Genomic DNA, 72,089 nt, shown 5'->3' on the forward strand with positions numbered 1-72,089 from the left:
CTATTATTCTAATATGTGGGAAAGATACACAATAAATTCATATGTTTGAATTTACGACCCCTCGGGCGGCCAGGGTGGAGGAACAGACACCGGCTCAGGAACAGGAACAGACACCACCGGCTCAGGAGCAGACACCACCGGCTCAGGAACAGACACCACCGGCTCAGGAACAGGAACAGACACCACCGGCTCAGGAACAGGAACAGACACCACCGGCTCAGGAACAGACACCACCGGCTCAGGAGCAGACACCACCGGCTCAGGAACAGACACCACCGGCTCAGGAACAGGAACAGACACCACCGGCTCAGGAACAGGAGCAGACACCACCGGCTCAGGAACAGACACCACCGGCTCAGGAACAGGAACAGACACCACCGGCTCAGGAACAGGAACAGACACCACCGGCTCAGGAACAGGAACAGACACCACCGGCTCAGGAACAGACACCACCGGCTCAGGAACAGGAACAGACACCACCGGCTCAGGAACAGACACCACCGGCTCAGGAACAGGAACAGACACCACCGGCTCAGGAACAGGAACAGACACCACCGGCTCAGGAGCAGACACCACCGGCTCAGGAGCAGACACCACCGGCTCAGGAACAGACACCACCGGCTCAGGAACAGGAACAGACACCACCGGCTCAGGAGCAGACACCACCGGCTCAGGAGCAGACACCACCGGCTCAGGAGCAGACACCACCGGCTCAGGAGCAGACACCACCGGCTCAGGAACAGACACCACCGGCTCAGGAGCAGACACCACCGGCTCAGGAGCAGACACCACCGGCTCAGGAACAGACACCACCGGCTCAGGAGCAGACACCACCGGCTCAGGAGCAGACACCACCGGCTCAGGAGCAGACACCACCGGCTCAGGAACAGACACCACCGGCTCAGGAACAGACACCACCGGCTCAGGAACAGACACCACCGGCTCAGGAGCAGACACCACCGGCTCAGGAACAGGAACAGACACCACCGGCTCAGGAACAGACACCACCGGCTCAGGAACAGGAACAGACACCACCGGCTCAGGAGCAGACACCACCGGCTCAGGAGCAGACACCACCGGCTCAGGAACAGACACCACCGGCTCAGGAGCAGACACCACCGGCTCAGGAGCAGACACCACCGGCTCAGGAACAGACACCACCGGCTCAGGAGCAGACACCACCGGCTCAGGAACAGACACCACCGGCTCAGGAGCAGACACCACCGGCTCAGGAACAGACACCACCGGCTCAGGAACAGACACCACCGGCTCAGGAACAGGAGCAGACACCACCGGCTCAGGAACAGACACCACCGGCTCAGGAACAGACACCACCGGCTCAGGAACAGACACCACCGGCTCAGGAACAGACACCACCGGCTCAGGAACAGGAGCAGACACCACCGGCTCAGGAACAGACACCACCGGCTCAGGAACAGGAACAGACACCACCGGCTCAGGAGCAGACACCACCGGCTCAGGAGCAGACACCACCGGCTCAGGAACAGACACCACCGGCTCAGGAACAGACACCACCGGCTCAGGAACAGGAACAGACACCACCGGCTCAGGAACAGACACCACCGGCTCGGAGGCGGTCATCTTGTCCAAAGACACAGGCTCGGCAGGCGTGACGTGAACAGGCTCTGGATCGGCAGAAGTGCCAGTTCGCTGGGGTGGCGCCGGCAGGGCGAGCAGCTTGGGCGGCGCGGGCAGAGCAAGGTGCCTGGGCGGCGCGTCAGGGATGGCAGTCACCTCCGGGATGGTCTCTGTGTTAGGAGCCACCGGACAGGTCGTTGAGGAGACCTTTCTCTTCCTCCTCCGTCTCCGGACCACCAGACTCGGGACCACTGGAACAGGGACCACCGGAACAGGGACCACCGGAACAGGGACCACCGGAACTGTCACGGAGGAAGTCTTCCTCCTCCTCCGTCGTCCCTTCTGGCGAGGTGCAGATTCAGGATGGGACAGGACCCGCGGCGAAGGGTGTTCTGGGCTGCGTATCACTGAACCATGGTCGAAGGAAGACCGAAGTAGAGACTGGGTCCGGGGCTCACCTCTAGTACTTCCTCCTCTGCGAGCTCCACGGGTCCCCGAAAATCGGGCCAGACGCTCTCCTCTAAACGACTCTCCGTCGTCGAACGAAAGGTCTTTAGGAAACCTGAGCATCATGGCCTCCTCCCTTTTACGGACCACAAACGCAAAAGCCTGCAAAATGTTCATGCTGCTGGATCCATTTGTGGACGGAGTCATTCTGTCACGATCGCTAGCGGAGAAATGGGTGGATCCAACCGCAGCAACATGGTAATCAGGGAAATCCAAATAATCGTCATCCATGCAAGAGTCAAAGTCCAACTAATCAGAATCGTAGTCCTCCATGCCAGTGTCGAAAAGCATTTAATCAGTCAGATAACGAATAAGCAAAACAAGCCAGAACAACAACGAGAACAGACTTGAAAACAGACCTTAGAGTTGACAAGTGACATACAATAATGACTCCGTAACATGAACTAACACTAACAGGGTATTTATGCACAGACACTAACAACATAAATGGGAACAGCTGGGTGTAAATCACAAGTGATGGGACCAAACAAGGATTATGGGAAATGTGGTTCCAGGATGAATGGAGACAGGAAGGACAGGACCTCTAGTGGACACCCAGTGGAAACACAACAGACACTGTGACAGGTGCATGGTTTAATAGTTCTTGGCTGAGAAATTGAGATATTTGTTCATTAATTTGTTGAACGTTATGTAGAGAGAAGCTCCAACACAAAATGGAATATGTAAAACAAAATAAGTCATCTTGATTTATCTCACAAATGTTATTTAAATGTTAAATTTATGAGTGAAAATTGTTTCCACACCATATTTTTTTATCAACTTTAAACCAAACCCTAACCTTAATCCTACATGTATATGGTTTTACTGTAGCATTTTTACAGTATTTTCTTAAACAAAGTCAAGTGTAAATGCAGGTCATCCTGAAAAACGAAGGAGATCTGCATTAAGATCTGTCTGCACGTGGACTCTTTTTGACGTTTTGAGGACAATTTCATCTGCATCCTTTCCATCTGAGAACCGAAGGACGACGATAAATCAACATGAAAGTGTGTGTCATGCAGGTCAGATCAGATGATCTGTAATAGCGCTCTATTAGCATTCACTATGAGAGAGAGAGAGAGAAAGATTTTTTGAAAGTTGTAAATAAAACAAAGAGCTAACTCTTTATTTTACAGTGTCCTTGTTACACGTTACATGTCTGTTGTAATAACTATAAATATGCAACTAACCCTAAACCAAACCACAATCCTACCCTAACCCTATAGTAAGTGCATATAGTAAATTAATATTACTCAGTACTTAAATGCATAATTACACTGTAACATGGACATCTTAAAATAAAGGGTTACACTTTATTTTAAGGTGCCATTGTTACAGTGTAATTACACAAATAAATCCAGAACTATATATTTGAAAAACTGTAATAAATCTTGAAGAACATAATAAACACAAAAACATCAAATACAATTAATTGAAAACAAGTACGTTTTAAGTTGAGACGTAAAGGCAGATAGAGAAGAAATATTATGAAGATATTACAAACTACATCGAGTCGAGCTGAGCATTCTTGCGGCTCCGGGTTGTACATACTGTAGCCTTTTAATGTGTGTGTGTGTGTGTGTGTGTGTTTTGTAGGCCAATTAACAAGGCATTGCAGTTGCCAAAACGAGACGTTATTAGTGCATGAATGAGGGTTTCTATATCAGTCAGATTGAGGAGTGGAAACAACTGATATTACGCATGTGATAAAAAGAGTTTTTAACAACTGAAGTAATATGAGAAACAAATGAAAGAGAGGAATCATATAAAACACCAATATCACATACAGGGGAGAAGAGTTTAACAAGAAGCCCATCTAAGTCAGAGGACAGGTCCATTATATTTACAGGTCTGGTGGAGCCAATCAGCATTATTTCAGTTTTGCTGTCATTTCATTTAAGAAAGTTCAGAAACATCGAGTGTTTGATTTCTCTCATACATGCAGTGAGTCGGGCAGACATGAAATATCATAGGGGCAGAGCCGGATTATCCATAAGGGCACTTGGGCCAGTGCCCAGGGGCACCAACCATTCACAACCACTAGGGGGGCACCACATGACACAAGCTTTAAAAATATTTTTTGTAAATTGTTATATTATTAACTTGAAATTCTGAGTTATAGTGCCCAGGGGCACCACACTGTCTTAATACGGCCCTGCATAGGGGATGGTAGTTTTAAGATAGGAGGTTATTTTTTCATTGTTTGGGTAGTTTTTATGTAACCCAGATCCTGGGTCAGGTGTAACAACCCAGTGTTTGGGTAGTTTTTGGTTAAATCAACCCAGTATGCTGGGTAAAATGAGGTTTTCTGTCCTATATTTACCCAGCCCTTCGGTTGAAAACCCAGTGCTTTTTAGAGTGTAGTGCTTTCAGTGAGATAAGAAATGGACCAGGAAAGAGCAGAACAACTGATTCTGATCAGGAAGACGGGAAATGAGGACATCATGACAGATAGTATCAAACGCTGATCTTAGATCGAGGAGAATTAGGATGTTTATGAACCCAGAATTCAAGGATATCCTCAACCACACGAATAAGAGCCATTTCAGTACTTTGTGATTGGTGAAATCCAGACTGAAATAGTTCAAAAACACCATTTACTGTTAAGTAGGATCGTATTTGAGAGGCTACTACTTTCTTAATTTTTTTTGCCAGAAAGGGTCAGTTAGAGATTGGCCTACAAACTTGTTCATATTCAAACGCAGGCCAGATTTATCATGTGCAGATTCTAAACTACAATTGACCAAAATGGTAATGATGAGTGAAATATCAGAAACGCACATTTTAAGTGAAACACTTTAAGTCTGTGTGGGGTCAAGCACGGGCCATGAGATGGTTTTTCATTTTTAATAATGTTTCTTCTTAGTTTTTGTTATCAGAAACTATATAACTGTTTTTATGTTCTATCTCATGTTGTGAAATGAATGTTTACTGCATTAGTTTAGTGTCTTGTTTTGTGTTGAGAGAGAGAGGTGTGTGTGTGTGTGTGTGTGTGTGTGCGTGTGCGTGTGTGTGTGTGTGTGTGTGTGTGTGACACTGTGTGCATTTATCTCTGCTGCTTGTGATGAACTTCGATTCATCATGCCTTTCTCTTCATCAGTGTTATTATGGTGGATGTCAGAATACGTTTAAAGATCTGAAACAAATTTTAGTAGCAACATGGCCTTTCAAATGTAACATTTTACCAGTTGTTCTGTAGATATGTTTAAATTTTTTCCTGTTTTCCAGCTTCCTTTTTTTTTTCTTTTCTCCCCCCCCCCCCCCCTGTAAAAACATCAACTTGCAGCCCGTGTATTGAACACCGTGTGTGGGTCGCTCGCTCGCGCTGCTCCTCGGAGATCCGCGCTCTTGTCAATCAGCAGAATTATCGCGGCTCGCGTTGCGCAGGCGTGATCCAGTCTGAGCCGCGCGAGCTCGAGGCCAGTCTCTCTCTCTCTCTCTCTCTCTCTCTCTCTCTCAAGCGAACCAGCTCCATCTCTCCCGCCAGACATGCCTCTGCACCACCTGCGGATCGCGCGTCTCTCCGGCGCGTGAATGGCCCTCGCGCCATGGACGAATTGCCGTTCCAGAAAGTCAAGACCCGGCGCCGGAGGAGCCACTGCCCGCCCGGGGTCATCGCGTGCGAGGACGAGTTCGACTGCAAGGAGCTCGAGTCGCTCTTCCACAACTACAACCTGAAGCAGGAGCAGGCGTCCACGCTGAAGGCGCTGTGCGTGCTCCTCCTGCTGTCCTTCGGGCTCAGTCTGCTGGAGCTGCTGCTGTCCGGCGCCGGCCTGAGCGTCGCCAAGGGCTCCTACCCCGTGCACTGCGTCGTCTTCATCGCGCTCTTCATCGTCAGCAACGTCAAGTACCTGCAGGTGCCCCAGCTGCAGCAGATCGCGCACCTGAGCCTGTTCTTCAGCCTCACCTTCGCGCTGCTGTGCTGCCCGTTCCCGCACGCGTCGGGCGCGTCGGGCGCCGCGGGTCCGGAGCAGGGCGTGTGGCCGCTGCTGCTGCTGACGTTCGTGGCGTACGCGTTGCTGCCCGTGCGGACGCTGCTCGCGCTGCTCTTCGGGCTGCTGGTGTCCGTGTCGCACACGGTCGTCGCGGCCGCGTCGGTGACGGTGAAGACGCAACGCCTGTGGAGAGCGGTGAGCCCCTGCTTCTTCACACACACACACACACACACACACACACACACACACACACACACACACACACACACACACACACACACACACACACACGAGCGTAATATAGTTCATGAGTTCAGCACTGGACAGCGAGCGCGCGCGCTCAGACACCGGCACCAAAGATGCTGTTCCGATTCGTTTTCCACGTTAAACGCAATAATTGCTATACAATGCAGGGGAATACAATACATAAGCTGACTGATCAACAGGCTTTTCTAAAGCTCATCTATTTGATCATCACGCATAATCAAGATTATGTTTGAGAAGCTCTGCGTCAATCTGTTTGTTCGGATGTTTCAAACACTCCTGCCATGCAATCAAGCTGTGTGATTTACTGCTTACTCTGTTCCTCAAGTTAAGTGCATGCTCGAGGAGGGAAATATTTTCACTCAGTAAATTAATTTTACCAATAGGTTAATTAGGAAGAAACGGCACACATTTAAAAGGAGAAAGACTGAAATAGTATTTAATTGTAAATGCACTCCAGCAATCTTCACAATGATTTGTTTATAGTGGGGAAAGTTCTACTAACTTAATCTCTGAGTTTATTAAATTGAAATATATTAACTGATTATCTCAAATTAGCTGCCATTGTACAGATAGATTTTAAACAAAATCTATATCATTCACTTTTCTGAAAGGTTAACACTTTAATAATATCTGTTGATTTTGATTGAAAGAACGTGGAGGTAAAGACTGTGATGACGCGTTCCCGGTTATTAACATCACAAATCTATTTAACAAATGTATGTATGTTTATTACACTATACGTTGTGTTACATCTATTGCATTATTACAGTAAACTAGTTAAAGCTACTCTTGTTTAATGGGCAGTTTTTATGGTTTTGTTTTCAGATGAGAACACAGATTCAGTATGTGGGACTGTGCATTTAGTGTGTTGCAGAGTCTTCATGTCTGTATTTGCGTACTTGTGTGACGAATGTTTCTGGCCTCATCTGATGCCTTTAGAAAAGAGACAGAAACATGCTGTACATTATACTGTAAGAGTCACACACTCTTAGCAGAAAAGCTTCAGTATCGAACCATAAAGGGTTGTGTCAGACGCTTCATATAGGCTACAGAACCTTAGGGGTCCCATCATGCGATCATTTTATAGATTTACTTTTAATTCATTCATTTTGTTTAAATTTTTAATTAAATGTTATGAATTAAACAGCTCATTAACATACTTCATCAGTAGAAAATATTGAAATAACATAAACATAAAAGCAATTTTGCAATAATTTAAGACATTAAACTGCCTTGCTGTTTGACATCTTTCTCCCTTCTGATCAGCGTAATCAATCTCTTCATATTTCTGTCCTCTTATGGAAAGTCAGAAACAATATCATGGATTTTATCTTTTGGGACAAATGGAAAATTCATTTAATTCAATTCAATTCAATTCATGAATGTATTATACAATGAAATGAATTAGCAAACCTTGCTGTGCATCCACACATGACAACACAACAACAATAATTAAGACACCATAAATGTAACACACTACAATACAGAAACTTGACAGTTTGAGTAAAGATATTGCACATTGTTGTCACAAACTGACCCTAACTGTAATTATGATTAGTGCAATTGAAACATGACTATTCAAGGTGTAATCAAAAGTTCAGTGTTTAGCAGTGTAGTTCTCAGAAACTATGTTAGTTGGGTCCAGATTCACCCAGAGGACGAGCGGCTCGAAGTAGGACGGCTCTGAACAGAGACCAGACACACTTCTGAAAGCTATTTTAGCACAGAAATGGGCAATGAGGCTTCAGATGATCCACACCGGATCCACAGACATCTGTAGATGTGACTGTGAAGTGAGGGTTAGTGATCAGCGCTGGTCTCCTGCGGGACTGACGCATACAGACATATCACTAAAATAACGCATGGAAATCATGTCAGGAATGGTTGGCACCACTGTTGTGCATGTTGGAGTGTATGTTGGAAGGCCTGCGAAGAGGGCACAGTAGGGCACTACAGTAGTCCAGTCTGAATAGACCAAGAGCTTGAACAAGGAGTTGTGTAGCTCCGATAGGAAGGGCCTGATCCTCCTAATGTTGTTTAAGGCAAATCTGCAGGACTGGGCAGTGCTAGCAATGTGGTCAGTGAGGTCCAACTGATCATCAATCACAGCTCCAAGGTTCCTGTCTGTCCTGTCTGTCCTGGAGTTATGGTTGATAAGCCTAGCTGAATGGAGATTTAATATATTCAACAATATTATTGATCTTCCTGCAGTGACACCATTATATGAGAACTGAACTGAGCTGGACAATGACATCACTGTTTTCTCCAAAGTGGCTATATATATATATATAAATGAACTAAATTAATAACTTTTTTACAACAGAAATGAACCATCAGTGAACTTACTAAAGCTGGACTATGATGCTATTTTCTTCTAGATCTGCTGTACAGCAGAAACAGACTCTGTTACATTATTTTCCTGTTATCACTATAAAGCTGCTATGAAACAATCTGTATTATAAAAAGCGCTATATAAATAAAGGTGACTTAACTTGACTGAATGGAGAAGTTGTGCTGGGTTGGCCGAGAATGCAAGCAGTTCTGTCTTCATAAGGTTGAGTTGAAGCTGATGGTTCTTCATCCAGCAGTAAATGTCTGTCAGGAAGGCTGAGATGCGAACAGCCACCGTCTAATCCTCAGGCTGGAATGAGAGGTAGAGTTGTGTGTCGTCAGCGTAGCATTGATGGGAAAAACCAGACCCTAGTGGTGACATGTAGATGGAGAAGAGGAGCGGTCCCAGCACTGAGCCCTGAGGCACTCCAGACACCTCAGCCCTCCACCACACCCTGAAAGTGTGTTTTTTTGTGGTTAGAAATGTGAGATGCAAGTCAGTGCAAGGAAAAACAAGCAAATTCTACTGATAACATTTTTAAAGTTGAACTTCTTTTCGTTTTTAGATTGCCGTGTCATGTGCAAGACACTGCAAAAGATGCGAGACGTGAGAACAACAGTCAAGCACGTCAGTCTAGCTCTTGTTCACTTGTTTATGGAAAAGCAGTGCAGTGGAAAAACATGTGAACAGAGTGTCACTCACATCAATGTTTCATTTCCCTGTAGGCCTGAAACACACGTGTCATGGGCAGTTGCTTACTGAAAAGTTTTAGTGCACAGTTCATAATGTAAGGCATGCATTGAGGAGTGAATTTGTGTGAGGGCCAAAGTTTTCCACAAGCAGACATGACTCACTGTACTGAGTGACAGAAAGCTGCTCTGTGTGAGTTCATACACTACACTAGTGACAGTAGACAACAGACATTTTATGCCTGGTAAATTTTACTGAAGCACCTTTAGATTCTCAGTGCTGCCACGAGACACTCTAGTAGACATGAACTCACACTGTCTCCTTCTGCGGATACACTTCCTCTCTCAGATACATAACTACAACTACATAACCATGGCCAAAAGAGTCATGCTGAGCAACTTAGTTAAAACTAGTTGACATGTTTACATGAACAATACCTGAACAATAACACATCTGGTATAATTACTCTATCAACCCCATAACATTTGAGCTTTGCAAAAATCATTATTAATGGGTAGTTTTCTGTAAACACAGATTCAGTATGTGGGACTGTGCATTTAGTGTGTTGCAGAGTCTTCATGTCTGTATTTGCGTACTTGTGTGACGAATGTTTCTGGCCTCATCCTGATGCCTTTAGAAAAAAGACAGAAACATGCTGTACTTTATACTGTAAGAGTCACACACTCTTAGCAGAAAAGCTTCAATATCGAACCGTCAATTTAGTTTACATTTTTAATTACTTTTAATGAATTAAACAGCATGTAAACACACTTCATCAGTAGAAAACATTGAAATAACATAAACATAAAAGTATTTTGCAATCATTTAAGACATTTCTCCTTATATAGAAGCTTTTTGGCAAAGAAGGTTCTTTAAAACTGGGTCAAGAACCCTAGAGTTTTATATATAACCCCACTGAACCTTTTACTCATGTTGGTCTGTGTGTAAATCACTGAGTTTTCAGCATGTGCTTGTGCAGAGTAAGGCCGGCTAAATAAAGGTGCTGTGCGTGTGTCCTCTGACGAATCTAATCCAATAAAGAGGAGATAGACTCAGGTCCCTTAACTCTACGACCTGAATATGAACAGAAAACCAGCACTGACCGCACTGATGAGGACAAACACACGTCCGAACGAAACTACAACCACACGTAATGCTGTTGTTCACATTGCTCCACTGACACAAACTGTTCTAGTGCTCTTTTACAAAGTCTTGTAGTTTTCAGGCTCTACTAGAACAGGTTTTCCTGCTTGAATGTTGATTATTCTCCTCATATTCTCCATTGTTGCGGCTTCTCTCTTCCCAGTCTGTCAGTAACGCTCTGTTTACTTCCTGTCTCTATGAAGCTCCTCCTTCTGAAAAGCACACTGTGCTCTGATTGGTCGGCTGGAGCAGTGTGTTGTGATTGGTCGAGCGCTTCAAGTGTGTTTAGGAAATGTCCCGCCATTTACCATAACCGCCAGTTTAACACACTACTAACTAACTCAACCAGGCCCCGCCCCTTTATTCTGCGCATGAATTATTATAATGAGGAATATTGTGACGTGTTTGTTCCCGGAAGAAACTCAAGACTACAATGGAGGCGTTTCAGGAGTTCAGAAACACTGACACTGATATAGAAGAACTTTTTAATGCTCAAACAGCAACATTACACACTAAAGCCAGATGAAGATGGAGAAAAGCAGAACAGGTGCTCTTTAAAGCTCTCATATTGAAGCTTGTGTCGTGTCAACATGTCTTGTAATGATTGATCTGGTCTGTATGTTGGCAGCTGGTGGCGAACACACTGCTCTTCACCAGCGTGAATCTGTCCGGTCTGTTCGTACGCATCCTGACGGAGCGAGCACAGCGGAAAGCCTTTCTCCAGGCCCGGAACTGCATCGAGGAGCGACTGCGCATGGAGGACGAGAACGAGAAGCAGGTCAAACTTCATGTGATTCCTTCATTCTTCAGAGATGCTTGTGCTGTTTTGTTCTTGATCTGTCATGTGAACGTCCACTCATGCAGGAGCGTCTGTTGATGAGTCTTCTGCCCAGGAACGTGGCCATGGAGATGAAGGAGGACTTCCTCAAACCCCCCGAGAGGATCTTCCACAAGATTTACATCCAGCGGCACGACAACGTCAGGTAACGCGGACTGAGGTGGTTTGAGTAAATGTAGCGGTTACTGACGTCAACTTGATAACGACTTGATTTACCAGCTTGAGACTTTGTTTTCTTTGTTTACACCCTTGACTGACTGATGGACCTTGAGTCAGCATGAATTCGGGTTGACTGACACATTGATTTTGCCGTGCTGATAGTTGCTTTATTAGTTTACTACTGGTTCCATCAGCAAAGATCAGTGGATGATAGTTTGTTATAGTTTTCCCTCTGTGTTTCTCTGTGGCTGCAGGGATAAAACCGTAAACTACATGAACACACATTCACCTGAAGCATGAGCTCACGTGGATAATATGAAATACTATATAGTGCTGTTCTAAAATTACATTACAAAAAGACTAGAATTTACTTTATTTCTAGCCGTGCTTGTACAGTACATTGTACATTTGGCAGTAAAATAAACATAATGTACTATTTTTTATTAATTTGATTCAATAATAACAATGCATTCTCATGGTTTAGTCATTATTGTGATTTTTTTTATTATATATTTGTATATGTATATATATATATATGAAGACTTCAGATCTTCTAAAATGAGCATTTTTATCAAGCTTGTATATTTAGGTTCAGTAATTTCACTTTAATGACAATTAATAGGTCATTTTCAATGCCATTAAAGTGAATTAACTGAACATAAACATACAAGCTTGATCAAAATGATCATTCTAGAAGAAAATTTCAGATGGCACTTAGAGGCTTTTGCATCTGAAGTCTTCATATATATATATATATATATTATTTTTTTTTTTAATTGAATGGAAAGTTTTCAAAACCCATTTTTCCACCCTAGTTAACGCTAGTGGTCGTCCTCTACTCTTCACTTTACTACAGCGCATGTTCAGTCTCATTGTGAATGACATTCTTCTAAACAAATACATGCATGTGTGTCATAATCTTTTATGAAAATGTCATGAGTTTCTCTGCTGATCTTCAGTCAGTGTTCACTATAGGGTGCATCACTGTAAGTGTTGGTTCTCGTGGAGAACAGGATCCCGTGATCAGTGAAGGTCCTTCAGCTCTGTGTGTCCTGCGGTGTTTCTGAGACACTTCGCTGGTCTGCAGATTAAACCTCTGCAGGGATTTGCTGCAACGGACACTAAAGACTGTTGCGTAACGCTGGCAGTGCTTAAAGACACACACACACACACACACACTGACAGAGATCTGCTCATGCTCAAGAGTATTTCTGTCCAGATCAGAGGGAGGGAATATGCGCCATTCCTCCTCTTGCCCTGTTGACTCTGAATGACATCATTGAAATATTAATGGCAAATATTTTTCAGTATTTCTAACAGTGATATGCATATGTATATATTTCAATATTTAAACATTTACTTTAAAGGGTGATTCATGTTTCAGTGAGAGGAAGCATCATTTAACTGAACAGTCATCAACAGAGAAGACAGTTTGGACTTTGAACTTCCAGATCAAATAACTCACAGAACTCACGCACTTTAAAGTGCCCCTGCTCTGCTATTTTAAGATTGTTAATGTTGTTTTTGCGTCTCCTACAACAGGTTTACATGCATCCAAGGTCAAAAACACTCATTTTCTTATAATATACAATGCAGCATCAGCTCTTTGCCTTTCTGAGAGTCTACTCTGCTCTGATTGGTCAGATGTCGTATCTCTTCAGCCAGGCATTCATATAATATTTTTAATCTTACAGTTCAAACTACAATCCGGCCTCTAGTTCATAAATGCCAGAGGAGAACTGGCCCCCGACTGAGCCTGGGTTCTCCCAAGGTTTTTTTTTTCTCCATTAGGTCACTTGATGGAGTTTTTCGGTTCCTTGCCACTGTTGTCTTTGGCTTGCTCAGTTGGGGATATTTTGGGGATTTTTAATTTGATTTTATTAATCAATAAATTCCACTAGAAACAAACCTTGTTGTATTATTTTAATTTAATACTGTGAATCTGCTTTGATACAATCTGTATTGTGAAAAGCGCTTTACAAATATACTTGACTTGACTTGACATGTCCCAGTGTTATGTTGTGATTGGTCTACTCTGCTCTGATTGGTAAGATGGCCCAGTCTGTTGTGATTGGTCTACTCTGCTCTGATTGGTCAGATGGCTCAGTCTGTTGTGATTGGTCTACTCTGCTCTGATTGGTCAGATGGCTCAGTCTGTTGTGATTGGTCTACTCTGCTCTGATTGGTCAGATGACCCAGTCTGTTGTGATTGGTCTACTCTGCTCTGATTGGTCAGATGGCCCAGTCTGTTGTGATTGGTCTACTCTGCTCTGATTGGTCAGATGACCCAGTCTGTTATGATTGGTCTACTCTGCTCTGATTGGTCAGATGGCCCAGTCTGTTGTGATTGGTCTACTCTGCTCTGATTGGTCAGATGGCCCAGTCTGTTATGATTGGTCTACTCTGTTCTGATTGGTCAGATGGCTCAGTCTGTTGTGATTGGTCTACTCTGCTCTGATTGGTCAGATGGCTCAGTCTGTTGTGATTGGTCTACTCTGCTCTGATTGGTCAGATGACACAGTCTGTTATGATTGGTCTACTCTGCTCTGATTGGTCAGATGGCCCAGTCTGTTGTGATTGGTCTACTCTGCTCTGATTGGTCAGATGGCCCAGTCTGTTGTGATTGGTCTACTCTGCTCTGATTGGTCAGATGGCCCAGTCTGTTGTGATTGGTCTACTCTGCTCTGATTGGTCAGATGGCCCAGTCTGTTGTGATTGGTCTACTCTGCTCTGATTGGTCAGATGGCCCAGTCTGTTGTGATTGGTCTACTCTGCTCTGATTGGTCAGATGGCTCAGTCTGTTGTGATTGGTCTACTCTGCTCTGAATGGTCAGATGGCCCAGTCTGTTGTGATTGGTCTACTCTGCTCTGATTGGTCAGATGGCCCAGTCTGTCGTGATTGGTCTACCCTGCTCTGATTGGTCAGATGACCCAGTCTGTTATGATTGGTCTACTCTGCTCTGATTGGTCAGATGGCCCAGTCTGTTGTGATTGGTCTACTCTGCTCTGATTGGTCAGATGGCCCAGTCTGTCGTGATTGGTCTACTCTGTTCTGATTGGTCAGATGGCTCAGTCTGTTGTGATTGGTCTACTCTGCTCTGATTGGTCAGATGGCTCAGTCTGTTGTGATTGGTCTACTCTGCTCTGATTGGTCAGATGGCCCAGTCTGTTGTGATTGGTCTACTCTGCTCTGATTGGTCAGATGGCCCAGTCTGTCGTGATTGGTCTACTCTGTTCTTATTGGTCAGATGGCCCAGTCTGTCGTGATTGGTCTACTCTGTTCTGATTGGTCAGATGGCCCAGTCTGTTGTGATTGGTCTACTCTGCTCTGATATGTCAGATGACCCAGTCTGTTGTGATTGGCTTAATCTGCTCTGATTGGTCAGATGGCCCAGTCTGTCGTGATTGGTCTACTCTGTTCTGATTGGTCAGATGGCCCAGTCTGTTGTGATTGGTCTACTCTGCTCTGATTGGTCAGATGACCCAGTCTGTCGTGATTGGTCTACTCTGCTCTGATTGGTCAGATGGCCCAGTCTGTCGTGATTGGTCTACTCTGTTCTGATTGGTCAGATGGCCCAGTCTGTTGTGATTGGTCTACTCTGCTCTGATTGGTCAGATGACCCAGTCTGTTGTGATTGGTCTACTCTGTTCTGATTGGTCAGATGGCCCAGTCTGTTGTGATTGGTCTACTCTGCTCTGATTGGTCAGATGGCCCAATCTGTTGTGATTGATCTATTCTGCTCTGATTGGTCAGATGGCCCAATCTGTTGTGATTGGTCTATTCTGCTCTGATTGGTCAGATGACCCAGTCTGTTGTGATTGGTCTACTCTGCTCTGATTGGTCAGATGGCCCAATCTGTTGTGATTGGTCTATTCTGCTCTGATTGGTCAGATGGCCCAGTCTGTTATGATTGGTCTACTCTGCTCTGATTGGTCAGATGACCCAGTCTGTTGTGATTGGTCTACTCTACTCTGATTGGTCAGATGGCTCAGTCTGTTGTGATTGGTCTACTCTGCTCTGATTGGTCAGATGGCCCAGTCTGTTGTGATTGGTCTACTCTAGTCTGATTGGTCAGATGGCCCAGTCTGTTGTGATTGGTCTACTCTGCTCTGATTGGTCAGATGGCCCAGTCTGTTGTGATTGGTCTACTCTGCTCTGATTGGTCAGATGGCCCAGTGTTATGTTGTGATTGGTCTACTCTGCTCTGATTGGTCAGATGGCCCAGTCTGTTTATGATTGGTTTACTCTGCTCTGATTGGTCAGATGGCCCAGTCTGTTGTGATTGGTCTACTCTGCTCTGATTGGTCAGATGGCCCAGTGTTATGTTGTGATTGGTCTACTCTGCTCTGATTGGTCAGATGGCCCAGTCTGTTTATGATTGGTTTACTCTGCTCTGATTGGTCAGATGGCCCAGTCTGTTTATGATTGGTTTACTCTGCTCTGATTGGTCAGATGGCCCAGTCTGTTGTTATTGGTCTACTCTGCTCTGATTGGTCAGATGGCCCAGTCTGTTGTGATTGGTCTACTCTGCTCTGATTGGTCAGTCTGTTGTGACTGGTCAGATGGCCCAGTCTGTTGTGATTGGTCTACTCTGCTCTGATTGGTCAGATGGCCCAGTCTGTTTATGATTGGTTTACTCTGCTCTGATTGGTCAGATGGCCCAGTCTGTTGTGATTGGTCTACTCTGCTCTGATTGGTCAGATGGCCCAGTCTGTTGTGATTGGTCTACTCTGCTCTGATTGGTCAGTCTGTTGTGATTGGTCAGATGTCCCAGTCTGTTGTGATTGGTATACTCTGCTCTGATTGGTCAGATGACCCAGTGTTATGTTTTGATTAGTCTACTCTGTTCTGATTGGTCAGATGGCCAAGTCTGTTGTGATTGGTCTACTCTGGTCTGATTGGTCAGTCTTTTGTGATTGGTCAACCGCTTACAAGGCATGCCTTTTTTCAGACAATTTAAATTTTACACCAAGTGATAAGACACACCAATAATTACTGCCCATAATGTCCCAGCAACCACAACCACTAAGAACACCCTAGCAACCACTTAGTAACAGTAGTCTTCAGTTCATCATGTGTCATTACTCATAAAGGCTGATTAAATGATGTGTAACTCGTGCTCGTCTCTGTCCTGATCTGTCACTCATTATCTTCATTGATTGAAAGATTCTGTCACTCATGCTCCTCTGATTGCTCGTCAACAGCATGAACTCTGTCACAGATGGACGCGCATTAAGATACTCACAGCAAACTGAATTTATGGCACCAGTGTTACAGTGGCATCTGTGATCTGACAGAGCGGCATTTGAGCGGCTCAGTGTTCCTGCGCCTCCGCACACACTCCGCGGGACGCCTCGAACGCCTCGCTCTCATGTGTGTGTCGCTTCACAGCTCAGATGGAGCTGGACGTCAGTGTTCATGTGTTTCTGGACCGTCAAGGTGTGTGTGTGTGTGTGTTTGTGTGTGTGTTTGTGTGTGTGTGTGTATCATCGTCATCTTCATATCACTATGACAGCGGGAGGCAGTCAAATGACAGGTGGCCAAACCGTCATCAGACCTGGTTTATTAACACTCTCATGAGAACCAGAGAGACTGAAGCCTTTATCTCAGTTACTGTGGTGTGAGCTTCAGATCTGACTCATATTTCATCAACTGGTTACTACCCTGGAAAAATGTTCTTCCTTTTGGTATTTCTGACTTGTTTATTTTTAACTTGTTTAACAGTACAAATATCTAAATATCTGAATTCAAATAGCTGAATATCAAGATACATTTGCTCGAGATGAACAAAGACATGAACATAAGACGTCTTGTTTGCAGAGTTTATACATAAAACAAGAAAGAAAATATGTGGACGGAGATTGAAGCAGAGGTCGTGATCAGCTTCACTCCTGTTTTGTGAGTGTTGAATGCTGGAACATATTCGTGGAAAACAACAGAAAATAAATGATTCAGTCAGTAGGAGACATTTTATTTGAGTGAAAGCTTAGAATTGAGAATAATACTGAAGAAATATCAATAAACAGATGTAGTTTAAAGAGCACCTGTTCTGCTTTTCTCCATCTTCATCTGTCTTTAGTGTGTGGTGTTGCTGTTTAAGAGTGAAAAAGCTCCAGTTCTTCTCTATATCAGTGTCAGTGTTTCTGAACTCCTGAAACGCCTCCATTGCAGTCTTGAGTTTCTTTCGGGAACGAACACGTCACAGTATTCCTCATTATAATAATTCATGCGCAGAATAAAGGGGCGGGGCCTGGTTGAGTTAGTTAGTAGTGTGTTAAACTGGCGGTTATGGTAAAGGGCGGGACATTTCCTAAACACACTCGAAGCGCTCGACCAATCACAACACACTGCTCCAGCCGACCAATCAGAGCACAGTGTGCTTTTCAGAAGGAGGGGCTTCATAGAGACAGGAAGTAAACAGAGCGTTACTGACAGACTGGGAAGAGAGGAGCCGCAACAATGGAGAATATGAGGAGAATAATCAACATTCAAGCAGGAAAACCTGTTCTAGTAGAGGACCCCTTTAAGTGAGAACACAGTTACAGAAATGTATGCGCTTTACAAAAACTAGGCATGGTGGTCATATGACACATTTGATGAGGGATGTTCCAGTCTTTAATAGGCTATTTGCTGTATGTGCAGGAGACAATCATTAGTTTACACACACACACACACACACACACACACGCACACACGCACGCACGCACGCACGCACGCACGCACACACACACACACACACACACACACACACACACACACACACACACACACACACACACACACACACACACACACACACACTCACTCACTCACTCACTCACTCACTCACTCACTCACACACTCACTCACTCACACACACACACAGGGTCCTGTTTATGGAATGAGTGATCCTACTTTTTTTTAGTGGCTTATGACATTCAGATTCGTCTGGACTCACTGCAGGAGTGACAGAAGATTTCGTCCAACCATCTTTTAAAAAATGAACACTCTGCCTGCCAAATTACAATTATAAACACACCACTGAAATGTAGAGGATCAAAGCAAAACTGACAGATGCTCATTATGCAAGAGATCAATGCCAACCCTAAACGTGTAAAAATAGACAGATTTATATGTCTCTTTACTTTATGTTATGCTTATGGGTGATACATTTAGAAATAGCCTTATGTTTGCGTATAAAATCTCATTGCCTTTGACGACAGAGAAGTTGCACCTCTGCGAGAGAAAGCATAAAGCTTCCACTCATGTCTGATGAACTTGAGCACGGACAGATTTATTTTCAGCACAAAGAACGTTCAGGGCTTCAGCTCGGTCTTTGCTAGATTAACCCCAGCGGACTCGTCTCTGTCCATTCATTATTACAATGAAGGTGGACAGACAGATACAGGCCAGCGCCTCTGTGCCGCAGCTCAGACTACAGATGATATTCTCTGACAGTTGTCATCTTACACTGAATAATTTAATCTGAATCAGATCAAACATTCAATAAAATTGTGACACCCATATTAAACTGCTCACTACTGCAGCGGAAATATAAACAAACCTATTACTATTATTATTATGCATTTTTCTTCCTTATTGAGATCCTTTTGATGTAAAGTGACAACAAAAGACACGTCTAAAACCCTTCCCCTGCTCTCTGTTCCTCCAGCATCTTGTTTGCGGATATCGTGGGCTTCACGAGTCTGGCGTCGCAGTGCACCGCACAGGAGCTGGTCAAACTGCTCAACGAGCTCTTCGGGAAGTTCGACGAGCTGGCCACGGTGAGTCTCTCCTGCTCTCTCCTCTCATTGGCTCTTTCCTGTTGCTATGAAAGTGAGAAAGTGATGTGTGGCCAAGTACGGTGTCCCATGCTCGGAATTTGTGCTCTGCATTTCACCCATCCGAGTGCACACACACACACACACACACACACACACACACACACACGGCATTGAGTATTGCAGAGGGGTGGGAATCTTTTGGTACATCGCGAATCGATTCACATCGACACTTGAGGTCACGATTCTCGATTTTGAATCAAATTTTGACTCGATATGTGCATAGATTTGATTGTAGTTTACTTTTTTGTGTTACTTTTCTTATTTGACTGCAGTAGACAGTTTAATAGATCTAGAAGAAGAACAATCCTACTGAATTACATGCAAACCTTAAAATGAATTTAGTTTTCTTCTCATTTTAGTCAACCCAATATTATAAAACAAATGCCCTTTAAGCTGACTACAATCATTACACACAGTCGTCTGTAATACAGCAAGGCAGGCATTTTTATTTAATGTTTGATATTAAAAATAGGAACAAAGAAGCAAATTACAAACAATATGACAAATACAATAGAAAAAAATATACAAATTAAATATTGTTTTGGGTACAGTAGCATAGGTTTATTTAACATGTCAAATGTTAACAATAATCAAATGCTAAAATAAAACACTGTAGTCTTCACTGCATTAATTAAATATACATTTTTAATTAACATTAATAAAATGGATGGCAACAGTTTATGAGGCTGCTGTCCCTTTAAGAATGAATGCACGGATCTGTTACACATCCGATGTTCTCCCATTTGTTTTCGTTTGCGTAAGACAGAACAGACTGTTTACAGTGAATACTCTAAAGTCCACATGATGTGCATTTTGACACAATTGTGTGTGTGTAGCTGTGAAAGAGAACTGAATTCGAGATTGTATGTATGTGTGAGTTGGCATCTGTGCTCGTAGTACTTCAGCTGTGTGTCCGTCGTGATTAACGTCAGTAACTTTAAGGAACTGCAAAGCTCACTTTAGAAAATCGACTTTTGATATTTGTGAATCGATGCAGATCAGTAGAAGATAGATTTGCGATTCATATATGAATCGATTTTTTCCCGCACTCCTAAGTACTGAACACACACACACACCCAGTGCTGTGGCGCCCGAGGAGTGATTGGGGGTTCGGTGTCTTGCTCAAGAACACCTCAGTTGTGGGTCATGAGAGTTGAAGAGAGCGCTGTTCATTCACTCCTACATTTCCTGCCGCTACTGAGACTCGAACCCACAACCTTGGGTTGCAAGTCCGACTCTCTAACCATGCCACAACTGTCCTCCTTTTTCTTTTTCTTTGTTTTCTTCTTTTTATAAAAGATATTTTTTTGTGATTTCATGCCACAGCATCAGGAAGACAGGTCTGCATAATCAAAGAGTTATATGCTTCTGAAAATGACAGAAGCGGTGTGATCATGACAGGCTGTTCCCTGAGGAGTTTGATCAAACTTGTGTGATCTGAGAGTCAAGAGCTGATGTCATGTGTGTCTCTGTGTGTGTGAAAGAGCTTCACAAATCCTTTTCTTAAAGCACACTGTATCTGTATGTGTTGGTGAGAAACATTCAAATATTCACAGTTATAATAGGATAAAAGACAGAAATTAAAAAATTTCAGACATTCAGACAACAGACATTAAAATGTGACGCTTCACTGGTTGCAATGCGGAAGTAGATATCTTTCTCCTAGTTTTCCAGTCACTCTCATTCTTCAGTCTTTACGCATGGATGAACTTGGTTAGAAATATCTTTGCTCTGAAAGGCTCTTCTCCGCACTGCATTGCTATGTAAATAAACATAACTGCGCACATAACAGCAATTACTGACCTGTCTTACTGAGGATAATGTGATCTTTATTAAACAATTCTGTAAACTTAGATTTATTGTATGGTCTATGTACAAGTGAAAGAACTCTAAACAGGGCTATTATTGTTAACTAAAACTATAAGCATAAAATAAAATAGAAAAAAACTTATACTTATTTTATTTCAGGCCAAGGCAGCATTTCTCATTTTGATTTAGTTTAAGTTGAAGTACTAAAATAACTAAAACTAAATTAAAGCTTTATAGACATATTTCACATCCTCTCCTCTTGTCATTTTGACCTGAAATTCATTTTCTTTTTAATTAAATGTTTTGTGTGTGTTCATTGGAGTGGTACAAGACCTGGTCAATTTGATCCCCATTGGAATAAATGGGAAATTGGATAAAATGGGAATTTTTTTTAAATTGTCAAAATAAATCTGGCGCAATCCAGAACACACAAATGAAGGGACGCGACCATAGAACATGTCCAATGCAGAACACACACTCTTACATTTACATTTAATCATTTAGCAGATGCTTTTATTCAAGGTGACATACAAATGAGCGATGTACTTTTATGAGCAATAGATGCAATCAAACCAACTGTAATGTGTAAGCAGGGATGAAGAGTGGTGTGAATCCAGTTGCAGCAGTATTTATTGAAAATGAAAACAAAGGTAATCCAACTAGAGGGTCAAAACCAGGACCATGAACCATGAACCATGAACCATGAACCATGAACCATGATAAAAGAGCAAGAACACAACAGCTTCACACAACATGCAAAGACAACAACCAACAAACCAAGACTGAAACACTTGGGTATATATATACACTCAAGGGGAGATTGGCAAACAAGACACACCCAGGAACAATCAGGAACTAATCAACAAGAAAACCTACAAAGGGCTAAAAAACATGGAGCAAGACAGATAATAACATGAAAGTCCATGCAGGAACGCACAAGACGGGGCACAAAGGTTGAAATCATCACACCAAAAATAGGTGATAATTGATGACCAATAATATGCAAGTACTGTGACCAGTCCCAGTTAGTCCAGCACAATACACATAGCAAGTTTTTTTTTTTTTTTATAAATAGATATAGAATAGAAATAAAAAGATTTGAATAAAAAGATCTTCCGCAGTTTCTTGAAAATAAAATGGCTAAAGACTGGTTGAGTTGAGTTGGGCAGGTCAGTCCACCGGCAGGGATCAGTCCAGGTGAAGGTCAGTGAGAGTGATGTTGTGCCTCTTTGAGATGATGGCACGCCGTTCACATGCAGAACACAAGCTTCTGGAGGACTCACAGGTCTGGAGTAGCGAGTTTAGGTATAGGGGAGCAGAGCCAGTGGTTGTTCTGTAGGAAAGCCAGCAGTTTGTTTTGACGAGCCTAGCTGAATGGAGAAGTTGAGCTGAAGTGTTGGGTTGGCTGAGACCGCACGCAGCGCTGTCTTCGCAAGGTTGAGCTGAAGGTGATGGTTCTTCATCCAGCAAGAAATGTCTGTCAGGCAGGCTGAGATGCGAGCGGCTACCGTCGGATCATCCGCCGTCGGATCATCCGGCTGTAATGAGAGGTAGAGGTGTGTGTCGTCAGCGTAGCAGTGATGGGGAAAACATGCTTCTGAATGACAGACCCTAGTGGTGACATGTAGATGGAGAAGAGAAGCGGTCCCAGCACTGAGCCCTGAGGCACTCCAGACACCTCAGCCCTCCACCACACCCTGAAGGACCCGCTGAGAGGGAAGGCCTGAACCGCTGGAGTGTGTTCCTGAGATGCTCTTCATCTCGAGGACTGACAGGAGGATCTGGTGGTTAGCGCAGTGTCAAACGCAGCAGATCCAGCGGGATGAGAACTGAGGATTTGCCAGTCTCAGAGCCTCAGTAACTGAGAGCAGGGTCGTCCCAGTTGAGTGAAGCTTCTGAAGCCAGACTGGTTGTTGTCCAGGAGATTGTTTTGTAAGAAAAGTGTTTAGCAATGAACGGAAGAAGGGTTTAGAGTGTGTTTCTTAAGCAGTGGGGTTATCAGAGCCTCTTAAATGCTGTGGGAAAGGCACCAGTGTGAAGAGAGGTGTTGATAATACGAGTGAGTGCAGATACAACTGCAGAAGAAATGCCCTGAAGGAGGTGAGTGGGGATTTGATCAAGCGGACAGGTAGCAGGGTGATTGGGAAGGATGAGTTTGGAGAGCAGAGAGAAGGAGGGGGGTGTATGTGTGTGTTTGCTATGATGATGTTTGTGTCAGTTTGTGGAGTGGAAAATTGGCCACTGATGGTGGTTGTTTTATTTACACACACACACACACACACACACACACACACACACACACACACACACACACACACACACACACACACACACACACACACACACACACCTAGAAATTCCCATTAAAATGAATTGGGGGGCATATAATGTGGAAATGTTTTTGTTTTGTTTTACAATTTGTTTCAAATGCAAACCACAAAGAGATATGAAGTAGTGATGCGTGGGCCGTCTCATAACCCACGGACCCCGCGGGTAACCCGGAACGAGTGGGGAAAGAAATTGTCACTTTATTTGCGGGGCGGGTTGGGGCGGGCCAAATAATTTCATAAAAGAGGGACCCGCGGGTTGGAAAAAAAGCCGACCTGCGCATCACTAATATGAAGTGGTTAGATTTGAACAGATTCAGAAAAGATTAAATAAATACACAACAAAATTACTACAACTTTGACAAAAATTTAAATGAAAACGAATTAATGAATTAAAAATATTAACTCAACTTATAATAGTATACAGTATCAATAATACTAAAATAACACTGGCTCTATCTGTCCTGCTGTCTTTAACCTTTTGTGTCCAGACAGGTTACTGATTTATATCATTATTACTGTAAAAATAATAATTATTCTTTTTTAAAGTAAGAAAAATCTTAATATGATATTGTTATATTGCACTTATGTAAATGTGGTTGTATGTATTCTTTTGTATTTTGATTGTAGACATTGGTGTTGTAGTAGTGTCATGTGACTTGTTTGAGTCAAGAAGACTCCCTGGTTTTGGCCGTCGATCACTGGAAACGACACTTGCTCTCTTTCAGTTCTCTTGCATGTTTCTTGACCAAATTGTCAGGTGTGGTGTAGAGGGAAGCGAGGATCCAAACACACAGAACCAAGACAGCATTGAATTGTGTGATTGTTTATTAAAATGTAGTATGGAATATTGGAATGTCAGGTATTTTCTAACTTTTTCTGATTTTTATTGCTATTTAGTTTCATTTTAGGTGAATATTTGACACATCAGCCAGTGAATCACTGTGAGCATTTTCAGTTTACCCATGGAAAGGTTAAAGCAAAGTTGTTTTGAGTCTCCTGCACTCACACCCCCACCGGTTAATTCTCTCCCTGTCTGTCTCAGTTAGGGAAGGTAAAGGTGCTTTAATGTGAAGGCCATGTGTCTCTACGCAAATAAACATGTAGATGTATCTCAATGTAATCTAGGCACAATTACTTACATTCACATGTGCCTGTGAAATCCTTTAATCCAAGGATTACACCAACATGTTTTCTGTCCAGCTTAAAAAATCTTCAGCACGTCTGTGCTCGATGTTGCAGCGTGATTCTCGTTCTGTGGTGTGAATTCGTTCGTTACATGGTCGGTTTGTTCGCACGTTTCATTCGGTCCACTCATGCTCCTTCTGTTGGACTGTCTGTTGGGTCACACACATGCTGGTCCACACCATTGCTCTAGACTCTGCTCTTATGCTGTGTTTGAACTGTGGGATTGTGCTTGTGGTTATATTGTTCGGATTGCTTGTTTTGTTTATGTTGTTTAAAGAGTGTAAATATATATATTGATTTATCATGAAATCCTTCATCCTCACCACAGTTCTGAGAATGTGAAAGGGAAATAGCCACACCTACTCATGAATAATGTGGAGAGGTACCCTAGACATGTACGTGTTGATAGTCAGGTCAAATATAAAACATACACATCACATCCGCGATACTGAACATCTTTCCCCTTGCAATTAGTACATTGTGCGCTATCATTATCTTCCATCAAGTGCAATACATATTTATTAACATTTTAAAATGTGTTTGTGTTTCATGACACTTCAGAAATCATTTTATGTAAACTGTTAAGAAAGTGTGCCACTGTGCTATTTAGTCTAAATATGAAGTGTAAAACTTTTTTAATGAGGAAAAATGAGCTGAGTGTATCTTAAACAGATGCTTTTATCTAAAGTGAGAAAAACACACACTTACAAATGATGAAAAGCAGAAGCTATTTATTTGTATTAAGGTGTCAAGACACTTAAAAGAACCACAGTGTGTGTCCATGACGAACCAGGAGATGTTTATATGGGCAATAGCAGCGGCCCCAGCACCGAACCCTGAGGCACTCCAGTGTTTAGCCTCCTCCTCGGGACACCTCGACGGACCCGCGCGTGCCAGTGAAGTGCAGGTCCCGTGACAGGCGGCAGGATCTGAGTATTCCCTCTGTCCAAGGCAGTGGACAGGTCTAGTTTGACTATTTAGGCAATTTCAATCTCTGAATGATTTCAGAGTTTCATTTACAGACAGATCTCCTGATTCTCCTCTTTTAAAGCTGAATGTTCTGTGAAAGAAGAGAGAGAGAGAGCTGATCGAACACAATTTTGACAGGAGAGGGACTGTTTCTATTACTGTAGGGTTAAGTATTGTATTTTCAAGCTGTTAGGTTAACCAAGTCTATATAGAAGTGATGGAAAAGATGCCAGTAATAACAAGAGATGTAAGAGGATTGTGGAGTGGAATGGTTTTCCTTGAGCAAAACCACTTCAGGAGGTTCAGTTTGATCCAATTAAGTGTTTACGTGGTGTGACGTGCAGGCTCACTGGCTTGCCGTTACAGGAAAGTAGCTGTGACTGTAGCTGACCCGGGATCAGTTATGGTTTAATGATGATGATGATGATTTGGGATTATACAGTGAGGATAAGTTTCATGAGACTGGTTTAGTAAGTATGCACAAGGCCTGTGAGTGTAAATGTTTTCCTGACCGGTCATGCTATGCCAGTAACTGGAGTCCAAATGGGTTTACAATACTGTAGTTAATTCACACAGGCTTTTACGACTCCTGTATGACCCATAGAGAAGACTCAATCACCTGTTAAGGCTTGTACTCCTTCCCGCTGAGGTTGTTCTGCTCTGTAATACGGTTCAGTGCTGGAGTGCAGGTGCTTGAAAATGATGAAAATGATGATGATATTCATATAACAGCAGCAGTAGATTGTGGGGAGAGTAACTGGGAAGATTCAGTGGTGAACATGACAGAGATTCACCGGGTGGGACCGTATGTTTTTGGTGGGGGTATAAAAACCTCTATATATAAGGACATTACACTTAAATTGACAGTTTTGAAGGGAGTTCTAGGAGATCCACACAACATTTTAGGGGGAGAAAAAACTTGCTTGGACCAATATTCATTATGAATGGCGCTATACGAATTATTTTAATTATTAATCATTATTTTTAATTAGTATTGATATTTTCCAGATAATATTTTAGTACAATGACAACATAAAAATGGCAATTATTTTCATTCATGTTGTCTTCGTAAAATCACATTTACTATTTTTCGCACACTTTATAAATGGTCTTATTTTAGGAAGCTAATCCTTTGCAAGAGGTTCATCATAATATGATATATAATATTATGTGGGTGGGTGTCAACTAAATGATGCTTTCTTGGCACTTCAGACAGACATCTCGAGGAAGAAGACCAACACAAACAACTCAGTATTTATTTGTGCATTTATTAAATTACAAATACTTCTGTGGACTTTTGGATTGAAAGCAAAGAAACGGTGTTTGTGAACTGAATGCATGCGGATTTGCTGCCTGCATTTGTGAACTGATGTGTGCATGTATGGATCTGATGCATATATTTCTGGATTCCATGTGCATGTGTTGATCTGTTGGAGATTATGATACTGTTTTCACTCAGTTTGTGTCTCATCAACTGTAATTGCGTGCTCATTTCACACAGATCATTTCACACACGTACACACAGGGTTTCCACCAGGGTTTTTGCATAACCAAGAAAAAACGTTGTTAAAACATAAAAAAAACTGGACATTTTAACATTCTTAAAATATTAGAAATAAAATTTCAAGTTCATTTACACATTTCAAGAAATGGTCTGGTAACCTATAAATTACATTCTAATCATAACAAGAAAATTGGACATTTTAACATTTTATGAACATTTCGAAACCCTGTTCCCACAACGTTTATATTACCTAAATGTGTTATCTGTGAGAGGAGCTGCAATAATGTCAAATATGGGGAAAATAATGTGTTTTTTGAACATTCAAGCATGAAACCCTATTCCAGCAGAGCCCAAAACAAAATCAAGACTGTGAAAAAGGGCATAATACGCCATCTTTAATACATTTCCGCTTCAGTTGAGTGACATTGGTGTATTTTGTCATATTGCTGCTGCAGTCAAATCAGTTGTTGCGTTTCGCAGTCATGTCATGCCTCTAAAACCAGCAGCTGCCAAGCAGGAAAATCATGGCGTAGTAAAACCGTCAGAGACAAACGTGAAAGTAATGTTAACCGAAGAGCTTATTTTACTCATAAATAAGAAGCAGTATGAGTGTCAACACCTGTAGGGCATTGGTGTTCTGCGTATTCAGTGTGTTCTGAGCGGCTCTATTCACAGCCTCACACGGCTTACTGCTTTATTTCGCTCTCATTTCTCCTCATTTAGATTTAAATTAAGAGGCTAAATTGACACAGATTTGTCCGTGAGCAATCTAATAATCTCTCTCTCCTGAAGGCTAAAGAACAGACTGAAGCGCTTTGGCTCCTGAAGGGCTCTCGTCTGAGTGATGCAAATGTATGCAGTGTCTGTGATGACGGTGATATACTTTAATCTTACTGTGCTTTTTATGCTCTCCTGTTTCCATGGCAGATTCACACACTCTTACGCTTGTGTTTCACCTAAACACTCTTCAGTGTTCGAGCTTCAGTGATCGACTCGCTCCACTTTCCCTTTGAGACGCATCTGAGAGAAATGAACCCTAACTGTGAAAGAGCCACACTTGAGATTTGTTTTCTTTGGCTCAGGCTGCCAGATTAGATAATCAGCCTTTATTGGTCTAAATGACTGAAGGAAGTTCTCTTTTGAAGACACGATTACATGATCAGGCCATTGTGCGGAGTCGTGTAGGTCAGCGGTCTGTCAGGAGCACTCTGCTCAAGCCTCGTCCCTGCTATCCGTCCTGTTCACGTATGAAAACATTATTTCTGACGGCTCTCGAAACCTTAAAAACGTCCAGTTTTTTTAAATGTTTTTTTTTTTTTTGGTTACATGATCGTTAAGTGAACATACCATTTCATCATTCTTCAAACATTATTGTGATGTTTTCTTTATTTCTTTCTGACTAATCTTTCTTTCTGTCTGTCTAACCTTTCTTTCTTTCTTTCTTTCTTTCTTTCTTTCTTTCTTTCTTTCTTTCTTTCTTTCTTTCTTTCTTTCTAACTAATCTTTCTTTCTGTCTTTCTTTCTTTCTTTCTTTCTTTCTTTCTGACTAATCTTTCTTTCTGTCTGTCTAACCTTTCTTTCTTTCTTTCTTTCTTTCTTTCTTTCTTTCTTTCTTTCTTTCTTTCTTTCTTTCTTTCTAACTAATCTTTCTTTCTGTCTTTCTTTCTTTCTTTCTTTCTTTCTTTCTTTCTTTCTTTCTTTAATTTCTTTAATTTCTTTCTTTTTTAACTTTTCTTTCTATCTATCTATCTATCTATCTATCTATCTATCTATCTATCTATCGTTCTATCGTTCTATCGTTCTATCTATCTATCTATCTATCTATCTATCTATCTATCTATCTATCTATCTATCTATCTATCTATCGCAACCACCCAGAGTATCCTAGCATCCGCATAGCAACACTCTAGCAACCACCCAGAGTACCCTAGCAACTGCATAGCAACCCCCGAACACCATAGCAACCACCTAGTTACCACACATAACACCCTAGCAACAGCATAACAACCACCCTGAGTACCTTAGCAACCACATAGCAACACCCTAGCAACCACCCAGAGTACCCTAGAAACAGCTTAGCAACCACACAGAACACCCTAGCAACAGCATAGCAACCACCCAAAACACCATAGCAACCACCCTGAGTACCTTAGCAACCGCATAGCAACACCCTAGCAACCACCCCCGAACACCCTAGCAACCAATCTATATACTACTTTAAACTTCAAACTTTAAAATTCATACTACTTTAAACTTAAAGCTTTTAAAACTTCTTCAAACTTCTTCAAACTATCTGATCCGGCTTTCTCAAGCCAACTTAAAGTTTGTCTCGACAATCTTTTGAATCTAAAAGATGTTATTATCAATGTTACTTTTGAATGTTCTTTGAACGTTCAGAAACAAGCAGATACATTTAAAAAACGCTAGACAAACGTCCAACAATTTCAGGAAAAAAATGCTCAATGAATGCTGTATAATTCACAAATATCGGTTCTGTGCTGACATTTTGAGAACATTATTAAAGACTGGATACTGTTGAATGAATGTTCTATTGACGTTACTGGAAGTGTGATAGTTCATAACTTTGAGAGAAGCTTAGCTAAAGTGCGGAGAACGTTCCCTGTTAGCTGGAGACATCAAGAAATCAATCTAGTAAGCAGGTCTCATCCGTTACACCTGACACATATTGATCCGTGGCTTTGCATTTATCCGCTGTCTTACTGTACACGCGGGACGCAGAGATATTCAGTGTGTCATGCACCTCAGTGGAGGATTATCTCGATGAGAACAGAAGAAACACATGTTGAGCGTGAGCGTGAGACAAAGTGCTGGATCATGAAGTCCTCCGGGTTCAGAGAGTGTCGTTCCCTCATGTGCTCAGGAGCAAATGTGTCGGTAAATATAATGTTTCCTTATAATGTGCACTTATAATGTTGATAGAATTTTTCTACAGTAACAAACTGTCTTCATTTAGACATAAATGACCATTTCTACCCTTATATTGGCCCTATGATTTAAAGCGGCGTGTCTCCTTTAAGACTATAATGTAAACGCCCACTTCTGTGATTGGCATACATCTTCTGATTGCAGCTGTTGAGCACAGATGTAATGATCCCACCACTGCAACTCTTACATCTAACACAGTGGAAATAAGAGATTCGCTGAGCAGTGAACACAGTGTCATTGATTATAACGGGAGTTTTGGTGAAAGTGAACAACTACTCAAATTACAACTTAAAGTGATTGACAGCTCCAGCGATTATAAGGGAGTGTTCTTTAATTGTTTTTTATTTATTTAATCCCAATTTAAATAACAGTTGGTTTCCTAGCTATTAAGAAAAACAGAGTGAAGTTAACCATTTAGTCACTTTTACTGACTCATAAACAATGATAAACCATTTTTGCCATTTCTAGCTGTACACGAGTCCTTACATATCAAAACAGTCCCTGATCACATTTTATGAACACGCTTACTTTACAGCATTTCTGGCGTTCCATGTTTTTCCGTAAAAGTCTGTTTGCTTAGCCTCTCAAATTGCTGATTTACCAAAGAATCAACATTGAAATGAACTGAACAGACAAATAATGCTCTACTGAGACATTTACATTATTATTATATTTCTTTATTATCATTTATCACTTATCACGCTATTCAAAAGCACATTAACATGTTTTAATTCATCATCTTATTTATAATTTCCCCACCATATTTGGTCTTGCTGAAACCCAGGGCAGGATAGTATGTGGGGAACATAACCAGGGGTTTGAAAACCACCCGTCTTGAAGGACAAATGCTTTGAAATGCTCTGTTTCTCCAGAAACAAATATGTAAATAGTCATTACAGAGGTAGTAACGAGAAAGATGAAAATTTACTTGTCGTTCCAAACCTGAATCCTGCCATTACTGGGATTTTCACACTGTGGGTTATTATCTTTCTAAACCCTGATTTATGTAACTCCGCTCCAGAAGAGGGACAGCGTGAGAATGTAAAAACCCATCATAAACTCAACAGTGCTCGCCTCATTAACTTGATAACACTCTTTATACAGTCACAGACACTTCAGAGTGCTTTCAAACAAATACACAAGAGTGCAGTTTAGCATGGCTCGCCCTGTCAAGTGCTGTGACAGATTGTCTAACACATTTAGACATGTCTCCTTTGTGCTCATGGTGTCTAAGGCTGCGTCTGAAGTCACATACTCTCTTGAGTAGGCACTAACTTTGAGAAAGTAATTACTTCACGACCATGTCTATGTAGTATGAATGTAATCTGGACATACAACATCCACCGTTATGATGTGACCAGTTCACCGTCTTGCGTTGACAGTTGCGTCACTGTCATTCATAACTCCTCTCCCGTGGCCTCATGGGATAGTAAAGTGTCCATCAGATGCACACTTCAGAATCTCACCGGAAGAAGAAGCTCATCAGAGTACTTTTTGCTGACTCTTTTATGAGTACTGTGAATTCAGACTCTTCTTTTGCCACATATTGTTTTTCGCCTACTATATAGTAGGGAAGTATGCGATTTCGGACGAAGCCTCATCATGTTCTCATTTGTTTCCTTGGTTACTGATTATGTTCCTCACCTGTGTCTCATTGAGTTGATCATTATCCCATGCATACTCCTGAGTTTGATCTGTTCACTGTCGGTTATTGTCTATGTTGTGTATGTGTTTGCAGTTTAATTTCTACGGAAAAAACAAACATCTAATTATTTGAGATATTAAGTCATTATTTCGACATAATAAGTCATTATTTCGACATAATATCTTGTTATTTCGACATAATATCTCATTATTTCGACATAAATATCTTGTTATTTCGACATAGGCCTAATATCTCGTCATACCTGTCAACCCTCCCGTTTTTCCCGGGATTCTCGTTATAGCCACGTTAATGACGTTTGTAAGAAACCAAACCGTTTGTAAATCCGTCAAGATTTCAGCGAGATACGAGTATTTGTGTGCGTGCTGATCACTCACCTTAATTCACAGAGCCCTGTGGTAAGATGGCCGCCGGTGATGCCGGAAGTGACTCCACCTTAAGACATCTAGCCTTTATATGATATCTATGGGTTTAGGGATCAGTGTTTGGTGTAGTCTCCGCTGAACTAGTTTTGGGGGATAAAAAAAAAATCGCGCGAAGAAGAACAGCAGCAGCATCCTGAGGATGGACGAACAGAGCTGCCAACTCTCACGCATTCACCGTGAGACACAGGCAATTGACACTTTTCACACGCTCTCACGCCACACATCCATTTTCTCACGCACAGAAAAATCGCGAAGCAAAGAGGACACGGAGACCGACAGACTAGACAGAGCAGGTTAGTTATGATATAAAAAAAACTCAGCTCTCAGATTCTGTCAATTTTATTATGAAATTCAAACAATAAATACCGTTTTGGCGTTTGTAAATGTGACGTGACAGATCCCTAGCGCACGTGAACCGATCATCTCTACTAGCTAGTAAAAAAAACACAAACTGTTGAAAGATACAGTAGGCTAACTTACCGAAATGTATATTCCTCATACATAATATCGACCAGTCAGTGTTTTTTTTATCAGCGTAAAGAGGTCAATAACACAGCTGGAGAACATTTATGTCACATTTACCTCAGGAAAGCCATTTAATGAACATAATATGGGCTATAGCACGTAGTTGGCAAGAAAAAAAGAGCTATAGAGAGTATTTTGCTAAATATGTGTAACGTTACATATTTATTATATTTTTTACTTGTATCATTAAATAAAGTTGTTATTATAATAAAAAACGCATTATATTTAGTTATTTTTAACCTTAAATAATACTGCCAGCTGATAGGGCTCTCTGTATGTTTACTGGTGAGTTGTTTTTTTCTCGAGAAAAATTAACGCCTATCTTGAGTAGGCCTACCTAATATTTATCCAAATGAGTCAATATTAAATCAGATCACAATAATTTAATTTAATTGAAATAATAAAAAAGCGTAGCTTACCAGAAATTGTACCATGTAAACATTGTAACATGTAACCCCCCCCCCCACACACACACACACACACAATAAGAGGACATTTTAATATGCATTAAGCCACATTAGCGTTCTTATAATGGTTTTCTATGGGAGGAAAATGCTAAATGTGAAATTAAACGCGTTGCATTCATATTCTGGACTCATCTGATTTTTTTGTAATATACTTTATTATGATTTTAGTATCGTAATGATTAATAAATGCACGCACAATTATCTGTGAACTTGATAAATGTTGCAGATATGTTTTACTATAAACAAACAAATTGCTTTCAACTTATGTGTGCAAAATTCAGAATTCAACGAATGTGCTGCAATTTGTACAAATAGAGACATTTTTTTGTGAATAAAATGTTTTATTTTGTTTTAGTGATCATAATTTGCGCATGCAACAAAGAAGATGTACAGGTGACGCGTGCATTTATTGACGTCTTTTCTGAGTCGATCTTATTTGAGGTTATTCGGCAATGCTTTAACATAATTAAACACGTTGAGTGATTCTGGGCTCATCAGATTTTTTTGTTCATAGTATACTTTATTAGTATGATCTTTACTGTGTTTGGTCTGTTAATAACACTGTCCGTCTCTTTATGTTAAAGTCTCTTTTTGTTTAAGATAATATTTTTTTTTCACCTTGCAGTTCAGGGCTTCCGTACATTTCCTTGTGAATGATCCGCTTTTGTTTAGCAGATAAACGTGCTGCCTCGATCCGTTCCTCCTACTGATATATATGAGAGAAGTAACTGTACAGAGGTTATAACATATAAGACGTCTCTCACGTTTACACGCTATAAAGTGACAGTAACTTGTTCCTGCAGAACATTCGACCTGAACACACTTTCTGTTTTTTTTATTTTTTTTTTTTAACAAAACGTTTTTTAAAACTGTTTGTCTGTAAAACTGTGGATAAGCGGTTATTTTTGTTTTATATAACGACATTTATGTTTGAAATCTTTTTGCACAGTCACTTAGTTTATTCATCCACGCAAGTGACCTTCACATTTCTGTTTGGTGTGATTTGAAATGTCTCGGTACATTGGTCTGATCTGAGGAAGATGAACGCTAATAAAGATGTGATCTTTTTCCCACTGTGTGGAGGGTGTGCAATGAAACATGTTAATCCGGCAAACAAGGGATCCAATTCCTGCTTGACAGACTCACTATACATACAACACACACGACATGTTGTGTGTTACTGATCCTCGTGTGTGTGTCTGTATTAGCTGAGCGGCAGGTGTAGGCCTGTCAGTCATAGAAGGACACATAGCCATACGGTTGCGTTGCTACGTGGTTTGAATCACTGTAGTTGTTAAGCTGTTTTGCTCCATTTGATTTATATTTTAGAGGTTGTGATTGTTGAAACTAGCACTGATTTGTGAATATGCTTTTACATTTGCTGCATCCCAATCCACCTACTTGTATACGTCCTAAAAGTATGTACAGCTTTTGTGAAGAAAAAGTACTTTTGAGTGTGAAGCAGAAGAGTAGGCAAGCTTTGGGACGAACTACGGACAGCTATTTTACGTATTTTAGTTACGTGCATACTGTCACTGTTTAAACTGACCTGTCAATCATCGTCACCGTTAAAATCCTCCACGTTATGTTCCTACCGCTTCGGAGAGAAATGTTGCACACGTTGATCTGCAGTCGCGGGTCTTTCATGCGGAGACTCTCCTCATGTGTTTGCAATTTGCATAATGATGCATTTAAAAGTTAATAACCACACGTATCATTACAAAAGTTCATAATGCAGCTGCAGAAGAAATATAATGAGGATAACACTGAATCAATATATCTTCATCAGGTTAGATACTGATCATTAATCACTCAAACCCCTTTGTCTAAATCGCTCTACTTAACCATTGGTCTCACACATCTGCCATGTTCGTATAGTTTAACGTATAGTCACGCTGCTTTCGTGTTTGTAGTTCTAATCGAATCCTCGTCCAACGCACAATGGGTTGTGGCTAATATTAGCCGTTAGCGTGTTCAGGGATCGCACTTCGGATTCTAATCGGAAAAATAGTATCTTTGAGATTCTCATTTCAACACACTACAATTTGGGACGCTCTTATTCTAATTTACGAATATGGACAGATAGTATTGTTTGCTTGTTTGTTTGTTTGACTTTATTGTCTGTTCAGATTTACTGGACAGAAATTCCTCTTTAACACTGTTTTCTGTTTTTGGCCGGTAATCATATTTGCCTCATTAATTACTCGTATTAATTTATTCTTCTGTCTCATTGTTAAATTTCCATACCGCATGTGATTTGATGTGTTGGGAAACAGCAATTTTACTTATATTTAAAAATGCCTTCATGTAATTACAGCTGTGATTAATTTCTGTAATTTCATTACACTGGAGCCCACCCTTAAACCTTCCCATCCCAGCAAACCTGTCCTGAACTCGCCCGTCTCCACCTCAGTAGCAGCACGAGTGCTTTACAATACAACACAATAACTACATTCTGCATAACTGTTTTTTTTTATGTAACTATAAAGACGCCTAATATAAAATGCAAGTCTAAAAATGGAAACACATAGAGCTGTAGAGTCAAAGTGAAAAACACTTATTTGGAACTTGATTTTAATGTGTAACACCTAATAAACACAATCAGAGTAAGAAACAACAGCGCCAGAACACTTCCGTTATAATCAACAAGCTCCAGACATGGTGTGAATGAGAGAAACAGCTTCACTGATTCACAGTCACCTGGAACTGTGTCAAACGACTACATTTAGATGAGCCCGGGACAAGAAACCCAGGACTGGAGCGCCAGCAGACGCAGATGCCCACTCGACCCACTCGACCCACTCGATGATCGTCAAGGGAACCTTCATCATTCTTCAAACATTATTGGAACGTTACTTTGGAATGTTCTCTGAACGTTCTGAAACAAGTAGATACATTTAAACAAAAACATTAGATGAACATCCAACTGAAACATTTCAGAAACAATGCTCAATGAATGATGATTATGTGCTGATATTTTGAGAACATTATTAAAGACCAGATAACTTTGAATGTTATGAGAGAACCTTGCCAGAACATCAGCTAAAGCTCTAAGAACGTTCCCTGTCAAAGTGAATATACATTTATCCTGAGATCAGTCGCAGCTAAATCATGCATTTGTCATGTTGTCTGAGGCGAGTGCTGTGAAACGGGTCCATGTTGAGCTCCAGCCTCACGGCTCTGCTTCCCTGTGTTGATCTGCAGGAGAACCACTGCCGGCGCATCAAGATTCTGGGCGACTGCTACTACTGTGTGTCTGGACTGACTCAGCCCAAAACTGACCACGCTCACTGCTGCGTGGAGATGGGCCTGGACATGATCGACACCATCACGTGAGTGTGTGTGTGTGTGTGTGTGTGTGTGTGTGTGCTGAAGCCTCCTGTTCAAGGGCAGCAGGGCCATAAATCAAACACCCGGCGCCCAGAACACACTGTGCTCTGCTCGCACAGTCAGTCTCCAGAGGATTGTTTACTCATATCTTACAGGTACAGTTGCAATTATGATTATGAATTCTCTGCAACGTAGTTATGATGATTGAATCTTCATCAAATTTGGCTCATATCATCATCATCATCATCATCAGATCATGCAGGGTGGACAAAGAGCTTTTTGACACATCAAACTGTTCTTGTGTATTTTGACGAGCACATCAGATGTGACGTGATCTTTGAAACCCTCCGAGCTTTTCAAATAAAACTTCAGCAACATGACATGAGCATCATGGGAACACTGGTTGGATTTGAGTTTTTTTGCCGCATAACTCAAAAATCATTTACCAGCTGACAGGGAACGTTCTGGAAAGGTTCTCTCAAAGTTACAGTATGAACAAATGTTCTTCCAGTAACTGTAATAGAAAGTTAACTGGTCTTTAATAACGTTCTCAAAACATTAGCAAACGTATACATTGAAAACGAAAAACGTACATTGTCCATGGAAAAAAAAAACTGAAACATTTTAGTATTTAAATGTTTCTACTTTCAGAATGTTTAGAGAACATTCAAAAGTAATGTTCCCTTAATGTTTGAAGAATGATAAATGGAATGTTCCATTAACGTTCATTTAACCAGTTTAAAAAAAAACTGGACATTTTGAACATTCAGAGAACATTCAAAAATAACGTTTTCATAAATTAATATGAACATCAGCTGGAAACTTACCCATGTCATTTCAAACCTGTATGATTTTCTTTCTTCTGTGAAACACAGGAAAAAAAGCTTATCTGAAGAATCTGGTTTAATAAAGGCTTTTTAGAAAACGTGCCTTGTAATAAATTAAACATCCCTTGGCCGAAGTAGGTGTTACTTTATCATCCAGCTTTGCTCTTTGCACACCTTATTTAGAACTGTTCTGATATACTGAACTATTCTCATCTAACCCACAACTAATGTGATGCAAGACGCCAACATGATCTGATCTGAATCTCTGCAACTTCACACAAGCCTTTATACAGTGTGTGTTCCTGTGAGTGTCTGCTGTCAGCACCATCAGTTTGATGACAGCACCACCTGCTGGTCAACAGTGAGACACACACACACACACACACACACACACACACACACACACACACACACACACACACACACACACACACTCTTGTACATCTATCTTTATGAGGACATTCATTGACACAATGCAATCTTGAGCCGCTTACCCTAACCTTACCCATCACAACTAAGTGCCTAACCCTCCCCTGACCCTAAACCGACCCTTAACCTCACTATAACCTGATCCCTAAAACCAAGTCTTGACTCAAACAGGCCTTTAAAGGCTCTCAGGAACTGAGGACCGGCCAACATGTCCTCACTTTACTCTCTTTGTCCTCACTCCAATGGTCTAAAACTCAAACTGGTCCTCACAAAGAGAGTTGTACAAGTACACACACACACACACACACACACACACACACACACACACACACACACACACACACACACACACACACACACACACACACACACACACGCACACACACACACACACACACACACACACACACTACAATATATATAAAGAGAAGTTTCTTCTGCTCACAAAGGCTGTAATAATTGAATCAAAAATGGAGTAACATAGTTTTTGAAAGCCAAGTATCCTGAGAACCAGTTTGTTAATAAATCATAACTGCTGCAAGTAGATCCTGCACTATCTCATCTCTGCCTACCGTGACGTTAATATCCAAAAAAGCATAATAAGGGCTCTTTAAAAAAAAATTTTACATAGAGAACAAGTTATTTTAAATTGTAATAATATTTCACAATATTACTGTTTTCACGTAGACAGGGTAAACCCAGCCCGATCTGATCCCGCCCTGGAAACCTGTACATTCCTCTATCCTGCTTCCGTTACAAATCTGCGGGAACCAATCACAAACTGGCTTAACCACCTGACGCTCTATCGGCGGGTTTAATCCAATCCAATTCCTTTTAACCTCTCGACCATGCTCAATGGCTTCTTTAGTTTAGCAAACAAATCACTCGAGTGGGTGTAAGTACCACTCACTTTCATGATTCAGAAATCCCTGGATGCCATTCCTGCTTATAAACCGCTGATCAATGCTCCAAACCAACACGCTTGTTAACACGTTTCCTGCCTGGAGTTTTCATTGCAAAGTACGTCACCCGGATCGTTGGTCTGATTGGTTGAAGGACTATCCAACTGCGTACAGAGTCATTTGAACTACGCCCGTTGATCCCGCCTCTTGTGCAGTAGAAAACACAGAGCAGACTCCCCAGACTAATGTTCAAATGTTTAAAGATTGAGCTTGGTCTGGAGATAGCTAGACTAGTTTTCAATGTATTTTTGATCGATTTAACCCAGCCTTGGTGAGAATAAGAGACAACTTTCAAAAAGCATATCAAATCTTAACTGATTTTTGACTGGTAATGTCTGATTAAACCACATTTCATTTGAATCATGGTTTTAACTTTGTGCTATTAGTGATTATAGATGACGTCTAGATGAAAGCTCAGAGTCGTTAAGACTGTGATTGTGCCGTCAGGTCGGTGGCTGAGGCGACAGAGGTGGATCTGAACATGCGTGTGGGTCTGCACACGGGACGCGTGCTCTGTGGCGTGCTGGGCCTCAGGAAGTGGCAGTACGACGTGTGGTCCAATGACGTGACGCTGGCCAACATGATGGAGGCTGGCGGACTGCCGGGGTGAGCATCTCAACCAGCTCCCGTCTCCCAGAGTCAGGCCTGATGTGTTGCTTTGGACAGTTTTAGGACTGTTGTCCTCTCGTGTGATTGGTTCGCAGGAAGGTGCACATCACACGCGCTACACTGGAGTGTCTGAATGGAGATTATGAGGTGGAGCCGGGGAACGGCCGCGAGAGACACGAGTTCCTGCTCAAACACGACATCGAGACCTTCTTCATAGTGCCATCTCACCGCAGGAAGGTGTGTGTGTGCTTATTCATACCATAGAATATGATCTCAATCCTCAACAAACTACAAATATGACAACAACGATCAGTGTCCTGCTTTTCTATTGCCTTTTTGCCCGTCACATATTTTAGTAATCTTCATAAATTAGGTATCATTTGAAAGCTGAAACACTAAAAATTCATTCTGTGAAACCCGTTTTAAAAATGGGGAATTGTGTTACCATGGAAACGGTACTTAAAAAACGTTTAACAGGCTCCTCCCCCTAGTGGGCGGAGTCATGTTTCATATTTTACAACATTTCCAAAATTTTACAAATTTCTTTTTCTAATTCCTAGTCTTTTGAAACATATTGTTAGAAAAGTCTGAGACTCAAGGTTACATATTTGGCCACTGTTTTGTGATATTATGGTGACATTATGTGTAAAATGTATATTTATGATGAAAAAAAATGTGAAAAAAAAACAACTTTGCTAAACTTATTTTTATTTTTTTAATTCAATTTTTTAATTTTAGTTTTAAAAAAACTATTTACTTCTGTAACTTTTTGACACTTATTGCACCAGGCGTAGCATTACATTTAGCTCACGTTTCATATGGACGGTCCCTGAGGTCTATATCTGTTGATTTTCATATCACATGTATTAACGTGTTCATATAACGTGTGAATATGGGATGGGATCTACTCACTAGTATTTGTGTGTGTTTTTTCAGATTTTTCCTGGTCTGATCCTATCAGACATCAAACCTGCCAAAAAGATGAAGTTCAAGACCGTGTGTTACTTACTAGTGCAGCTCATGCACTGCCGCAAGATGTTCAAGGCTGAGATTCCCTTCTCCAACGTCATGAACTGTGAGGACGGGGACAAGGTATGTCTGTTTAAAGGAGGACACACTGCTCTTTGTGTGTGATGAATGTAAAATTAATGTATTTTTTTCCCAAGACAAACAGTGTCTGATGGTAATGATGTAAAGCAGCTGGTGTGTGTTGTCTTGATCTGGACATCACACAGCTGTTCAGATCATCCCAGCTGCTGTCAATCTCCAGCTACGTTCACACTTTCAGTCCAAATCCCATTATTTGTTCATACATTTTGAATATGATCTAAATTATTGACTGTCCACGCTGTGTATCACAGCTGTTCTGATCGGATTTGTGTGTCCTGTGGCACATGATAATGACATTGCGTTGGTATGCCTATACCAAAAACAACACCAGCACGTGTAGACCAGGCTGACTAGCAGTATATTGTATTATTTCACTCGACCTTTTCACTCGCAGCAACATAACTGGACCCATTTTATACAGTGTGAAGTGTCTTTAAAGGGGTAGTTCAACTAAAAAAATAAAATTCTGTCATCATTTACTCACCCTCAAGTTGTTCCAACCCTTTATGAATTTCTTTCTCATGCTGAAAGAGAAGATATTCTGAAGAATACGGGTAACCAAACAGACCCAGGGCCCCATTGACTTCCATAGAATGAAAAAAATAATAAAAAAAATACTAGGGAAGTTAGTGGGTCCCATCAACTGTTTGGTTATTGACATTCTTCAAAATATCTCCTTTTGTGTTCATCAGCAGAAGGAAATTCTTAAAGGTTTGGAACAAATTGATGATGAATAAAGGATGACAGAATTCTCATTTTATAGTTGAACTATCCCTTAACTACTATGTACAAACATTTGAATGAATCATTTGATACAATGCACTTATATTGTACATGCTTGCTTTACATTGTACTTATATTTAAAAATGCTTGCAAATAATTACCTACAGCTGTAATTAATTGCAAGTCTCTTAGGCCTTGTCCACACTAATACGTTTGAAAACGCATCTTTTTCTCTCCGTTTTGGCCTTCCATCCATACTAAGACGGCGTTTTTATTTTTGAAAACGCTCTCCAAAATTGATAAATTTGAAAATGGCGTTTCCGCGTTGCAATGTGGACTGTCAAAATGGAGGTATTTGAAAACGATGATGCATGTTTAATCATGTGACGCATAGTGTACCAATAGATATTCATGTTTATTCCGGTATTGTGCCTGTTATGTGCTGTGCACTTTTACACAGTTGCTAAAATATGTTACTTTGCACACTTTTTATATCACAGTCCTGCAAAGATGACTGAAAATGTTCTCGCATTTGCTGTCCTGCGGTAAAACATGAGAGCAGTTGAGTGCGACCTGGACGCATCAGTGAATGCTGAGATACAGTATTTTGCTAAATAAAATGATCCTGTCAGAGGAATTGCGTCATAACTTTATTATTTATTTTTCCATCCATATCATCTCAGTGAGCTTTTGTGAGGGTTTATGCATGCGCAGTAAGGTGAATTTAGCATTTTCTGACGGATGAGAAACTTTTAAAAAATGCTATTGTGGACATAGAGCGTTTTTTAAACGAAATCGCTGTTTTCAAATGTATCCGGATAAATGTAGATGTAGCCTTAATCCACCCTTAAACCGACCCATACCACCAAACCTCTTAACCTTACTCGTATCCCACCTCAATAGCAGCACAAGTGTTTTCAATGCAACATCAACAATATAAGAACATAAGTTCAAAACAATTAGTAGTTAAAGACACATATTATAAAGTGGGACCCAAAACCTTGTTTGCCTTTTGAAGTGGAACGTCGACACAGTGTCTGGAGTTGTCGTTGTGGGGAACGCCCTCAGAGTGCCAGGTGTCTGAACACGTGTACCGAATATGCCAATCTATTGGCTGACGCCAGTCTATGACATCATGAGTGGATCTAAGAGTCATTCGTCAGTGTCTTCCTCCATGTAGGTGCTTTACACCAGAGGAGAGCTCTGCGTTATCTGTCTCAACCTGGAGCATACATGTGCAGCTCCAGAAAGAGCTGGATGTGCCCACTGTGACAAGTTTATGTTAAGGAAGCTCTGATCGCGTTTGTCTCTCTTTTCAAAGGGGGAGGGACAATATTTGGCCTGTGCCTCATGGGTTTGCTAAGGCAGCGTGGCAGCTACAGTCATGGGGGTTTGTAAGTTGAGCTGGCTGAGGAATTCAGGGAAGTAGTAAATATTTAAATATCTCCTCAGGCGAGTCCAAGCGATCTACTTGATTTTGGAGCACGTTTGCAGAAAGCAAACTGGATGTGATTGGAGAACCGTGTGATGATGTTTCGGCTGAGTCTGGTTCACCCACCAGCCCTGCAAATGGGGAACTATTGGATAGAATGGTCCACACCACTCACAGGTTATGTCTGCCCTGGTCACGTGAGGAACAGGAAGTTGTTCGTGGTCATTTGGACAAGTGCTTCCTAGTGAGCCATGAATGTCCTTCCCCCATGAGCCTTACATTTCTTCCAGACCTTCATTGTGAGGTAGAGAAGTCTTGGAAGAAACCATATTCATGTCTTTCCTTTCCAGCATTTGAGCTATGGGGCGAGCGCGATATGTGAAGATGCCCCCTATGAAGGAACCACTAGTGGTTTATCTTTCACAGGGTGAGGCGTCTTCACTTAAGGCTCCGGCCTTGCCTTCAAAGCTGTGCCAAACCATCTCGCAGCTTGTGGAGAAGGCGTATGTGGCAGTGGGCCAGGCCGGTGGTGCTCTGTACATCATGGCGTTGTTGCAGGCATACCAGGCTGACCTGCTCACGGACTTGAATCAGGGACATAGGTTCTCTCCTGAGGCGGTGGCCGAACTGCGCTGGACCATGGAACGGACACTTAAAGCCACCAAACAGACTGCCACGGCCATTACCCGTTCTGTGGCGGCCTTGGTGGTTACAGAGCGGTAGCTCTGGTTAAACCTCTTGGGGATTAAGGAGAAAGATCCAACATTTCTCCTGGACACACATTTGGGTCTCTTTGGCAGCTCCGTTGAGATGGTTGTCAAGAGTTTCAAGGAGGCGAGGCCTGCCGCCTTTAGGTGATTTATCCCACATAAAGCTGAGTCCTGACCCTCTGCCTCCTCTAAGCCTTCTGGCCCATCTCCGGGAGATTCCTGGAGACAGGAACAGAAGGTTAGCATGGCTGCTCATATCCCCTCGCCTCCAAGGAGCATGGGGCAGAAGCGTTGCGCTGCGCTGCTAAGAAGAGGAGGCAGGACCTCATGGAAGTATCGTTGCTATGCATCAGGTTGCCTGTACGTCTCCTTCAGACAAAAGAGTTGATGACATATTTTGCAGGCGCCCTCTAATACTCGCAGGCACTTCGCTCATGTCATAGAGTGCTTTTGACCAATAGATTGGCATCTTTGGTTCAGACACCGGTCACACTGAAGGGATTCCCCATAGCGTCCCATTTCCCCTTCTTAGGGAACCAGGGTTACAGTCATAACCTGAGACATTCTGCAATGCCTTTCAGCATGTTTCCTACAACATCTGTCATGTTTAAATTGTAGTTGGTGTCATAAATTGGCAGATAAGCTACGCAAAATCGTATTAAAGCAGTCAGGACTGAATTGGATGCCCATTAATGTGGAATGAATGTGAAAAAGATTTCAAACCACATATGAATGTAGGCTGAAATGGATTTGTAAAAATTGTATTTAGGGCCAGATTTACTAACAAAAAGCGTCAATGCAGCACCTCTTTTGGTATTAAAAAACTACTGTCAGGATTTACTAAAGACGCGCAGTGAAAAATGAGCGGTGAAAAGGCATGGACACAGTTATTTTTGCGGCTGACCTTATTTCATTTGCATTTGTAGGAAATTCCCTTTCAGATGCAAAATGTATGGGAGGAGAGTATGAATCATGCAAGGTTTGCGCTCGCTAGTCAACTTACTGGTATTTGCGGAATTTTTTCATCATTATTTAATGCCCAGAAAAAGCATGTGTTAACCCATTTAGTGCTTGACATGCTGAGATAGTTGTTGTAGGAGGGGGAACCACAGGGAACAGACAGCGTGTGACAGAAGGGAGAGAATCTTCTCCACTCGTCTTCATTTATTTGGAATGCCAGAGGAAGACGCTATCTGAATATATAATTTGCCAAGCCACGTTATTTTTAATTCGCTGTGACTGTGTTGTTAGTAGATCACTAGCTGCTCTAGATTGCATTGGCCATTATGGAAATGAGCTGCTGCGACTGTGTTCTTTAATTTGCGCCTTGTCAGTAGATTCACCCGCAGAAGTTTCCTCTCCCATCCCATCATTACGCTTATTTGCCCTGTTTAGTTAATCTGGCCCAAAATGTGATTTTTTTTGCCACATATATATGATTGGATTCCAATCGGATATGCACAAAAATCAGATTTGGACTGACAGTCTGATAAAGGCTTCACAGCTTCATGATGTGATCGTCCGTTGGCAGAGGAGGGTTCTCCGCTCTGCACCGGAGAAGCTAAGGAACCGCACATCGACGGCGGCCAACGCCGCGCAGAGCAGCCCGGGGACACGCGTCAACCGCTACATCAGCCGTCTGATCGAGGCCCGGCAGACGGAGTCCGACACGGCTGACCTGAACTACCTCACGCTCATGTACAGAGACTCTGAAAGAGAGCACCGGGTGAGAGCCATAAACACTTCATTAACACGTGTCATCAGTCATCACTGTGTCGTGTACCGAGGTTAAACAGTTCTAGGGGACTGAATGAAGTCTGCTGCAGACGCACGGTTGGATGCGGTCACATTTACTGTTATTCGGCAAATTTTTACTGGTGAAATCCAGTTATTTCAATAGAAAGGGTGAAATATTTACCAAATCTTTTTTTATTAACAAAGTTTGGGAAGAGCACGTTCAGATGATTAACCTAATTAGCATGGGAGGAGCTCATCCAGTAAACTCAATCAGCATCAGGAGGTACTGTATATATACAGCAGACTTGCCTCTGTCCTACAACAGTTTTCCAGCATCCCTCCACCACCCCATCTCCTCACTTCTAACTATTCCTATCCCAACCTGGGATGGGGGGCCAAAATTCCGAGCTTGGAGTCCTCCCCTCGGGCAGTACGCATAACCTTTACTCTATTTAATTATATTTAATGTGATTTCGTGAAAGTAGGTTTCACAACTGGTTGAAGTTGTCAAGGATTCACAGCACTGACCAACAGAAAGCTGATTGGTTTGAAAGTGACTTCAGTGTGAGCTGTGCTTCATGCATCGCTACTCTATTGAAAATAGACAATGGACTTTTATTGCCCGTGACATTTCGCCAAAATTTCACTAATGTGTCCAAACCAGACGTGAAGCGATATGATTCCAACAACAAGGAGTTTGTCTGTCCACTGTAATCACTCACAAATCACAGCCAATCAGAAGAGTGTGTGGGCGGAGGCACATCAAATTCATAAATTTTACAGCATTTTCACATGATTAAAAATACATACTGAGAGACCGAAACCATCTTTGTCTTAGAGTACTCTTGAATACACTTGTAACAGTTCAGATGTTCTTATTTCCTTTAATTTATTCTCAAGATCTGAGGTGAATTATCCATTATTGCTTTCAGTATGGCCATAAATGATATTCAAACTCACATTAGACACTGTTAACATTAAATAAAGCACATAATCAGTACCTGAGATTATCATTATCATATTTTGTATGTTGTTGTGCCAGCCGTGAAGTTACAGAAATAGAAAGCATTGCTAATATAGAATCGTCACACATCACTGTTGTGGCTGGTTAAGACAAAAACTGTGCCTTTTCAAAAAATAAGCCTTTTATCACGTCGCAGTGCTGTGTCTGGCTAGGACATGGCGTAACCTCGGCCATGAACGTGGATTTCGGTTGAATTATGTGCATTTGAGCTGCTGTAACTGCTCAGCATTTCTCTTCTGTTTCTGACCATGTGTAAGCAAGTGCTCTGTGAATAAGGCATTGACAGTGTGATGTGTGTCTTTAGTATCATCAGCTGAATGACGAGTACTTCACTGGCGCTGTCGTTCTGTCTCTCGTCCTTGCTGCTCTGTTCGGCGTCCTCTACCTTCTCATCATACCACAGTACGTACAGCAGGGTTTCACTCAGCCACAGAGTTATTGTTGTGACAGAGAAATGCTCTCCATGGTCAGTAGTACGAGGACGCCCCCTTCAGGCTGACGGGGTTGTGATTCCAGTGAAAACCAATCTCAACGATTAGTTTCTCTCAATCGCTCTGGCTCAGTTCTCAGTTTTTTTCTCTAAACAATAAGTCAGATCTCTGAACAATTAGTTCACATCAGATTTGTATGTATTATATAAACAAACTGCATGTGTTTTGTGGCATGTGTAAGTACAATTGTCTACAATTTGCACAATAACTAAACACACATGGCTTGATGATTAAAACTGATGATTCTCAGTGAAATTGTCAAACTCTTCACAACTTCATATTTTAAGCTGCACTTTAATGTGATCTGTTGTGTGTATTGTATTCTTGCAGCTCTGTAATGAAATGAAGTGATCAGACTCAGACAGTAGGGTTTGCACGCTCCCCTTTAAATCACGATATATGCGTCGGAATATCAATACCATTTTTCTCTGTTTCACAATACTTAACTAATGACTGTAAACTGAGGTTGGTGTCATTAGAAGAAGTATCTGTGCTGAACTTGATATAAATAACACTGTCAGTTCTTCTGTGCATTGACTAGTATTATTATTTTTCATGTTTTGTTGTGTCTGTGTCTCTCAGGGGGACTGTTGTGCTGGTGTTGCTGGTCTTCTGCATATGTTTTCTAGTCGTGTGTATCATGTACCTGCACATCACGAGAGTTCAAGTAAGAAACCCACTCGCCCGGGCCAGCTATATCGTACTAGTTTCATGTTCAGGTCCAAGACTGTCATAAGCTTTTCAAATACATATATATTTTTTAAAATGTGTGTAAATATTAAGATTTTCTTAGCAGCATTGCAGTAAAAGTTTGAAAAGGTTGCTATATAAAATTGCATTAAAGGGTTAGTTCACCCAAACATCTAAATTCTGTCATAATTTACTCATAAACCCATACGAACTACAGTTAATCTTGAACACAGATGAAGATATTTGACCATAGAATTAAGTAGATTTACTTGTTCATATTTCGTCAACTGATCTTCCACCATGCAAGTCTTCTCTAATCTCTGTCTGTCTGTCTCAGTGTTTTCCAGGGTGCCTCACCATACAGATCCGGACCGTTCTATGTGTGTTCATAGTGCTCTTAATATACGCTGTGGCTCAGGCCAGTGTGGTAAATCATCATTCTGAGCATCTCACCAATAGTCCCACTATTCCAATACTGTAAAGAAGCCATGTGTAGTATCATCAATCTCTCTCTCTCTCTCTCTCTCTCTCTCTCTCTCTCTCTCTCTCTCTCTCTCTCTCTCTCTCGCTCTCGCTCTCGCTCTCGCTCTCTCTCTCTCTCTCTCTCTCTCTCTCTCTCTCTCTCTCTCTCTCTCTCTCTCTCTCTCTCCCTCAGGTAAGTTGTTTGCCATGGCTTTGGTCCGCTAACTCCACGCGCTCCATCGTGATCATTGACCCGGCCGGAGGGCTGAACCGCACCATGGCCGAGCTCCCGTGTGAGGGCGCCCAGTACGCCTTCCTCTCCTGCATAGTGGGCACGCTGACCATGGCGCTGTTCCTGCGAGTGTCCTGGCTGCCCAAAATGATCCTGTTACTGCTGCTGGTGGTGCTGTACATCACCGTTCTGGAGCTCAGCGGACTGAGAAACTCTTTAGGGTGAGAGACGGCTGATACAGGGCACTGAGCTCCCAAAAACACGGTTTTATTTAGATCCCTGTGTCGTGTGATGGTTGGAGACAAGGAAGATCTAAATAACAATCTTTATTATCTTTAAAAAAACAGGCAATTGTGATATTTAAAGATACTCAGACAGCAACATAGTGTCGGCCCAGATCCGGCCCACATCTGGTACGTGTTGAATCCACAGGTGCCAGATGTGGGCCGACACTATGTTGCTGTCTGGGACTCATCCCCTTCCCTCTACTTCTGAAATCCTCCCATCTGGGAACACACTCAAAGTTCCTATGGCTAGAAGATATATATATATATATATATTTTATTTATTTATTTATAAGTTTATTTGTATAGGGACAGTACAAAAAACATGATCCCAGTCAAAACTGGAAAATATGTATTGCACATAGAGAGTATAGCAAAAGCTAATTTCCATCTCAGGTCCCTAGAAAGGCTTTTCTAAACAAAATAAAAAATAAAAACAAAAAATAAAACTACTACTCATAGAATAAAACTACCACAATATGTCACTTAAAGGAAATGTAAAGGACTTTATTTCAAGTATTGCCTTAAACTCATTTGGCAACAGGTTCCAGAGTCCTCAACAGAAAAGGCTCTTTGCCCTTGTGTAGTTCAACGAAAATTAATCCTACATATATATATTTATATATGCATGTGTGTGTGTGTGTGTGTGTGTGTGTGTGTGTGTGTGTGTGTGTGTGTGTGTGTGATGTGTGTGTGTGTGTGTGTGTGTTCTACAGAGGTGTAAGCACATGTCAACAGTCAGACACGCTTCCACTGTGCATGTGCATTAGCTTAATCCAGCTGAAAAATTTCGTTTTCTGTCATGATTTGAGCGTGAAGAAACAAAATTTATGAGACGTTTGTCAGATTTTCATTGGTGATTTCAAATATGAAATTTAATCGTAAACTTGGCGAATAGTTTTGGCATGTGCATGCCCGAGAGGCGTTTCAAAGATGGCCGCCGAGTGAAATGACTTGTCTTAAAGGGACTTTGGTTAAACATGAAAAAAAAACTTGGTTTCACTTTATTTTGATGTTCCCTTTTGAACATTCTGTTGACTATAAGTAACATTGCACCTACATGTCTACTAACTCTCATTAGAGTATTAGTAGAGTATTAGTAGAGTGGTAGGGTTGGGGTTAGAATAAGCTGACATGTTACTTATAGTCAGTAGAAAGTCTGTTGGAGGACTAACACAGTGAAGAGTCAGCAGATTAAGCAGACAGTCTACTAATACTCTAATGAGAGTTAGTTGACATGTAGTTGCAAAGTTACTTATAGTCTACAGAATGTTCAGAAGGGACCATCAAAATAAAGTATTACCAAAAACTTTAATAAAGTTGGCTAAATAATTAAACCAAAACCTTAGTGCCCATAATGATGGGTAACCTATTCTATTGAATGTTTTTTGGCTTGTCTGGTATTTATGTATGTATATTGGTTTTATTTTTGTGTTTCTTTTATTCCTCGTAAAGCACTTTGGTCAACTTCGGATGTGTTTTAAACGTGCTCTATAAATAAATGATTGATTGAAATGATTGATTAAACCATTTAAAAAACACGTTTCAGCTTGACACAGCCTTCCCAACAATGTTTTAATTAATTAGCCCAATTTATTAAAGGCCTTTTACGCTTAACCACGTGAGTGCCTTGGGATATTTTGTCTCATCAAATATATATAATCATTTGTTCCAATGGTAGTGATTTTGTTCATTTATTTTTTATTAATCCAAGAGAATAGTTGGCACTATGGAACTATTTTAATAGATTTTTCTGATGAATCTTTTTAATATTATTGAATGGGGTGTTAGGAAATTTCTTTAATTCTGTGTTCGTGTCAATGTGTAAGCATTCATGTGGATGTATTTTCAGAGATATGATTAATACAAGTGTCAAATGTCCGCTCTGCGACAAACAGAATGAACAATAAAGTTAAACTGAACTAAACTAAAGTCGGCTCATAAACAAGACAGGGGCCGTTTACACGACACCGGTTTCAACTAAAAGCTTTTCTGCAGTTTGGATCAGTGAGTTGACTCTGCTGATGTGTGTTTTGGAGAGCAGTTGGGGCTGGCTGAGTGTTCGTGGTCTGGAGCCCGTGGTGTCCCTGCTGCTCTTCTCCACCGCTCTGGCCCTTCACTCCAGACAGATGGACCTCAAACTCCGGCTCGACTTCCTCTGGGCCACGCAGGTACGTGGAGAACCCCAGCCTGTGCTCGGATCAGCTGCTGACGCACTCAGAGGAGCAGGACACACTGCCAACACCAACACCATAATCTCACTGTCCTATCCCTTCTGAGCCAATGTCTGTCGCAGATCAAGATTTTTGAATGCATATTACATTTACATTATTTTTTGTATTAATTTAGCAGAACAAGCAGCATTTCAACAGAAAGTAGGTAATAGCAGTGAAGGTATGCTAATGTAGTGGCCCTAAGTTTACATTTTTAAACTGTTTTATTTATAAAAGGTGCTGTGATAAAACTTCAACAGAATTGTCTTATCTTCTGTGGAACACAGCAGGGAGGGACATGGTGATGGAAAAATATGAGATAGGAGAATTATTATTATTATAATTTTTTTAATTATATAAGTTCTCTTAGCAAAAGTATTGTGGGTAACACCTTATTTCAATATTCCACTCTGAGTTTTGACATTAATGGCATAAATGTCATAAATTACATTAAGTTTCATTTTTTTATAAACAAAATATATATTTATAAAAGTTGCTATGAAAGAACATTAACAGCATTTTTTCCCCCATTGGGCTTTATGTAAGTTTTTAGAAGTGACCTATTTTAGTGCGAAGTTTTGTCTTGCCTTGCAAACATCTCTGATAGTTTTTGGATTATTATTGGGACTGGGTTTACCTGTGCTTGACCTTACATGTTTATTGGACTTGATTTAAGCCTTTTCCCCCTTATTTGGATTATTTGGGCTTTTTGCCTGTTTTCACGTTTGCTCTGATGGATTCCCTTGGACTGATGTCTGTCTGGTAGTGATGGGAGAAATCAATTGAACCAATTGCTTTGCAAAATGATTCACTTTTTTGAAGCGTTCAAAGCGACACATGCTGGTCAGAACAGTGTAAATGCAACAAAAACTCAGGCCAAACAGCAATAAAACAGCTTCTACAAACCCATTGCAAATGTCAGTTGAAAGTATATCCTATCAGATGCAATTAATGAGCTATCTAATACTATTAAATATTGATACTTTGCACGTGACGTCACAAGTACTGGCTGGCGGGCAAGAACGTCGTTCTCCAGCAACGAAACCCAGTAAAATAATCCAGGGTCGCCAGTTTTACGATACAAAAGTTGGTGTTTTGAGGTGTAAACGACATGCCAGAAAGTTGTTGTGCAATTGGATGCACTAACCTCAGATGAGATAAGCAACCTTCACAGTATACACACGTCTGTACATATTACCATCAAAGATAATTTCAACATTTGTTTGAATACAATGGGTGTATGATCATGTAATTAATCGTGTCTTTAAGTTACTGTAGTTTTGTTAATCAACACCACCAGTATTCACCAGCTGGTTCGGCGAGTCAGCTGTTTGTGTTATGAGTCTAAGCTAGCTAACTGTACGTTCACACCGCCGCCGGCGAGAGCGGCAAAATTCATTGAAAATTAATGACTTCCGGGCACTTTGACGCTCTCGCCGGCGGCGGTGTGAACGCACAGTTGGTGCGTTCAAGTCATCTCGTATAGATCGTATTAACGAGTTGAACGCACTTGAACGCCACCACAATGTCGTAAATACCAGTGGGGAGCTGGGGATTTTCTCTAAGCTCCGATCTGTACGAGTTGGGGGCGTGTCAGTGATTAACATGGCGGAATACACAATACGTAAAGGTATTTAGCTGTGATATTGTCAGGCTTTTCTATTTACAGCGCAGTTAGCTAATCGCCAACACAGAATATGATAGTATTATAATATAACAATGCAACATGTAACGATGTGTTGGCAGTGGCTTCATAAATTAATTAAAAACATAAAAATACAAAGTACACCTGTTGTACATTTCTTTGTTCTTCATTTTCTAGAACAAGAGTTTAAGAACCTTACTTATTTTTGTGTAATTAATTAAGAGAAAGTACTCCGCCATTTTGCTCCGACGAAAGTGACTTGAACGCACATGCCGTTATAAGCACGACTTCCCACCTCGTACGTACGAACTTCCCAGGAGGACTTGAACGCACCAACAGTCGTCGTCTTTTGCTAACAATAACAGAAGTGTGTGATAGGTTGTTGTGAGGTTTGCGATATCTATGATTTTCAATGAGAACCAGAGATGACCCAACAGTAGAGCTAGATTATTTACGGAGGAATTATTAATGCTCGATTATCTTAAAAAAAAACTTGTCTGCTTTACACAATTTAGCTACCTTGGAGTTAATCCTAGTCCATAGTTATGCTGCTAGCTCGCTAACAGACTTGCTAGCTACTAGAAAGACCTGGAACTACAGGACTCAACGTTGAAAATACCCGTTTGTTGCCCGCCAGGTATCCGTGGTAGTCACGTGACTGCAAAGTATCAATTAAGTGTCTGTATAATATAGATTATTTTATCGATTTTCAGGGCTTGTTTTATTTGTTTTATGGATGGCTCAGCTAAACAGAGGTTATTAACTACTATTATTTATTTCAATTATACAAATACCTCATTAAAATGTCTACAAATGTATAAAACTGATCAGAGATCAGGTAAAACCCACAAACACTTGTTCAGTCTCAGTGAATCTGCATGATTCATGGGTTCACAGAGATCATCGCCCCCTAGTGGTGAACCATTGACATTTCCAAACGTTTGGAAACAGTTATGACGTAACGAATCCTCGTTTACTGAAATCACGTGACTTTAACAGTTTAATACATGCTCTGAACCACTGATTCACAACAAAAGATTCGTAAATAATTTTTGTGTTTAGTTGCAAAAGCACTGAGATGTAGTTCTTCCTCCCACCTCATATTATCTCCGTCACAAGCGTCCTGCAAGTGAACGAAACGTTTCTCAGGAACGCAGAAGTTCAACCCCCATCATGTAAATATAATGTTCTCTGAACGATCTGAAACAAGTAACATTTAAAAAATGTTTAAAGAACATCCAACTAAAACATTTCAGAAAAGAAAAAAACGCTCCATGAATGATGTGTAAATAATGTTTTTGTGCAAACGTTTAGAGAACATTATTAAAGAACAGATACCTTTGAACGTTCTATTAATGTTACAGGAAGAACGTTTGTTCATATCTTTGACAGAACGTTCCCTGTCCGCTGGGATTATCCCACTGAATGTGTGTGTGTGTGTGTGTGTGTGTGTGTGTGTGTGTGTGTCTGTGTTCAGGCCGAGGAGGAGAGAGACGGCATGGAGAAAGTCAAGCTGGACAACAAGAGGATTCTCTTCAACCTGCTGCCCGCTCACGTGGCTCAACACTTCCTCCTGTCCAACCCCAGAAACATGGTGAGAGGCCTTCACATCAATGTCCCCAGCACACTAATGTAAGAGGTCGCTGAGCTGACTGTCTGGTTCTCGTGTGGCAGGATCTTTACTACCAGTCCTATGCTCAGGTGGGAGTGCTGTTTGCCTCCATTCCCAACTTCAACGACTTCTACATCGAGCTGGATGGAAACAACATGGGCGTCGAGTGCCTGCGACTGCTCAACGAGATCATTGCTGACTTCGACGAGGTCATTCTCCTACTTTTACAGGACACCGTCAAACATTCCTGTTCAATGCTGGCACTCCTGATCTATTCAGTCCTGTTTCCCCTGTTTTGCAGCTCATGGACAAAGAGTGCTACAAGGACATCGAGAAGATCAAGACCATCGGCAGCACATACATGGCAGCGGTGGGGCTGGTGCCCACCATCGGGACCAAGGTCACTAAACCAGCCGCATATTTAAACATGCAGAAATACCCACAGAACATCTGTGAACATTATTTGTTTTCTCCTTTATAGGCAAAGAAATCCAGTGCTGCCCACTTGAGCACCATAGCAGACTATGCCATTGAAATGTTTGACGTTCTTGATGAAATCAACTATCAGTCATATAATGACTTTGTCTTGAGAGTGGGTAAGCTTTGGTCAACCTTTACTGCTGTGTTCGCCTCAGTCCCTCCGCCAAATCTGCACTTTTCTACCATTTGTGAAGAGAAGCAAGAATTATATTTAAGAAGCTTTTTTGAAATATCTGAGAAAAAAATTAAATTTTTTTTATTTATTCAGTTCGTCATGTTGTGCATGTACAAACCTGTATTATTTTCTAGCAGTGAAACACAAACGATATTTTGAAAAAGCTTTCAGTGCTTTATTTTGCGTTCAGTGAAGGTCAGTGTGGTTTGTGTTTTGCTGTTCTGGACACCACTGACGTTCATTGTGTGAGCAAAAACGGTTGAAAAATGTACAGTACATGTAAAACATGTCAAATGTACAGTATAACTTCAATGCAATACAAGCTGCTTTGGATAAAAGGATCTGGCGATTGCATAAATGAGAAAGTAATGACAGAATGTTAATTTGTAAAAACTAACTCTTTAAATATTTAAATTATATAAAAATATTGAAAATATTTAATTCAAGTTTTACTATACTTCTTCTACAATACTATTAAAGACACGACAATGACCGAATACAACAACCTCAAAAAGTGCGCTCATGTCCCCGTTGTCAGTTAATGCAGTCGCGGTTGAGGATGTGTTCTGATGTCTGTATCTCTGAATGCGCAGGTATTAACGTGGGTCCAGTGGTAGCGGGGGTGATCGGGGCTCGACGGCCACAGTATGACATCTGGGGGAACACGGTGAACGTGGCCAGCCGAATGGACAGCACTGGGGTCCCGGGGAAGATCCAGGTATGTGCCAGACACAGTGATGCATGTGATTTATGTCTTTATGGAGGAATTTCACAAAACATGTTCAGGTCGCATGTCAAAATGAAAAAAAAAAAAAAAAACATTTTGCATATAGTAAGTAAGGCCTACTTTTAGGATCCTTAACATTTTATACAAAAAATCATTTTTACTCATCCCTTTTGTTTTAAAAAATGTCTACAGGCTGAAATGGAAGGTTTGTCATTTTAAACTTTTTAATTTTTTTGATCAAATCATGTACACTGCAAAAAAATGCATTTTTACTCAGTATTTTTGTCAGTCCAAATACCTAAAAATTCTTAAATCAAGAAGCATTTACTAGATAAGTAAAATGACATAAGAAATGATATCTTGTTTTCTAAAAAAAACTAAATAAAAAATAATAATAATACATTTTTATTATTTTATTATAGCTCAAAAGTTTTTGCTTAAAACAAGAATTATTTTTCCTACCCCATTTGCAGATAATTTTGCTTAAAACAAGCTAAATGATCTGGAAATTATCAAATGGAAAAGAAATACAATCTTAATTCAAATGGAAAACAATAAAAAAAAAAATCTTAATTCAAATGGAAAATAATATTATTTTTCTTACCACATTGGCAGATCATTTTGCTTGTTTTAGGCAAAAAAAATCTATTTTAGTGATTTGGACTGGAGACAAGACCAACATACTAAGTTAGAAAAGCATTTTTTGCAATGAATTAGGCTATTTGAACTGTAAAGTTGTTTAAATCTGCATGGTTCGGATGTTATCATAGACATTGCCCTACCCAGACACACAGTATTCATTTTATTTGTGCAGGTCTTAAAAAGGTTTGAAAAACATTTTCATAGCAATAAACTATTAATGCAATGCAAATAATATATATATTTTTTATAAAATTTCTTTATTTTTAATGTTAACATTGTCACAAACTGCTTTAAGTCTAGGGTTGGAGATCCAAAGGCAGATTTATTGGGACAATCCAGAATCGTAATCCATACGACAGGCGAAAGGTCAGAGAAATGGGCAAACAATCCAAATGAGCAGTAGGGCAGAAAACACAGGCAAAAGGTCAATCCAGAAAACAGGCAGAGAATCACAAAACTAGTCATTGCGTCTGTCACGTGACAGATGAACGAAGACTCGGAAGGTAAAGTTATTATTTATGTTCCCTGTGAATTATCTTTGGCTGCATTAAAATGATTTCTTAATTCTAAATATGATCAAGATTGTGTAGGTGCTTGTGTTCAGGGAAATTGGCTGTTAAAAGTATAAGATTTAAAGCCACTTAAATGAACAAAAGACTTGAAAAAAGATTTGTTCATTTTGATGAATGAGAGAGTCACTACAAAAAAGTCTGATGCCACCCCCCCCCACTACGTTATTAAAGCTGCGACAGTCGAGTGCATGACGTTCCACACTTCGTTTTTTCTGTTAATTTAGTGCATCATCCGGGTATTTAAAATGCACTTTTTCCTAATGGAATTTTCAGTGTGAACACACTACTCACTAGCCTGGTTAAAACCAGACCCTTCTCAGTTGAAACTGAGTGAAGGGCCTGGGGAAGCTATGTAGACAAATCATTTCCAAAGGGGCGTCACCAACCGACGTAGCTCAGCTTGATTGACAGGTGATCTGACCAATCATACTTTGCCATCCGCCATTTTGTCCGACAAAGCAGTCAGGAGAGTAGATTAACAAAGGAGGATTTGAACTTGAAAAACGGAGTGTACTGACGCCTTTCCGTGGTTAAAACAACATTCCTTCTTATGTTTGTTCATGTTTATTTGAGGCTATAAATTAACTAGAAGGAAGAGATGATCGGTTCACAAGAACAGCTTTAACTGATGCTCTACAGCGATCTGTCACGGCACATTAAAGAGCCACAAAACGGTATTTATTGTTTAAATTTCTTTTTAAAAAATTACCAAATTTGAAAGCTGAGACTTTGTTTAATATGTTTAATATCAAACGTAACCGAAAAGTAGCCTGCTCTGTCCTGTCTGCCAGCGAGTTGTCAGTCTCCTCTCTGCTCCGCAATGTATTTTTCACTGCGTGAGAACTCCTTCAGCGTCGCTGCGCTGTCGTCATCATGTAAATCCCTCCCCCAACGTTTCTGATTGGTGCCGCGATTTCGGCGGCACAGTAATGAGTTTGAATGGGCTCTTCTCCAGACTATCCTGAAGAGAGAATTGAAATTCGCCGGAAGTAGTCTGGGTTTTCCCAGGCTAACTACTCACACTATTTATACTTAAAAACATCATAGAATTAGCCTGGAAATCCAGACCTAAATCTAAAAGATTAATGGTCTGGCATCGACTAATGAAAATCGGCCAGCTCGAGGGGCGGCACCAAGCATGCATTTGAAAATCTCACGGCACTCAACTGGATAACACTACGACCAATCACAACAAGCCCCATACGCTTAGCTAGCAGCGGAGCTAACTGGTAGATTGGACTCTTACCGTATCCGGTCGGCAAAACAGCAAAAGTGCATCCTTCTTGCAAAGGAATGATTCGAGCGCCGTCTTCTGTTCCTCTTTTAGATAAAAGCCAAGTCTAACTCGTTCATTGTAGCGGCCAAAGCCGTTTCAAACAACTGGTGTTCATCCATAGCCATCTCGCAATGTTCACTAATGACTTCGACGTCACAGCGCTGTCGTCATCTCGCCTCTGGCCCGCCTATATCAGATAACCCGATGTGATTGGTGCAGCTCAGATCGAGGGGCATATTTAATGAGCATCATTACTCGACACCAGAGTAACTCGCTGAGCAAACTCAACTTGTGCTCTCGCGAGAACTCTGGATTACCAGGGTATTATAGAATAGTGCATACATATACAAATTGTGACGCACCTTTAGCGCTGCTTACTGTGTCATAATATTAAATTATGTCACTGCAAACATCTTTAAGGTCCTGAATTGATTTTTCTGTATGCAAAATAACTGTGGACGAGGAACATACTTACTGTGCATATTTACACACGCACGCAGAAATAAATACGCATGTACGTATATTGACTTGAACATAAATGCCCCTCCAGGTGACAGATGACGTCTACCGCCAGCTTCAGAACGACTACGATCTGGTGTGCCGTGGCAATGTCAGCGTGAAGGGTAAAGGTCAGATGCTCACGTACTTCCTGGAGGGCAAAGCGCAGGACGCCGGCATCCGAGCGCCCCATCACACCAGCGGCCTGGAGCGCAGGGTCCACGCCATCGCCCGCAGCAGCAGCACGCAGACCAAGGCGGACAGCAACTCGTCCGTGGCCTCGGGCCTCGCGGCCAGGCTCGGCATGAGCAGCACTGCGGGGACGCACGCTCACAGCTCCAATGTGCCTTCAGTCGGAGAAGAGGAGGAGACCAAAGAGGAGGAGGTGTAGGAGCCACGTCTGCAGGTGGACAGAATCAGCCGTGTCTTCCCTTTATACCCAATAACACATTCTGAGAACGTTTTGCTAACGTTATTTCCCTTATTGTTCAAAATGTCCATTTTTTAAAAATGTTTTAAAAACATTTTTTTGTTTTTTTTCGTGGTCATGCGAATGTTAATGGGTCGTTCCATTTGATCATTTTGCAAACATTATGGGAACGTTACTTTTAACTGTTCTCTGAACGTTCTGAAAAAAGCAGGAACATTTAAAAAACGTTAGACGAACGTCCAACTAACCGTTTCAGGTAAAAAACGTTCCATGAACGATGTATAAATAATGTATTTGTGCTGACGTTTTGAGAACGTTATTAAAGACCAGATAACTTTGAAGGAACGTTCTATAAACGTTACTGGAAGAACGTTTGTTGGTAACTCTGAGAGAACCTTGCCAGAACGTTCCCTGTTCACTGAGTAAGCATTAAGATTCTCATGATTTAGCTTTTCATAACACATTCCTGCCCTTGCTGTGAATGATTCTTCACTTCACGCTCTTTTAAAGACTTCTCCCCATCACATCACTTCCTCCCGGATGAGTTCAGGTGCCGTCCTGCATTTCTTTCCCACTCAAGTCATTGAAGTAAATGGGTTGTGAATGTCCATGGTCTTTGAAACATGAAGGATTCGGTGGCGCTGCGGAAACGTTCTAAGCCTCAAGTGATCTTTTGCAAGGCGTCATTTTATATGCATCCTAAGCCAACATCTTATATGAACTGTACATACTAGATGTTCTCACAATTAGAGTTTGTGCATTATTTTGTATGAAACTCTCCAGTGCATTTGAATGAGTGTGATAGTGTGTGCATGAGACACATTTCTAACAGATAGACGGCAATAGAACAAGCACACGCTCTGCATCCAAACAAACAGTGCACTGGGATTTTGTTTTTTAATTCATTTTCTCTTCATCACATGCTACACATTTTTCTAAAGGTTGATACTGCTTACAACACTGGAGGAATACAAATCAGAGCTCTCCAATGTTAATAACACATTTATAGCTGCACTCTGATTTAATAATAATACAATACCAATATTTCTGATGCTTCCAAAGCCTTACATCAGGATACAGAGAGTTTATATGTAAAGTACGCATTGTTTCAAAGCAGTGTGTGTTTATAGAACAAGAGAAATCAGGGAGTTTAATAGCAGTCTAAAGAAAGCTTCATCTTCATCATCGGCTGCAGTCACACTGACAGACTGTTCTAACACTATAAACTACAATATGACATTTATATTCATACAGTTGGGTCCAAAAAGTCTGATGCAATATTGAAAAGACTTATTTTTTATTATTTAATTTTAGTTTTCATTACAAATTCTGTTATCAATGTGGAAATGAAGACGAATGCGTCAGTCTTTCAGCAGCTCTGAATAAAGAATCTTAAAACTTTCCTTTTCTTTCCAGGTTTAAATTGTATTTCGAGTCCCAGATCGTCAGACCTTTGGACCCCACTGTATATAAACAGTGATATAGTGTGTGATTAGCAGGGACAAACCTCAACATGCTGAATATGTGCCAATTTTATGAAATCTTAATCTGAAGTGTTAATGATTGGACACGATTCTGTCATCAGCATTCACTTTAATAATGTCAACAGCTCTGTTAAAAGACTGAAGCTATTAGATACTATACGTTTTCTACAGTATTCGGATTGTTACCGTGGTGTTTACCTGAGAGCGGCAGATGCTTTGATGGGAATGAGGTCAGATAGAGAGGTCTATGGGGACACAAGGGTGCACTGAACATCTGTTGACATGGAGGTCAACAACCTGTCCATGACGAGCGCTGTCTCACACACACACACACACACACACACACACACACACACACACACACACACACACACACACACACACACACACACACACACACACACACTATAGATCCCTGTCGACTGGTGCGTGTTTACAAGCACAAAACCCATTCTCAGATTCTGTACATTTATGAGACTGTTTGTGAGTCATTGAAGAAGGAGAAACAATGATTCTGTCAATATTTCTATGGAAAATGTCTATTTTCATGCTGATGTTTTTGAGTCATGACGCTTTTCTTCAGGGTATGAATCGCTCTTTCAAATGCATCTCTGTACTGTCGATACAGTATTCTTGCCTTATTTGATGCTTGCGGTGGTTGAAGTCGTTTGCCTTTTAGCTCTGATATACAGAAGTGTATTTTGTAAATACAGCGATGTATGATATACTGTCCTTTGTACAGTGTAAACCTCAGCAATATAAGATTTTGTAATAAAGAGAGTATTGAAGTACAACGACTGTGTTTTCCTGTTTGATGGCCATGAGACGTGACATGTCATAGATCTGTTATGTATCTCCTGTTTGTGTTCTTTGTGCTTTTGTGTTGTAGTCTGTTAGTTTGTAGTTTTGCTTTGTTTCCCCTTGATTGTTTGCTGGTGTGTCTTGTCAGTCTTATTACTCGTGTGTATAAGCCCTCGTGTTTCCTCTGTGTTTCTCCTTCTGTGATGGTTCGTTTAGTTCTGTTTTCCATGTTTGATATATTTTGGTCATTATTATAAACATATATATATATGCATTTGTATCCTCTCTTCCTTGTTGTCTGAGTTCACATAAGCATGACAAGCTCAAACCCCTTTACACACTCCAGCTGTCATATAAATTCATACTCGATGTCGTACATGCCTTACATTTACCTGGCCTTTATTTGTATGATTTTAAATGAGATGCAGTGATTCATAATGGGCTCTTCTTCTAACTCAAGTCACTGTGACTCATCCGTCCACATTCATAATGAGAACATGATCACAGTAAATGAATTCACTGGGATGTTGCAGATATTTAATTAGATTCTAGATGCATTATTAGATTTGGCACAAACCGTAGAGTTTTCACTGTTGCACAGCGGATTCCTGTCTGCCTGAGTGGATTGTGTTTGTTGCTCCGTATAGCTTCGTTTTAATCTCCATTCCCTATCTTTCCTTGCTGTTTATATTGATTAGTATAACTTAATCATCACACTGTATCTGATATTATCTAATATTATCTGTCACATTAACCTTACATTGCTAGCTCGTTATCGCTGGCACAACGTGCAAACATTTTGCTAGCCCTAGCCTGTTAACCTGGTATCTGTACTTGTCATCTTTTTTCTCTTGTGCCATCAAACAACTGTGGTGAGTAGGATCAGTCAACAAACACAGTGAGTCATGTCATCTCCTGTTATTGTCACTTACACCGCCTGCCACATGTATAGCAAAGCCTTCTCTGTCAGCACTGAGGGCTTCACATGTGATAAATGCAGGGAGATAATCAGGCTGACGGAGATGATTTCAGAACTAGAGACACGCATCCAAACTTTAATCGAGGATAGTAAGAGTGCAAGGGCTTTAGATACTGCTTTGGATGTGACTAGCTTAGTGAACTCTGTACACTGTTCAGCTCCGGCTGTAGAGCCCTCGCAGCAGGGCAACTGGGTGATGATGAGGCGCTGTAGTCGCGGGGCAAAACACCAGGCCACTATAGTCACATGTTTGACGGGAGCCAGAGCGCCTGACATCAAATCAAATCGTAAATGCCCTAAGATTATTATTTTCTAAGATTATTATAACTCGCAAGTACGATGTCAGACACTGTAATTTGCTCTGGCCCCCTTCCTGTTCGCCGGAGTGATGATATACTTAGTAGACTGTCCTCGCTCAACGGCTGGTTGTCTAAGTGGTGTCCGCAAAATAATATAGGGTTCATAGACAATTGGAAAAGTTTTTGGGGCAGACCTGACCTGTTGAAAAGAGATGGTATTCATCCCTCCTGGGATGGTGCTGCTCTTCTCTCTAGTGCAGGGTTCACCAATCTAGGCACACTAGAAACTTTCAAACAGGTGTGTTGGAGCTGGTTGGAGCTAAACTCTGCAGGGACAGCGGCCCTCCAGGACCGAGATTGGTGAACCCTGCTCTAGTAATATGGCACATAACCTTGTTTATACTTTTGCCTGGCTCCGCAGCGCGAGCCTCCCCAAATGGATCAGGCATTTATACTCGACGTGCTCGAAATTTATACTCGAAAATAGTTGTACTATTTTTTTAAATGACTTTGAAACGTTGTACTATTCTTTGAAACAAATTGTCCTCTAAACCATCAGGAATTTTAAAATATTTTTTTGTAGTGTGGTATTGGTGGTGGTGTACTAGAGTAAACACGTGCCAGTGTTTACTCTAGTACACCACCACCAATACCACACTACAAAAAAATATTTTAAAATCCAGTAAACCCTGAGATTATTACTTGTGACATTGAGAACAAAATATATGGATATAAGAACATGTATGTACACAACTAAATTAACAATCTCTTTAATATTTTCTAATTTCACTAAATATTTAATTAAGTTTTGTGAACATTTATATTAAACATGGACCTTTATGTTCTTTAAAAAGGCTTATTATGCTATTGTATGCTCATTTTGTAAATATAAGCAACTAATTTAGACGTGCAAACTGGGTGCCGGTGTGATGAGACACGCTCGGCTAGATTTGCCTCGAAGTCAGCAACAAGCGGAATGGGGCCATGCGCACGACCGCCAGTGACGTCATTTTTGCCGTGCGCAGCTTCACACTTGTGCGATCACGGCGAGTATAAACCTAGCTTTAGAGTTGAACCTTGACAAACTGGGGCCCAGGTCAGAAAGCAGACAGACTGGCTAAACCAACCATCTGCTAGCTGTCTCACGTCATAGTATCCCATCACATAGAGCCTCTTTCACCTAGATATCATCATATAGAGACTGTGTCTGCTCCCTGAATTAGTGAATACAAAAAACTCTTAAACCCATTTCAGTTTAAAAATGTAATTCATGTTCAACAGATAAAAAACATAATACAGATGAACAAATGATAAAGCTTGGGTTACAGAATATTCAATCCCTTTCTTCAAAAGCACTTATTGTAAATTATATGATTACAGATCATTACCTAGATGTGCTGTGTTTGACAGAAACCTGGCTAAAACCATTGTTACAAATATGTTAGACCTATCACTTCTGCCACTAAAGATTGCTTTATCAATAATCTTCCTGATCAGTTTCATCATCTCAGCATCCCAGATAGTTAAGAAGAACTCGATATTGCAACAGAAACTTTTAACTCTCTCTTTTCCAGCACTTTAGACACAGTTGCTCCGTTGCGCTTAAAGAAGATTAAAGAAAATAGTCCAACGCCGTGGTACAACGAGCACACTCGGGCCCTTAAGAGAGCAGCCAGAAAAATGGAGCATATGGATGGAGCTGGTAGAAATTTTTCGCATTTCGTGGAAAAATAGCATGATTGCGTAAAGAAAGGTCTTAAAAACTATTAGATATGCTTATTTGTCTGATATAAAATCTGCTTAAGAGCTGCAGAGAAGCTGAGGACTCATGTGTTTTATTTTGATAATTCAAAGAACCAAACAATAGTCGCGATCACACAAACATAGTTCACACGCAGCTCTCCTGAGTATTCAGCATCCACACGAGTCCTCAGCTTCTCTCTCCTTGCTTCCTGCTTCCAGGTGGCTTTTATCTGCTCCCTTCACGCCAATTATCGAGCGAGACACAGGTGTATGTCATTTTGTACTTGACCCGCTTATGTGCTGCTCGTCTCCTGTCTCTCTCTCCCGTTGCAGACCTCGCTGAACACGCCCTTTTAAACATTGAATACATTTTAAATATTGCTGATTACTTACAAAGCACTAAATGGTTTAGCTCCGCAGTGCTTGAGCGAGCTCTTAACGCATTATAGTCCTTCACGTCTATTAAAGGGAACTAGGTAATGCTGATAAAGAAAAGTTCCATAATGTTACATTAATATCATTAATTCGTCTTTGTCTCTAGGATACGTACATAAAACGGTTGCCCTGCACGCTTAATAGATAAACTACAGCTAGTTCAAAACGCAGCAGCTCGAGTTCTTACCAGAACCAGAAAGTATGAATATATTAGCCCGGTTCTGTCAACACTGCATTGGCTCCCTATTAAACATTGTATAAATTTAAAAATATTGCTAATTACTTGCAAAGTACTAAATGGTTTAGCTCCGCAGTGCTTGAGCGAGCTCTTAACGCATTATAGTCCTTCACGTCTATTACGATCTCAAAACTCCGGCCAGTTACTAATACCTAGAATATCAAAATCGACTGCTGGTGGTAGATCCTTCTCCTATTTAGCACCAAAACTCTGGAACAGTCTTCCTAACATTGTCCGGGAAGCAGACACACTCTGTCAGTTCAAAGCCAGATTAAAGACACATCTCTTTGACCTAGCATTCACATAATACATTATAGACTTCTATAATTCAATGATAGGCTGCATAGATTAGGTCAGCCGGAACCGGGAACACTTCCCATAAATCCTGATGTACTCGTTACATCATAAGAAGAATGGCATCTATGCTAATATTATTCTCTCGGTTTATCCCGAGGTTTACCGTAGTCTGCCGGATCCAGGCCGTATCCAGATGAGATGGTGGACCTGCGCCTGGACATGATGACAACGCAGCCCTGAAGTGTCAGCAGAGATTGCGTCAACTAGACTCTTCCTCCTCCCCTTCTCTTTCCCCCTGTACAGATGACAATGTTATTAAAATAATTCCTATTCACATGGATCCGTGGAAACGACTAAAAACGCTATATAATGCAGGTCAGACAAGTAATTTGGCGATGTCACTTTGTAAAGAAAGACTATGCGCCCGCGCACATACGCATTCAAATGCACATGCCTATAGACTAAACTATTCACGTTTTTGACATTTACACAGAGATGATAATGGTATGTTTCAAAACTTGTTTTCAAAAACTTGCACTTTGAACCCTATTTCAAAGTTTGAGTTCTCAGGCCACCAATGCTGTGTAAATGAACGGCCAGAGTGCATTAAAAGTTTTTTTGTTTTCAGTTGAAAACAGCCCCTAAGTTAATAACGAATTATTTTTACAATGGAAATGAATAAATCGAAAACGTACTTAAACTGGACAATAATTTTATTCTAGAGCTGCGGTAAAGCCAAAATAATCTCTGTTCCATTAATTTCCTATTATCACTAAAGCTGCTTTGAAACAATCTGCAAAAAGCGCTTTATAAATGAAGATGACTTGACTTAAACAGAGGAAAAGGCTGTTTTTTTTAATCTATCATTTATCAAAAAAAATTCTAAAGAACTGTTCACACCAAGGACGATAACTATAACGATAAATATATAGTTCTAAAAATCGTTCTCAATATTAAAGGGTCATGTAACCCCAAAACACATTTTTTGAGATGTGAACAGATATGTACAGGTTGCACATCACTGAAAACGTATACATTTGATCGAGGGAAAATTGTTTATTTTTGTAGCCTGGTTAAAACCAGACCATTCTCAGTAGTAACTGAGTTATGGTCTGGCAAAGCTCCATAGACATATCATTTCCAAAGGGGCGTCACCAACGGGCGTCACTCAAATGCCTCTGGGCGCAGTTGGATAGACCAAAAACCAATCAGAGCGATCATCATTGTGTAAAGCCCGCCCCAACGTTTCTGATTGGTGCCGCGATTTTTAGGCCATGGAAATGGGCTTGAATGAGCTCTTTGCCAGACTTACTTCTCGAGCAAATCTGAATTTGCCGGAAGTTGTCTGGGTTTTCCCAGGCTATTATTTTTGCGTTTTCCGAGCAATTTCGTTTTTCCGAGTTGAAAAGCAAAGTCGAGGCAATGTCAGGGAATGTAGAAGCACCTCTTCGGAGTGTGTGACTGGCTGCATTCAAGTTATTACACAGAACACAATGATATAGATCAACAATTCAAAGAACAATGCACAAAAAAGTAACTATGCCTTTATTCTTTCAGTTAAACTGACAAATCATTTGTTCAGTGACTGTAGTGCTCATAAATGTATTATTATTAGACCTTTTACATGTTCTTCCTCGTTTCTCCCTCGTTCTTGTGAGTGTGTTATTTAAGGTTATATGTAAAATGCATCAAGGTGTTCTCAATCCGTTATTTGTGTGTGCGTGCGTGCGTGCGTGTGAGAGAGAGATTGTGTGTAAGTGTGAGTGCAAGTGTTTTGTGTTTCTACCCCTGCGTTCCCGCACAAGGTTCAGTTCTTAAATGTGATCTAACAAAGGTAAAGAGAAGATATACCATATATGCTGTTTATATTGCTTGTAATTGGGATGAATTAAACATCTGTTGAGTATTTTAACATAAAATATTTTGATAGTGTTGAATTAAAAGCCCAAAAATGCAGCGGGTCCACCAGACCAACGAACACTGGCTGAATAACAAAACTATGAACACCACACAAGGGTTAAAGAATTGCAGAGTTCACACCACAGCTATAAGGATAATGGCACAGAGAAACGATATTGTTGCAGTCACTTTCAGATTTTATCCAGCTGATGAACGATAAAAACATTGACAACCAATCAGAATCCATCCTTCTTTAAAGAGCGCGAGCATTTAAAGTGATAAACAGACATGCGCTTAGAAAAAACTAAATGATATCGTCTGCTGGTATGGGCGCCAATATAGTTTTCGATACAGTTATCTTTATATTTATCATAGTTGGTGTGAACAGGCCTTAATACTGTGCAGTTTCTTCTAACATTGGAGAATGGCTTGTAAACCTGCACAGGTGAGCTCAATCATCAGCTGACCTCAGGAGGATCCGTGTGTTTGTGGCAGGTGAGACGGGTAACCGACGGGACACCGAGGATCTGTGCGGCTCACACACAGTTACAGTAAGAGTAATTGAGTGTATGCCAGGGTTAATCGTTTTCACAAACATCAAAATACAAGCTTATGCTGCTTTACCATGGTAAAACTGAGGTTAGGCTAAAGCACTGCTGCTGTTGGAAAGAAAAGTCTCTCTGTATATTATCTGTTATTTCAACTGTTTCTCCTAGACAGAACTAAGATTAAAAGAAGAGCAAACGGGTCAATGACTTGTAAGACGACAAAGGAAAATATTTTCTTTTTATTGTGCCAAGATCATAAATGCATTGTTTGTGTTCATGATAGTTTCATGTGTTTTCAAAATATTTTATTTTCAAGAAAAGTTTTGATTTATTATCATTAGTGACTTTTTGAAGAGTTGCACCACAAGACATTTCACAATCTGAAGCGAACTAACATTGCCCAGGCATGAAGGTCAAACGATCTGATAATTTAAGTCTCACACAATTCTCTCTATGATAGCAGTTCATGTGTTATTTTCTGTGCTTCTGCAGTTGCAGACATGTTTTTCAAATATTAATGTTACTTAATATTAACGCCAAGGTCATGCACTGTAAAAACTAAAGGAGCCTCAAGTATCCTGTCGGATACTCAAGGAACTTCAAAATGTAATTTTGGTGCCTCAAAGCTCTTTTTCCTATAGTAGGGTTACTGGAGGACCATTGACAATCTTTGAGGTTCTTGCTGGAACTTATGGGATCCTTTAAGCACTTTGTATTTACTTCAGAGGTTCTGGAGTCACCTTTTCATTACCATGAGACCTCGAAGTGCTTTGGGGGAAAATAGAGGAACCTGAATGCGATAAAAGGGTTATTGGAAGATCTTTTAACATTTAAGTGGTTCCTGGAAGATCTCTTATGTTAAAGCCAGCATCTGGAGGAACCCAATGGTTCAGTGAGGCCCGAATTAGATTATTATTCTATTATTATTATTATTATCCTATTATTATTATTATTATAGGCTACTTAAGTTTGATTCAGAATACATACCCAGGTGAAAAAGACGTACTATTAAATGTATTAAAAATGTACTTGAGTGTGTTTTTAGTAGACCTACAATACAAATATAGCCTACTTTAATGCATTTTTTTTATTATTATTATTATAGGCAAGTTTGATTCAGTATACATACCCAGGTGAAAAAGATGTACTATTAAATGTATTAAAAATGTACTTGAGTGTGTTTTTAGTAGACCTACAATACAAATATACTTTAATGCATTTTTAATACATTTAACAGTAACTATAGTCTTTTTCACTTGGGTAGCTTACATATATTTAGTATAGGCCTATTTTATTAAGTCATTTAAACCTTAAACAACAACACTAAATAATAATAATATTATATGAAGAAGAAGAAGCAGGAGGAGAAAAGTATTATTCTGTCACGAAACTGCTGCTATTCCTCTGCTGTCGTCGCTTCAGTGATCCTCGCGCTGCTCGCGCGCAACAAAGCTCAGCTGATCGTCATCAGAAAGTAACGGCTCCTCTCATCAATGCTTCCGCCGTTTGTTCGGCTCTCCGTTACAAGGTTTGTAAACTCGCCAAATAAATATAAATACTGAGTCTACTCACTATTCAAACACACACATATATCTAAACTAAATTTATTATACATTACTACGTTTTTACAGTGTTTACCACTCGTTTATTGCACAGTATCTGGTATGAAGGTTTTAGCCGCGATGCTAACTACGTTGATCTAATGAACAAATGGAAATGATTGACTTATTGTCTTACATTGATTTAGTCATTCAATTCAACATATTTTGTACAACTGTGTCTTCAAATTGCTGATATAGCCTAACTAATTTAGAAAATTCTCTGATTCTTGGCGTTTGTTATGAATAACAAAAACAGGTTATAGTTTGCTCTGTTTTTGTTTAGCCTAACTTTACTACAGGTGCCCTCATTCTCTCAAATACCATTTTAAAGCCATTTACTGGTCAATAAATATTATGTTGTGAATAATCAGCTTTGTTCTTTTGTTTCCCCAGAACAACCATTACATTTCTAAAATAATCTGAACATTTCAGTGGCAACATTGAATTACAGTAAGTTACCTGCACCACATGCTGTACTTTATTACTATGAACTTTCTCTGTGTGCAATTGTATTGTTTGACTGTGTACTTGTGTTTTTTAATCAGTTACTCTCTGAAAATATTTTCTCATGATCTCAAATCTCATTCATGTTACTCAGAAAAATAATATCACAGGTTTGATTCACAAAAAATGCTATAGACATTTTAACTCTGAATTATAACTTCAAGTTTAGTCTTTTTCAACAAACAAAAAAATTAATAAATAGGAAAAAGCTATTGAGAGTGAGGAGTTGTCGTCACGGTATAGAGCCCCTCCCCCGATCCGCCATGTTGGCAGGATTCCAGCGGCAAAACATCATTGTTTACGTGTGTTGTTAACTCGGTAGTAGAGGAGGTTTTCGCAATTCCGCACTGTTTTACCATGCCTGGAAGTAAAAACTGCTCCAGTGTTTGTCACAAGAAGCCAAGCGCCGACATTAGGCATTTCTCAATAGCAAGTACGCAAAGTTTGGACTTAAATGCCAAGTCCAGCTCAGGAGAATGACTCCCGAGGACGCGCGTCACTCAGCTCGCTCTGCTACTCCGGTTATCTCTGTATGTACATTTTAGGCAACAATAAAACGAAATATGTTATAAAACACTACACTGCCTCTTTTCGTTTTCATTTAAAGAAATCTTAAACATTACACAAATGTGGTTCAGGCAACGCATATTTATTATATTCACTACACGTAACGTTAGCATATTTATACTTTTTTTTAAAAATTGTTATATTTAAATTGTTCTTTTCGTTTAAATTTTAAAAATATTAAACTTATTAATATGGTTCAGGCAATATATTATGTGCATTTGTACTCTGATCATGACTGTAATAAAATAAAATAAAAATACAAAACTAAACCCTGTCTCTTTTTGTTGAATTTCAGTTTTATCAATAATAGTCATTATAAAAGTAGCCTATAAGTAAAAAGTACAAGAAGCTATACAATAAGAAATAAAGCAAACGATTCAGTCAAACATACAAAGTCAGCGCTCTAGTCTAACATTACAACAACGGTAAAGTTAAATAGCCTAAATATAAAGTTATGAAATTTCACTTAGCCCTCAGTTTGGCCAGGGAACAAGATTCAAGACCAAAGATCGCCCGTTAGGTCAACACAAGACAAATTATATCTCATGTTATCTTCTCTAAATACCGCTGTTTTGCGCTTGGTGTGAGCTTGTTCCTGTAAGGTCCCTTTTCTTTCGCCTTATCTTTTTGCATTGCTTTACTTTCTTCCTTTTCTTTTTCGTATTCGTAGATCAGTCTGTGTCCCGCTGAAATAATAAATAGCCTAATAATAATAGCCTAATAAATGCGCAAAAATGAAAGAGCTCTGGAATGTTTAGTCGCGCTTCTGTGTAGTTCTGAAGGCGTTGCCCCTGGCAACCGATAGCGTCTCCTTCCATCATGGCCGACAGGCTCAGACCCCGCCCAAATCAACCCAAGTCGGCACGTGACTCCTCACTCTCAATTAGGCTTCAGAAGACTTGCAACACAACCCATAACACATGAGTTGTGAACTCATTGATTATTTTTAGGATCTTTTCTGGGACATTTTTGGAGCTTAACCATTTTTACATAAATTGTTGCATTGAATTGAACTAGACAAGTGTGCATAAGAATGGTTTCATGAATGATTTACACAATTGTTTTCTGTTTGTGTTTCATGCAGTGTCAGCGAGGGGTTGCATTATGCCTGAGATCTGCTTTTGGGTTCCACAGACAGAAAGTCAAACAGGTTTGGAACGTCACAAGGCTGAGGAAATTATTTAAATTTCACAACTATCACTTAATAACATTACTAACAGTAAATTTTGTACTTTGCAGGGATCTCGGTAAGCTGAAATACAAGTTTGATCAAGAATAAAAATCCTCCTGTAGACCTGAAAATCACTGAAGTGTCCGGACCATCCACCAGAAAAGAGGAAAAACAAACGGAAAACGATGCTGTACCTTTTCACTTTTCTAACTCGTTAAGTACCTCACACCAACTTGGTCCCATAGTGACATTTTTGACCACAAACGAAATTGCTGATCGTGTGAATTCAAATTGAAATGACTGAATTCACCAGTGAACATTCACAGAACAACAGATCATTTTACTGCACCTTAACTCTGTTTCGGGTCGAAGCCTCTACTACTTCCTCTATCTTTCATGAGAATACTCAACAACCATTTATGAACACTGTTGATTCAAGTCACACATTTAAGCTTTTCAAAAGCCATAGTGTACATTACAGTCTCCAGTCTAACGGCATCCCAGACTTAAACATTTTATGATTCAAAATAGCTGAATAACTAACCATCTGAGATTTCGGTATAGAGATAAAGGTTACAGCACAATGAGTGTATATTAGCACTGTTGTTTGTTTTTGGCATCTGATAGAGCTTTTGGACTTGGAAACAGTGATGTCAGACTCACCATCGGACTGAAACACAAATGTTTTAAAGTTAAGTATGATGGACATTTTTAATTAGTTCAAATGTAATTTTTTTACATTGATTTATTTAGTGGAACATATGTGTTTCCATAAATTTTGTTGAGATGTCTTTTCTTGTTTATCTATTGTATATACATGGTTGATTATTCATGTTGCTTATGTATTATACTATTTTTTTGTGTATTCATTGATATTAATCTGTAGTTAGCTTTTTTCCCCATGTGCATGGAAGTGTATGTATAAAAATGAATATCAAATATGTAATAAACAATTCTTATTTTGTATTTGGTTCAATTTGTTTATTATAATAGAAGTCAAAGGTAACCATAGTAATAACATGAAATTAAATATTTAAAAAAAAAATGAAATTTGGTTCCTGGAGGCACCCACAGTGGTTCCACA

The 72,089-nt window shown here is 40.7% G+C and overlaps 1 protein-coding gene across 1 annotated transcript; it reads left to right on the plus strand.

Annotated features, from left to right (window-relative positions):
* Nucleotides 1–5,645: 5,645 nt before the first annotated feature.
* adcy1b (adenylate cyclase 1b) lies at nt 5,646–58,400 on the plus strand (the record flags this gene model as incomplete). The annotated part of the gene is made up of 20 exons (XM_081373635.1): nt 5,646–6,236; nt 11,102–11,251; nt 11,338–11,456; nt 19,123–19,234; nt 36,322–36,449; nt 39,113–39,271; nt 39,370–39,511; nt 40,211–40,366; nt 44,781–44,975; nt 46,315–46,412; nt 47,084–47,168; nt 47,529–47,618; nt 47,847–48,106; nt 50,214–50,340; nt 53,505–53,621; nt 53,702–53,848; nt 53,941–54,039; nt 54,121–54,235; nt 54,888–55,012; nt 58,062–58,400. The coding sequence occupies exons 1-20, from the start codon at nt 5,655–5,657 to the stop codon at nt 58,398–58,400; spliced, it is 3,345 nt and encodes a 1,114-aa protein (XP_081229761.1). The 5' UTR covers nt 5,646–5,654.
* Nucleotides 58,401–72,089: the final 13,689 nt, after the last annotated feature.

Source organism: Scardinius erythrophthalmus (genome assembly GCF_964197995.2).
Source record: "Scardinius erythrophthalmus genome assembly, chromosome: 9".
Classification (NCBI taxonomy): domain Eukaryota; kingdom Metazoa; phylum Chordata; class Actinopteri; order Cypriniformes; family Leuciscidae; genus Scardinius; species Scardinius erythrophthalmus.